Source organism: Tasmannia lanceolata, unplaced genomic scaffold (assembly GCF_043159265.1).
Source record: "Tasmannia lanceolata isolate RefF3 unplaced genomic scaffold, GAP_Taslan_0.1 ptg000002l, whole genome shotgun sequence".
Classification (NCBI taxonomy): Eukaryota; Viridiplantae; Streptophyta; class Magnoliopsida; order Canellales; family Winteraceae; genus Tasmannia; species Tasmannia lanceolata.
In genome coordinates, this window is record NW_027518679.1 from 20,661,011 (window position 1) to 20,733,099 (window position 72,089).

Consider the following 72,089-nt stretch of genomic DNA (forward strand, 5'->3'; position numbering starts at 1 on the left):
TTTGAGGAATGCTAAACTCAAGGGAGTCCTTGCATAAATAAAGATGAAAGGCCGCCCCCATTGGTTGCAAGTCACCAAAGTGCATTTATAATAGCACCCAAAAATGTAAAAGTCAAAAGAACATTAAATACACTTTGGTGACGTGCAACCAATGGGGGCGCCCTTTCATCTGATTTTTGCAAGGGCGCCCTTGAGTTTAGCATTCCCCATATTCGTTTTGCTAAAAAAATCATTTCAGTTCGAATTAAATAAAAAGATCTCTCTCTATGTATGCAAACATCCTTGAAAATACATGAAATAAGTTCTAATTATTGCAATATTTCAACATGTTACAATCCTGACAGGTGCTTATTTTCACTTCTACAAAATGCTTCCCATGGTCATTAAAAATCTAACGACCATTTTTTTTTTCTTTACAAGGAAACTATGCATATAATGCCAATGTATGAATTAAGCACTCTTCAATCTGCCTCTGAGGGAAAACACATACCTCTGGAGAGCAAGCATCAAGACCCATGTGTTTCTTGAGATCTTCTCCTTGATCATCAACAGCAAGGCAGAGCTCAGAACAGTTTTCAGAATTTGGGCTTGCAACCCTTTGAAGAAACCCAGAAGACCTTCTCTTTTCCAAATGGCATATAGTGTATTCATCACAGTTTTTGGCGGTGGCTTAGATTGGATTCCCCTGGGTGCATCTTTTGAATCAGAAGCCTGGATCATGACTTTACACCTGCCCACAGATGGCACATAAATGCGAAACAACCAATTACTCCAAAAAGCTTAAGCTGTTAGTGTTGGTGTTATCTAATCATTAATACTTTAACATTGCCCCCTCACGGGTGGCCCCTCTTGTTTTTGGGTTGGACATGCACGTGGATTTTTAATATCAAGGAGTTTAGAACCCAGGACCTGCCGTGAGGCACTTGCTCTGATACCATGTGAAACAACCAATTACTCCAAAAGGTTAAGCCCTTAGAGTTGGTGTAATTTAATCAATTTTACTTTAACAGTGAAGCATTCAATAATTTATCTTAGTTCAAGTGTTGCGGAGAACATTAGGAGTGCAATTCGGTTGGGTTGGGTTGAGCTTTTGCTAAAAAAAGAATTGGAATCAACCCGAACTTTGACCCGATTTTAGGGTAAAAGCTCAACCTGAATTCCCCAAAATCAACCCGAGTTGCACACATAGAGAACATGAGAACTAACTACCTGATAGCCGGATACGTCAAGATGGTAGCAATGCTTTTTGAAATGGCACCCAATAGGAAGGCTGAAAAGGCAGAAAGTGCTACTGGAGATGATTCCGCAGTTGTAATCCCTGTTTTATTGTTGCGTTCACTCTTCAGGAGACTTTGCTTCAATTGATCAAAGACTGTGTACTGCACATAATGACAAGTAATGCGGATGAATAGTCAGAATTCAAGTTTCAGCTTAGTTTCTTTACGAACCAATTAACAAGACCCATGGATATCATTTTTAAACAAGAGAAAGTGACGTTTTCATGCTGCCTCTGACAATTCAATGTTCAAGAACTTCTCTTTCCTGCTACATAAAAATTTTCAGAATCCAAATATTACCAACTACGCATATCATTAAGCATGCCTTCTTCAACATGAATGATGCTATATTTATCTTATTCTCAATGTTTTTTGACAAAGTAAACTGTCACGAGACATAATATGAAAAGGCTCACTACTATATTTTAATAATTGCACAAACTCAGCACTTTCTTTTCTTTTCTAAATGGCTCCTGACAGCTTTTTGGGAACTGTAATAACCTTTTACAGCAGTTTAAACTTTAAACAATAAAAGACAAAATGAGTAGGTGAAATTATAAAAATAGGATTCTTAAGACTCTTTTACATATACTTTTCTACATAAAATAGGATTCTTAACATTCTAAGGACTCCTATTTTCTATCTACAATAACTGACACATGTCCATTGACTTATTCAAGTTTTTTTTTTAAAAACTCATAGTCTAATATTACATGGACTCTTTAATATTCTACTACAGCAAACTACTAATCCTTCTTGAAATAAAACTCCTAACACTAGAACTCTCTAACCACTACTAGCCAAAAGGATTCCTTCTTGATAGTGCGCCCCTTCGTGATTCAAGTGACATGAGGTAATCTTTTGCCTTGAGTGTCTATTGGATCCAAGTTGAAATTGATATTGCCACACTCTTTGATAGTATCCTCAAGATTGATAAGAACACCATGACATAATATTGGCATCCTCTTCTAATCATAAGTGATACGGACACCCCACGAAGATATCCACAGAAATGATAAAGTCAACAAAAAAAATTTAGGGAGTCTGGATGGTCCCCATCATACAAACCTGCTTGAACAGACTCCACTCCATCAAGTATGGCGATAAACAATACTTGCAGAAGCCTGTCTGTCGTGATCCTCGCGCAAGTCAAAAATATCTTTCCTTTCTATCGAATTAGGTATTCCAAGAGAATCTAACTATGTTTGAGCAAGGAAAAGCTTCGGTCGTTTTTCCAGCATAAATATATAAATACATTATTTTTTTAATGGCATAAATACATTATGCCATTCAAAAATCTTTATTATGAGAAAACAATGGTCAGGCCAAGCTTTAGTAGTCAAATAAATTAAATCAACTGAGAATACATAATCAAAGAAATAAATAAGTTTGAGGAGGAGAATCCATGCTAACAATTTATTCTTTAAATAGTAATCTAAATGTGCACCCAATATATTATGGTTGTTCTCTTTAATGTGGTTACACTTCCAGTGAATCGAAGTACCCATTAGGGTTAACCAAATAGACAAAAACCTTTGAGGTCTGGGAACTCGATAATGAGATCAAACCATCACGATGATTGATCAATTTAGGTTTCCTCCCATTGTGACCCTATCAACACGTGAAACTACCCACACTCATATGTGGATAGCTAGATGCAATCGTGTGATTGAGACCAATCACATTGCCCTTTACAACTATCCTGCATACAATAGTTATACATGAGCTGTCACGACTCACCCCTAGATATGATACTTTATTGGTGTACATGTAACCAAAGGATCGGTTTTCATAATATTATCCATAACACCGGATCCTTCATTCTTCCCCAAGGACAAAATCTCAATTTAGTTAGGAGATTTTTTTTTTTGAAATGGATCAATAAGGAGAACATTTGCAAACTTTTAAGGAGAGATCCAATAGTCTTGGGAAGAGACCTTGCAATCTCTATTCCCATCAAAAGAATAAATCTATTTATGACCTTACTGATGCTAGATGGAATGTCCAATTGCATCTCACTACTAATATGAACTGAACTTTCATAGAACCCAGAGATCAACCTTGGTTTTGTATAACTGCGTGTATAGAATGGTTCCATCCATAAAAAGAAAGAGAGGAAGTTGATCAAATCACCCATATGCATAAATCTATTTATGATCTTATTGATCCTAGATGGAATGTCCAATTGCATCTGAGAAGCATGCCTTGCCTACCTTGTTAACCTTGAATACTAATATGAACTGAACGTTTCATAGAATCCAGTGATCAACCTTGGTATTGTATAGCTGCATGTGTAGGATGGTTCCATATGTCAAAGACAGAGAGGAAGTTGATCAAGTGATCGATGTATATTTCGAGCTGCAAAAAGGCTTTTTTAGTCAACCAAAGGTCATTAATACAAGAGAAAGGTGTACTACTAGTATGTCTTAAACTCTTAGTTTTAAAATTTTGCTTTTTTATTAGTTTTTTGCATTGTCGAATTTTGGGTTTTGCGTCCTTCTACAATCTTACATTATTAATTTTCAAAGTTGCAGTTGATAGGTGGGAAGCATATGGAGATGATACTCATGAGCTATAAAAGGTTGCAAATAGAATACTGAATCTATCTAGGTTATAGTTCATCAAGTTGCAAGTGAAATTAGACTAGCTTCAATAATGTACTTATAAGTTTCAACTACCTAGTTTGAGAATAATGCATCTCTTATTGGTGCTTGATTTAGTTCTGAGCTTTGACTTGTGACTTGCGAGAATGATCTAATTATACGAATCTTGCAATAGATGTAGATAGATGTAGACAAAAAGGAGAAATCAAGTAGAACAGAAAAGGCTCAATGCGTTGTTTTTTTTAATGTATAATCTGAAGATAAAGCAACAAGTTAGTAGGAAATGACTAAAGATCCACACAGTTTGCAAACAGAGGATTAAGTTGATAAGTGGATTGCGAAAGAACATGTATGTCTAGAAGACCAATCAATCTCGATACAACATATTTGACATCAATGTTACTGAGGCTATTGACAGTGATAGAAGTGAAGAATTAGTACTAGAAAGCAAGCACAGTAAGAGAGCTGCAATGGCAAAAGGTTAGCTATTTACTAAAAATTATATTAGATAATCAAATAACCTTAAATTATTATTACCATATTGTAGTTAGTTTTGATTTTGAATTGCTTTTTACTTGATTTCTATAATCTATATAAAGGAGAAGTGGTAGGAATGGAAGATCCAAAGGAGATAGGTGATGAGCTAATCAAATGAGCTTAAATCATTATCATAATATTGAAGTTAGTTTTGATTCTGAATTGTTTTGACCTATGAGTTAGCTGACACTTGGATTTACTATTGACACACGCGTTGTGCCTTGTCCGACATGACACACATGTCCACATGTGTCGACACTCCTTTGGACACTTTTAAATGTACTGCTAGAAGTGTTAGACTTAATTTAAATGTACCGCTAGAAGTGTTAGACTTAATGTGGGTGTGTGGACCCATTTTTGTACCGTGTCAAGTGTGGCATTCTGTTCTATTATTAAATATTGTGTTTTCCTCTTTTATTATTAACTATTCTTTTATTATAAACTCTTCTTTTAGCTCTTCTTTAACTAATATTTGTTGTTACATACCCTCTCCTAAACCTAAAACCCTAAATAAATTCTTATCCCTACACTATATTCATTGTATCATATTGGTATCCCTTTCTTGCTGTATATTGGAGACAGAAGAGAACTAGATTAAATTGGCTGTCACGTGTATTGTTTTCGAAGGAGAAATGGAGGAACTTAGCTGAGCCTGCTTTGCTTTTATTGCTTGGTTGCCTACTCATTTCTGGGCTTTTCTGATTTGTAAATCTAAGGGTGGGGACAACTTGTCCCCTTTTCCTTTTATTGTATGATCACCTTTATTGGAATAAAAGTTAATGTTTTCAAAAAAAAAAGAGATACTATTTGATTATCTTGTGTCTGCTTTAGATTATATTTGATTAATTCTAAGATTCATTAGTTTGTTAAATGAATACCATATTTATATTGTTACAAATTATGATAGTAATCAGTAACTTTATATGTATGAACGTGTCACCATTTCTAGAGTTTTAGATGTTGCCATGTTATACAACTCGTATATGTGTCAAAACTCAACACATGAATCCGTATCAATAAATCATGACTATATATACTTTCTATTTTAGCCGTGTCCCGTTTCTAGAATTTGGGAGTTGCCGTGTCTGACAATCAGTGTCCGTGTCGACTCGCGACAATCGTGTCCTTGTCCACAAATCATAGATTTTGTCTATACATTCTATATAAATGGAAGGGGTGGGAACAGAGGAGCCAAAGGAGATAGGTTATGACCACTAGTGGAGAAAAAAAGGATGACGAAGATGGATGATTCACCAGATAATGCAAGTGATGTGTTAGTAATTCTTTTCTTCGTCTAAGGCGTGTGGGCCTAGAGTTTTTGTTTGGCATTGTTCAATCACCTTTAAGACAAGTTATTTTAATTTGCACTTCTTGGTGACCCCGTAGTTTGGGGGTCTTGAAGCTTGACTAAGTGACTCAAGAATTTTGACGTTAGTTGAATTTTATTGAAATTAATTACTTAGCTAGTAAGTTGAAACATAGTTGTTTGATATTTCTTATTTGCTATGCTAACTTCTACTTGCATGTTGTTGTTGCTACAACACTGGTATGCTACTTTATTTTTCTCATTTGTTGATTAATTGATTATAAAATTATAATTAAAGAATCACACCTAATAAATGATACCCATTAGCTCACAGATACTTGTTCTCTCATGTAGCCTTTATTCATATTTTTTGTTTCTATTATTATAAATTAAAATTATTATCTTCCTTCTTTCTTTATTTTTTAAACTATTTTAACTATTAAACAAAGTTGCAAAGGCTTATGCCTCATCCCACCTCGAGGCTTGCGCCTCATCTCATGAATCATGACTCGAAGTTTTGTGGATATTAGTTACATAGCTAGGTAGATAGAACTTGATAATTAGTCGTTAGTAGTTACTTGATTTTCTAGCTGCGACTTGCTAGTTGCTAAGCCATATAGAATTGGGTCACACTTTATATAAAGATGTTCGCCTTTTTCCCTATCCAGCAAAATTATAAAAGAAATCAGACAAATCAAGAAAAACAGTTAGAGCATAATAACACCAAGAAAGACTAACATGATTCAGTCATGCATTTATTTATGTAAATTATTAGGAGACTAAACAAGAACCCCATTTCATAACCGAGGCAGCCATGCAAAGGTTAAGCAAGAGAAAAAAGTCAAAAGACATAGAACCAACAAAAACTAGTTAAAATCCAACCGTCTGTAATCTCTAGTATCCCGCACATAGTTAGTCTGAAACAACCAATTACTTCAAAAGCTTAAGCCGTTGGATATGGCGTTATTTAATCTTTTATACTTTAACACTCCCCCTCACATGTGGACCCTCTTTTTAGGGTTGGCCTACACGTGGCACATGGGGCCCCTCTTTTTGAGTTGACCATTACATGTGGATTTTTAATATCAAGGAGGTTTGAACTCAGGAACTTTGCTCTGATACCATGTGAAACAACCAATTACTCCAAAAGCTTAAGCCGTTGGAGATGGCGTTATTTAATCTTTTATGCTTTAACAGTTAGCATCAAAACTATTAGGCAAGGCCAAATACCTGAATAGCAGGGTTTGAGGTCAGAAGAAGTGATATGCCAAGACCATCAAATGCCTCACTCCACCAACCCTCTGAAAGTGTTTCCTGAAGTCCTTTGGATTTACCAAAAGTACTTGTTTGCATTCTTGACGATGCTGTATCCAGCGGCTATAGAATCAAATAAGTTAGACATTTTTTGAACTTATGGATCACTAGCAAAAATCGCTGAAAGACATACCTCTTGAACGTTAAAATAAAATGAAAACTTGATATAAATAGTTAATAGATAATGGAATGCACATATAGTGAGAGTAGCACGCATCTTGTTAGAAAGTTCATTGAACAACATACATAGGGCATAAAAATATGCCTTACCTGGATAACTATTGTTGTGCAAGCCCCAGCTGCCGCAGCAATAACTAAGTTTGCTCTTGTTCCTATTGATTTGCTTCCACTCTTCTCCAAGTAAAGCCTTTTGAAATAGCTATAACCATAGAAATAGACAAATTGTGATATGAATGATTGCAAATTCTTAGTCCCAAGCCCTTGGTATAATGAAAGAACTTGGCCGGTAGAAACTGCTTCCCACAAAACATCTGAAATGTTCCTACATAAACAGATGCAAAAGAAAATAAATAAACCATTTTTAATAGATAACTGTTGTCTTAAGCAATCAACGACTAACATTATCATCCAACTAGCATTATCATCCGATGTGCATGTTCCCATAGTGATAAAAGTATTCTGCTCCAAATAAATTGTCTTCGTTGCAAGAAATTTTAGAGGTCAACTTCATATCCATGTAAACTTTTCATCTAAACCTCCCTAAGGATGTTTTCATAAATACGAAATTCAGACCTTAATATTGAGCTAAACCGATTCAGAAATCACATTTCCTCAATGAAAGGTCAAGAAGAATTTTCAACTCTAAATGGCAACACTTGAGATGAAATAAACAAAGATTTGTTGGACTTTGGCGAGATCATCAACACCTTCAATTTATTCACTTTGACATTTTTGTTTATGATGCAATCCAATAGTTGCTTGGTTTGTGACTAGGTTGACCCTTTGGAGCTACTAGTTTCTTAAACACAATAAAAGCACGGCCCAGTGCAAGAGGATCTCACCATTGGGGGTCTGGGGAGGGCTAGATGTACGCAGCCTTACCCCTGCTTTGCAGAGAGGCTGTTTCCATGACTCGAACCCAGGTCATGGAAACTAAACTAAACATAACACAATCAATAAGAGAAATAGTGAAACAAAACAAAACATAACACTACACCTAATCTTGAAACTAAACATAACATTACACCTATTAAAAGCTCAGAAATAAATAAAGGCTACTGATATCTGCACGGCCATGTTTTGATAATTGCACTAACTCACCTTGTCTTGTAATGTTTTTTTTTGTTGTTGAAATGATCCATGTAGATGAACCCAACTCGTGTCAGGATTAGACTTAGTCAATTTTGAGCTGGGCAGATTCTTTCACCTTCTTCATGAAAAATTTCTAAAGGATTCATTAGCCGACCCCAACTAGTTTGGGACAAAGGCTTAGTTGAATTGAGTTGAGTTAACTCTTGTCTTGTAATGTTTAACCAGCAGTCAAAGGTGTCAGTTTTCTAAAACCGCTCTTAGAAACAAATTAAGAAAAAAAAAGACAAGGTGAGTTAGTGCAATTATCAAAACATGGTAGTGCCAATATCAGCAGCATAAATAAATGAATAAATGATGAACAAATCCAATCAAGGTTGCACATCATCAAGGACGAAAAAAATAACATAGAACAAATATGATTTAAAGTACCAAAGAACAAAATAAGAGACAACCCTCATCAAAGAAAAAAAACCCAACAACAGGTCCACCTAAAACAAAAGGTAACAAAACCCAGACCAGAAAACTGGATACTCAATAGAAATGTCAACTAAAAAAACCCCAAATAATCGAACGACCTAATCATGAATACAAACACAAACCCATCAAGATTTGCACAACCAAACAAATGAAAAAACAGGAACACGCATTAAAAACCCAGTAAGGAAATTAAGAAAAAATAGGGAAAAGGGGCCCACCTGTACTTTTGATGAGCTTGTGATTGAACTTCAGCCTGATACTTAGTCTTGCAAGTATCAAGGGGATAGAGAATGGTTGTGCTTAGGAGAGAACCAATCGCTCCTGAAGTGGCTTCTGAGAGAGATTCAAGATCCACAGACATGATAATATAAACAGAAAACTATAACAAGAGAATTTGTGAAATTCTGACCTAGAAGAAAGAGGCAAATCTCCTATCCTTGGGAGCTTTTGGCGTATTGATTAGGCACCTAAAAAGGAGGGGGCGGGCGTGAGAGGGAGGGAGGTGGCGAGGACTTAAGACTATGACGCAGGCGGAAAAAGAGAGAGAGAGACAAATGAACGTGACCCATATAAGAACATAAGTTTAATTAAGTGGGAAATGGAAGATGTGTACGGGCGGCACTCCCGGTCTAAACTAACGGAGACCGTTATTCTTTCTCCCTCTTCTCATCTTAAGGAAAATTACTAAAAATATGGAGCTTTTCCCTGAAATATGGTGTCACAGGCCAGTGATAAATCGACCGCCCGTATATCTTAAAAGGAGATAAAAGACACATTTAGGAGTCGATTTAAGATATACGGGGGTCGATTTATCACTCCCCTAGTCATTTCAACTTCTTTTCACTTTTGCTTTACATTTTATACATAGGGAAGCGATGTATCTGCCCCTTTCTTTCTTTTTTATGAATTTACTTTTACACTATAGTGGGTAGACCTGGCAAACGGGTGGGTCGGGCCGGGTCAACCCGCGGGTGATGCGGGTGCGGTCACACGGGTCAGAATTTTGGTGACCCGCATTTTTGCGGGTCAGAAATTTGGTGACCCGCGCGGCCCGCGGGTGGGCCGGGTCAACCCGCGGGTCACCCGCAAATATAATATGGGATTGTAATTCTCTTGATTTGACGTGATTTGACCGCACCGCAGAAGTTTTTCCCGTAATTGTAATAACTCTATACAAGCTGTGGTATTTTTTCGTAATTTTATAATTTCATAACCATTTATCCGTAATTTTTCATTTAAAACTTTATAACTCAATTATTTTACTTTTCTTTTTTGTAATGATTACTTTTTTTTTTACTTTTTGCTTTTGCTAGAAACCTTCGCCATATGCACATCTTTGCACAGAGTATTACCACCTATTAAAAAAAAAAACGAAATGTTATCAACACTACCGAGGGCACTCTCACTTTATTAAAAGTATGGTATGGCCCACACCATCGGATGATCCAAACCGTCCATTAGATGGGCCATAGACAAAATAGGTTAAACTCCAAAAATCATTTCCATAGGATGATTTCCCAAGTGCTGATAACATTCTCCAAGAAATTCTTAAAAATTACTGTAAAAATGCGGGTGCCCGCGGGTTAACCCGGCCCGCCCCGTGTTTTTGCTGGCTGGGTCAACCCGCGGGTTAAATTTGACAGGTTACTAAAAGTCAGACCCGTGCCCGCAAATTTGCGGGTGGGTCGGGTCGACCCGCGGGCACGTGTTGCTTTTGCCAGGTCTAATAGTCGGTTGTCCCAACTCCCAAGTAAAAATAGGGGACAGATATATCATTTCACTTTTATGAATTCTCTTATACACTATGGGGTGTTGTCCCAAGTAAAAATAGGGGGTGAATATATCATTTCACATTAGTGTATTTATCTTACATGTGCATAAGATAAAACAAGCCCTAGGTTCTACCATTTTCGGAGACCCTGCAAGCATAAGAAAAGCTTATATACCATTTCAGATAGTTTGAACCACTATGGAGACACTATAAACCATTATTTAGACATTATGAACCACTATTAGACACTCTAACCACTATGAACCACTAATTAGTCACTTTGAACCACTATGGACCACTAATTAGTCCCTCTGAACCACTATGGACCACTAATTACAATCTCTGGACCACTATTTTGACCCTCTAAACTGCTATGGACCACTAATTACAACCTCTGAACCACTATTTTACCCTTTGAATCACTATAAGTCACTTATTAGACCCTCTAAACCACTAATTACACTCTTTTGATCCTCTGCACTATTTGACCTACTGAACCACTATGAATCACTAATTAGACCCTCTGAATCCCTATTTTACCTTCTAAACCACTATTTGAACCTTTGAACCACTAATCTAGAGGGTGTAATTAGTGGTTCATAGTGGTTCATAGGGTGTAATTAGTGACCCACTGAACCATTATGAATCACTAATTAGACCCTCTGAATCACTATTTTACCCTCTAAACCACTATTTGACCATTTGAACTAATTAGTGGTTCCTAGTGGTTCAGAGGGTGTAATTAGTGGTTCAGAGGATCAAATAGTGGATTAGAGGGTCTAATTAGTGGTTTAGAGGGTCTAATTAGTGATTTATAGTGATTCAAAGGGTAAAATAGTGGTTCAGAGGGTGTAATTAGCGGTTCATAGTGGTTCAGAGGGTCTAATTGGTGAGGGTTAAATAGTGATCGAGAGGGTGTAATTAGTGGTCCATAATGATTCAGAGGGTCTAATTAGTAGTTCAATGGTTAGGGTGTCTAATAATGGTCTATAGAGTCTAAATAGTAGTTCATAGTGTCTCCATAGTGGTTCAAACTATCTTAAATAGTATATAAGCTTTTCTTATCCTTGTAGGGTCTTCGAAGTGATATATTCACCTCCTATTTTACTTGGGACAGGAACATATAGTGTATAAGAGAATTCATAAATACACTAGAGGGGGTTGTCCCAAGTAAAAAAGGGAGCAGATACATCACTTCCCTAGGTAAAATGTAAAGCAAAAGTGAATCATGGTTGGAAATGAGTTTAACGGGCACTTCTGTCACCACTTCTGTCACCAGTAGAGAAAAGTAGTTAACTTTACTTTTCTTTGGTTATTTAGAAAATACCCTCTCTGATACCATACTTCAGGGAAAAAGTCCATTTCTTTGTCATTCTCCCTTTCTTTTACTACATTCAAAATAAAAAAAAGCTAGAAAATTTCAAAGGAACTTAACAAAATTGAATTTTTATATTTTGCCCAATAGGAATGGTCATGCAAGAGGCACTACCCTGATATTTGATCCAACAATAGAACCCTTTGATAGGGATAAAACTTGAGCGACCCATGGGATGATGACACATGGCCCGGAGTCGGTAAGCATCTGGGTCCACTATTGTTATCCTCCTCCAATAGACCCCTCTCGACAGGGAAGATGATAGCGTCTCTGAAGGACCGTACCCTATCCTCTGCCATCACCTAACACCACCAATAGCAGATCTTGCCAGCGCACAAACCCCAGTGATGTCACCATCAATGACGATACTAATGTCTTGCGATGCCACACTGCCATTGACCCCCAATACTTCGCCATATCTCGAAGATTTCCAGCGATATACACAGCACCATACTGCCATCACTTCGTGCCTAGAACACGAAGCCTCCTCCTACAAAGGGGAACCCTCCTCTCCATTCCAGGGATCGGCTCCCCACGGGTGTTCCAACTTCGAGTGGTCCCAAACCTGTTGTCTATGGACGCAGGTCGCAGGTTGAGCCGACATCAGGTGAGAATGAAGCCACCATAGCCATCCGATCGCTCGGCCGGATTTGAGCACCATCATATTGGAGCCCACCATGGGGCGCAACATAGCCTCTTCAGTACGAGAGAACTTTGGCACCATCCCTTCAAACGCCAGAAGGCGCAGCAGATCCAAACAAGGCGCACCTAAACCTTCCCAAACCTCGAGCCAGAACCCGAATACCATCCTCTAATATCTTACTCCCAACACTTGGAGGTCAAAACACTTACTCGACAAGTACGGTCCGATGATTGGCAGTGGAGAATCCTCACCAGCTTCGTGCAACAACTCGCTGATGTCGTGGGATGAAGGAACCTCAAGAATCGTGACCAGCGTGATAACCACCTTGCTCCACGTCACCGAAGATCTTCTCTTAGTCTAGACACCACCCATACTCATAGCCAAACAGATCGATGGCCTGAGACCTCTCCTCACACTTGCAACCCCGGTCAAGGGGCCCACGAATGACCACCATCACAACTAGCTGTTCTGTTCAGAGAGCGAAGGTGATGGCTCACCTAGCAACCCTCATCCTAGATTTGAACTTAATACCTCTCGGACCTCCATCCTCAAAAGACTCGGCCGTTAAAACAAGAACATAATCCGCTGGCCTTCTAAAAGGCGACCAGAGAGAAAGGGCGCAGACTAGGCTAGGTACAACCGGTTTCATCGCAGCTTTGGCCATGACACCGAAGAATGTTAGTGCCTCAAAATTCAGATTGAGGGCCTCATTGAACAAGGTTACCTTATGGTGACTCGCATGCCCAACTGAGAAAGTTAGGAGGGCCAGAAAGACTATTCTTGTACCTCTACATCATCCTGCATAGATGGAGGCTGCTCAGGCTAGGCCTGGTACGATTCAGGAAGGACAAACACTAGGTTCACTACTACCTGGTCAAAGAGAGTTCTTAAGGTCTGGACTTGTCGTTCGAAGTCCCCGTCCTTCAATTTGTTTTCACCCTCGCCCCGGTAGGTCGATTCAATAGTAAGTGGATCACCCAAAGGTTCTTTCTCTAGAGGATTTTCCTTCATAGAATCCCCTCCAGAGGCGTGTGGACCACGATCCCGAGGAAATTGGCGAGGACACGAGATCCACGTCAATCCTCTAAGATATCCACACGTGAAGGAGAGCTCTACCAAGGAACTCTCGAAAGAATACCTCTCACAGCATGAGTGACGGTCTTTCGAAAGAATACCTCTCACAGCATGAGTGACGGTGTAAAATGAGATACCTCTTGATTCGGGGACTAGCCCAGATTCAAGACGTACCTAGAACAAAGAAGAGTTGACATCTAAGGAAGTAGGCCCTGGATCCCATACTATACTCTGTCACAACGGATAACCAGAGATACAAAAGTCTGTCCCTGATGACAAATGAGGAAGGTGTTAGGCGCCCCCAATTCGCCCAAGTGTAAACACCCGGTCTCTTATGCCATTTATTATTAACCTTGAAGAGTTTTAGACTAAAATCATGTGAAATGGGAACGAATATCCCCGAGAAGACGTCTGCCTAAGCATGCATGTCCCGGGGAGGGATAAAGGAAAAAAACACACAAGTCCTAAGAAGAGCTAATATCAATGTCATCTGTCATTGGAATGAACACTAGAATTAAACATCTTTTAGAGAGGCGTAAAGGACTAATGTTTATCCAATATAAGATAACCCTGCTACCTATCTCCATACATCATGTCTAACATCCATGCCTAAAGAGAGTTAGTACTAGTACCATTTGTCATTAGAATGAATACTAGAATCCGTTGTCTCATAAGGAGGCGTAGAAGACTAGTATCGATCCGATAACAGATAACCCTGTTACCAGTCTCTATTAATCATGTCTAATCCTAAAACAATGCATCTAGAAAGCAGTAAACTTACACATACACTACTATAGCTAAAGAGATAAACCTGCATAATGAGCAAATGTCGGTAGATGATAGCAAAAGTAATAATCAACAAAAATAAAGAACTACATCGAAGCATGTAAGAGCTACAGCTAAGCATGTAAGAGCTACAACTAAGCATACGAGAGCTACTGCTAAGCATGTGAGAGCTACAGCTAAGCATGTGAGTAAAGAAATAATCTCATTCCGAAAGAAAACACACAGTCATGGATCTATGCAATAAATAGTGATAACCACAAAATCCTAAATCACTAGCAACAAACCCTAAGACTCTAATACGGTGTTTGACTCGGACCAGGATGGCCATCCTGGCTGCTCTACGTATCCCAGCATCGGGAAGAATCAGAGTCAACGTAGTTCGGTGGCCTATTCTAAGCTACGATGCTTAAATGTGCCTAGACCACACTAGACTCGACTAGTTTTTAAAGCTTCTTGTACGATTGCTTAAGTTCAAGTGAATTGTAACTTTTAGGACTCCATGTATGCCCTAACTAATGCAAGTAATTAGCCCTAAATTAATGCAGATGAGCCCTACATCCTATGCTAGGCTGTATGTTTTAAAGAAAATAATGGGCTAACTAAGTGCATCCTAGTCTAGCCATCGGCTCAACTAAGTGTCTAACTGACCACGACTCAAGGCCTCCTAACTCTAGGGACACTCACATGACAAGACACACAAAGCATCAACCTATCCGGGACAGACTCCTAACTCTAAGACACCCCTAACATCTAGCACAGACTCCTAACTCTAGGGGAAGATCTTTTCAAGAACCGTTTGTTCGGAAACTTTAAAAGTTTTTTGTGTTTTTGAAAAGGTTTAAAATGATTTGTTTTTGAAAGTTTGACTGAACCTGGGATAAGAATTCCAAGATGCCTACGTACCTCGTGGGAGAGGATCAAGCCAACGTAGTTCAGAAACAGACTTTCCTAACTACTCCTATTGACTCATGACTTTTTAGATTTTTGGTTTCTGTTATTTTTGAATTTTCATGTTTTCAAGTGTTTTTGTTGTTTTGAATTTTTAAAGTGTTTTCACCCTTTTAGCCAAAGGGAACCCATATGTCTGCACCCCGTGATCCACATCATGGAAGAGTGTCAGTGCTAAGGGCTGAATCCCTATAGCTAAAAGGGAACTCATATCTAATAGACAGACAACTAAAAAGGAAATAACAAACTCTTATCATCATAAGGGTAGGACAGACTCCTGTATCGAGCAAAGGTTTGCAAAGGTTGCACAGAATCCTATATTTTGCGGGGTTGGACAAAATCCCATGACTTGATGAAAGGTTGGACAGAATCCTAGTCCCCTATGACGGTAGGACAGACTCCTATGAGTGACTCCTAAAACTAGAGGACAAGCTCTCTAAGGACAGATTCATATACTAAAGGACTGACTTCTAGTGCAAAACCCTAAATACCAATTATTGTGAGGTGTTGAAATATAAGATACAGAATGTAATAGACAATGATCCTCATATTATCCATGAACTCAGTGCCATTCAGAAACCCATGCCAAAGCTTGCATCAAAACCTGCTCAAAAATGTCAAAGAAAATTCTCTACATTGCAATGTACACTTGAAAGTGCCTTAGGAGGGAAAATTAATTTTGCCCCAATCACCAAATCTTTTGAGAAATCTGTGGGGTTTAGAAGCTGGCGAAATATATTGTTTGTATCATCAACGTCATGGTCATTGGACTGACCATTGTCCGGAACTGAGACATAAGATCCAAGACTTGATAGATAAGGAGCCTCATATTCTTTGCGAGCTCAGTACTAACCAGAGACGTGCGCCGAAATGAGATATCCATATATTCCGAGAATTGATGAAGATGAGGATATCCAGTCTTTCACAAAACCAGTCACTCCTGCTCCCACCACCCTAGAGCCAAGTGAATCGAAGCTTACTCCATATGTTTTGAGAATTGAAGATGATGAGCTCATTCAGTGGTATGCAGAATCAGTTGTTCCTACTCATACCTCAATGCCGAGTGATAAGAGGACTTTAAAAGGAAAAGAGCTGATGGTTGAGAATCAGAAGGAGTCAGGCAGAACTGAGAAGACTTCGCCGATATCAGAGAATGAAAATCAGTACAAGCCAGGTCATCCGGACTTTGTAGGGTTACCCTTTCCGAGATTCCTACTCCGGGATCGAACTCAGTAGTTATCATTGTCATGGAGGAAGGTGTACCATCCAGGAACTTTCAGTGCCACTTTCTTGTTCATGAAGAAGTGTTTAGTTTACAAAGTTTTCAGGGTCTGTCTTTTTGTTGAGTCTATGCCAACTCTTACTTCAAAGTTGGAAAGTCTAGTCGTTTCATTAATAATTCAGAATATGTAGTGTTTGTAAGTCGTCTAATCGAGTCAATGTCCAGTCTTTTGTTAAGTCCAATGTAGAGCCCAATGAGGCGCGTCAAAGAATTACTGATGTACTTACAGTTTTTTTGTTCAATTCAATAAATTTGTGGATTTTGTATCTTTGGTATCTTTTAATTCACTTTTAGATCTAATGTTTAAATAACTATAGACACCCTTCTCGGATGAGAATGCAGACGAAATTCCCCTCGTGATTTGAAAAAGGTCAAACGAGATGAAGAGCGTCTAGCATAGCCACTCAAAGAAGAAATCGAAGCTATTGATAGTGGTATCGAAATCTGAAATTCGGAAAAGATGGATTGGAAAAACTTTACTTCCTGAGGAACGCGAAGAATTGATAAACCCATTTAGAGAGATTTGAGGTAGTCTTGCTTGATCATATAAGGATAAACCAGTGAATGCCCTGTTGATGTGCAAAGCAAGACTTCATTATCTTTAGACATCAAGCTGAAAGTGAAAATTTTTAGAGAGTGAAGCATCAGACATTCAGTTCAGCTGATAGGAAGTTGAGAGATGACTTTTAGAAAATGAAGTTATATATTTGAGCCCTAAAAAAAATACTGGGGCTGCATATTTTCAGTGTGATTCCGAAGTGGAACATTTCAAGAGAAAGGACATTCCCAATGTCTGAAAACAAAAGAAAAGTATGAGAGGAAGACAAAAAAAGAAAGAGAAGAAGAATATGAGGAAAAAGAAAAGGAGAAGGGAATGTGACCCTAAAACAACTCTTTAGAAACATCAAAGACCCAGATGATGGACTCAATGAGATGGATTGCATATGGGAATCGTCTTAAACATTTGGAGACTCATGAGCATTGTGGATCTTGAACATGGATTCGAAATTTTCGAAATGAGAGTTGAGCATTGAGATTGAAGTCTCGCCAGCAAATACCGCTAGACTCCTCGACAAAAACATACAAAGTTTTGAACCTTATGCAAAAAGCTTGTACGTCCAAACACCAGAAGGCCATCATTAGACGTTTGAACCGTTATAGCCAAGATCCTAATGTTTTAAAATTCTTTTTGAACCCTTTGGGCCAAAAAGTCAAATCAAACTATTTCCTTCTAACCAGATTATAAACCAGGGGTATTTCTTTTTTGAGAAAAAAAGTTCATTTCGAACTACGTTATGACCTGATCCCCACATATTCAGGGGTACGTATTAAGTCTGATTAATTCAGATTCGGTTGACCTTTGGGATAAAAGCAAAATTATTCCCTGTCAATCCTTTTGAAGCTTAAAGCTAAACCATTTTTTGTTAAACCCCAAAGCGAACTGTGCGGATCTGATCCTCCATTTTTGGGGTACGTAGGCAATCTGGCAAGACCAGATTCGGTCTAAATTCTTAGAACCTTAGGTATTCAACCCCTTTGAACCCAAGCACACCTAGAAAGTCCTTCTGGTGAAATAAGCAAAGGTTCAAGGCAAATGAAAACAAAATAGAAAAAAAAAGAACGAGAGTTTGAAGACCCACTAGGTTGAAAACCCGAAAGGGTGGCCTAGAGTTATGCATTTGCTAAGTCAACAACCAAAGGAGTTGGCTTATACAAAAGTTAGGGTAGTGGTCTGCTGGATTGAAAAGGACTTTCAATAAAGAATGAGTTGAAGGGATACAGATACAGAGTTCCTCTGTCATGAAGAATTTCAAAGTCTAAGAAGTGCAAGTAATCCAGGCAACAAGTTAAGACAAGTGTTTCACAAAACTAAAAGTCGAGGAGGCAATAGTTGTGACTTCCTGTGAAGAGAGAAATCAAGGAGATGGAGTAGTCTTCAAACAGGGCAGGATTCTGGAATCCGAGTAGTGTCGGTGAGACGTGCTTTGATATCTTTTTTAAATTAGGGGCATCAAAACTGAGCAATCCAAAGGGGGTAATAACCATGACGGATGTCCCGATGGAGAAAATTAGAGCTTCTTGACATGGTCTTCGAGATTACTCCGATGGTGATTAACCTTACCATAAAAAAATAACACATTTGATCTAAGGGTGAATCAAAATTGAGTCAAGTCCTTTGAATATCATAAGTCTTCTTTGAAAGAGTCCTTAGGAGTTTGTCCCTTATTTATATTTGTCTTCTTTTAAGGTCCAAAGTGTCTGGCACTGGAGAGAATGGGTGTATACCTTCCAAAGTAAAAAAAAAATCCAGAATAGATCCTAGTTTAGGATTCAAAGAAGGGCAAGTGGCATATTTTCAGACCTGCCCGAGTCATCAAAGCCTTAAGCATTGAGCGGATGGAAGAATTTCCAGATTCAGCCTTTGTGGAGATGGTTTTACCATTATACCAAAGAAAGAACCCATGCAAACTCAAAATTTTCCTACTTACCTTGGTTCTACTTTCTTAAGACTTTGTCATGGAAGCACATCGTACTAGGGGCATCTTTTATGACTGACGTCATAAAAGATATCAAACACAAGGATAACTGAGGTAACTATTCTTAGCAAATAGAAACAAGGGAAGCTTGAACATACTCTTTGAGTTGAATTCCTTGATCAACTTGTCTCTTTGAAGTCAAAGTTTCAGAAACTTTAATTTCCAACGGAGTCTAGAACCTATTCCTCCAATTTTCAAACCTTAGCAAAATACTTCTCACATGTTAAAGAGAGTCAATACCTAAAAATCTCGTCAATCTACTTGAGTTTTGCTTTCAGCAACGATCATGCTGCGCTCCTAGTAACTCTTGGCCGGAGATAACTAATCCCTTAATGGAATCAATTAAAGTTGGTAGATTTTTCTTTAATAATTTCTTTAGAGTTTCAATAAGGATGAAAATTGACAGCTCTGTGCTTCAGAGTCTAGTCTTTCCATCCATCATTTTGAGTTTTTAATAAAGATAGAAATTGACAGCTCTGTGCTTCAGAGTCTGGTCTTTTCATCCATCATTTTGAGTTTTTAATAAGGATAGAAATTGACAGATTTCGTGATTCACGGTCTGACATTTTCTTCCGTCGTTTTGAAAGGTTTTAATAAGGATAGAAATTAACAGATTCCGCGTATCACAGTCTGGCTTTTTCTTCCATTGTTTTGAAAGTTTTTATAGTAAGGATAGAAATTGACAGATCTCGTGTTACGTAGTCTGGCCTTTTCTTCCATTGTTTTCAACAAGTTTTTAATAACGATAGAAATTGACAGATCCCTGTTACACGGTCTGGCCTTTTCTTCCATTGTTTTGAAAGTTTTAATAAGGTTAGAAATTGACAGCTCTGTGCTTCAGAGTCTGGGCTTTTCATCCATCATTTTGAGTTTTTAATAAGGATAGAAATTGATGGTTCTGTGTTTCACGGTTTGGTTTTTCTTCCATGGTTTTAGAATTTTCAATAAAGGAAGAAATTACTATATTATGTGTTACACAGTTTGATCCTTTCTTCCATCATTTAAAAAAAAAAACCTTTGGTTTACACTTGTTTTCACAAAATTTTAGTACAGCTATAAAAAAAACTATTTGCGTAATTAGTTTGTTTTGTTTGATTTGTACTCTTTGAGTGTTCGGTTTTTGTTCGCTCTGGCAAAGTTTTAATACAAGGATAGATATAAAAAAAAAACTCGTTGAGTGTTTAGTTTTGTAGTTGTTTTTGGACAAGTCTCAATGATATAATAACAAAATGACTCTTTGAGTGTTTAGTTTATACATGTTTTAGTAAAATTCCAGTAAAAAAAACTCTTTGAGTGTTTTTAAGAAGTAAGGAAATTACCGGATTTAGTGTTGCACGATCAGGTCTCTTCCTCAATCTTTTTTTAAAAGAGTTTTAATAGAGAAGGAAATTACCAGATTTAGTGTTGCACGATCTGGTCTTTTCCTCAATCTTTTTTGAAAAGAGGTTTAATAGAGAAGGAAATTACCGGATTTAGTGTTGCACGATCTGGTCTTTTTCTCAATCATTTTGGAAAAGAGTTTTAATAGAGAAGGAAATTACCGGGTTTAGTGTTGCACGATCTGGTATTTTCTTCAATCATTTTGAAAAGAGTTTTAATAGAGTAGGAAATTACTGGATTTAGTGTTGCACGATCTGGTCTTTTCTTCAATCATTTTGGAAAGGGTTTATACCCGAAAATTTTAATGAATCATTTGAGCTTTTCAGCAAAGATCATGTTTATTTTAGTTATTCTCGATATGAGATGACTAACCCTTTTTCTTCTCTCCCTGACCGCTAACTATGTTACGTCAAGTGTGTTCTGGCTGTCGATTCCAGGATAAAAACTCTCTATATCATCATTCCATTCAATTTCTGTGACCTCTAGCTATGCTATGTCATAACCCTTTTTCTCCTCTCCCTGACCGCTAACTATGTTATGTCAGGTGTGTTCTGGCTGTCGATTCCATGATAAAAACTCGATATATCATCATTCCATTCAATTTCTGTGACCTCTAGCTATGCTATGTCATAACCCTTTTTCTCCTCTCCCTGACCGCTAACTATGTTATGTTAGGTGTGTTCTGGGTGTTGATTCCAGGATAAAAACTCGATATATCATCATTCCATTCAATTTCTGTGACCTCTAGCTATGCTATGTCAAAACTCTTTTTCTCCTCTCCCTGACCGCTAACTATGTTATGTCAGGTGTGTTCTGGCTGTCGATTCGAGGATAAAAACTCGATATATCATCATTCCATCCAATTTTCGTGACTTCTAAGTATGCTATGTTATATCCCTTTTTCTCCTCTCCCTGACCGCTAACTAGGTTATGTCAGGTGTGTTCTGGCTGTCGATTCCAGGATAAAAACTCGACAGTAAAAAAAAGAACTCTTTAAGTGTTATGGTTTCGTTGTGTGTTTGAGACTCTTTGAGTAGTTGAGACCCTTTAAGTGTCGCAGACTCTTTGAGTAGTTGAGACCCTTTAAGTGTCGCAGACTCTTTGGGTAGTTAAGACTTTTTGAGTGTTATGGTTTCGTTGTGTGTGTGAGACTCTTTGACTAATTGATTTGAAATTCTCTGAGTGATAGATTTGTATTTATGATTGGTTTGTTCCTGTTTGAGTACTTAGTTTGTTTTGTTTGGTTTGTGCTCTTTGAGCAGTTATTGAGTTTGCTTTGGTATAATAATAATAATAATAAACTCTTTGAGTGATTGGTTTGTATTATTTGGGTGATTGGTTTACATTTGTGTGAGTGATTTGGTTTGTTCTGTTTGGTTTATGATCTTTGAGCGATTGTTGTGTTTGTTTTGGTATAGCCTTGATTTAGAAATAAAAGAGTGTGTTTGTGTTTTGTGCTTGTTTGCTCTAATAAGTGTCCTTGTGGACTGGTTTAGATAGTTGAGTCATGAATATTACAGAGATGCTATCTATTTGAGATTTAATGATTGCTGAGTTAAGAGTCGGTGAGAGGGTATCTCCTTATTCTTTGTAGAGTTTGAGTTTTGTGCAAAAGTCATTTTGCTACTTTACCTTTGTGAATACTATTTTAGAATCAAAACCCAAAAAATTACTTTATTTTTATATCGGGTCGGCCAAAATGTGTTGTCTTGTCAGCTTTGTAATTCGTGTGACAAGCACACTCTGCCAAAGAGGGGCATCTGTAGACACCCCATTTTGACCGCACCCCAAATAACCTTGTTTTAATAAAAACCCTATCAAGCGAGTGATTTAGTGTCCCAAGTTTTACCCTATAGTAAGTTAGGGTCCCAAGTAGGTGTCTGTAAAATTTCATCAACATCGGACAAGAATGGCTTAATAAGATCAGTGTGGTTTGTAGTGTAGCGCAAAAGGGGGGTGATATATCCAACAGGGGTGTGTCCATACCAAGTTTAGGCAGTAACAATATGGGTCAAATGACCTTCTCATTTCTTTTTACTCAGGCCACCACCCTTGTAGTGAAAGAATTGGTCAAGTTGTACAAGAGTGGGTTGTCCATGGAAGGAATGTAGAGGGGCTTGAATATATCATTTTCCCTTGGTTAATTTCTACCCAAGCACCCCATGTAAAAAAAAAGTAGTCATACATGCATTTGAGAGTGCTGTCCAAGGAAAGATTGAGGGCAAAGCATGTCAGTTCTCAATACTAGGTGGCTGCCCAATGAGATAAAGGAGACAAATATACATTTTTAGGGCCCATTTTTACTCAGCCCTCTTTGTAGGATAAAAAGTGTAGTCATATAATGCACTAAAGGGGTTGTCCAGTAGGGCGATGAAGGAGTCATCCCTAGCTCATCTTTTAGGAGGACTTGCTTAAGTCCTATGTAGCATCTCTTGTCCTTTCTTCATTTTAGGATACTATCTAAGTCTTTTAAACATCCCTTTTAGGCATTAGATTTCCTTGTCATTGCAAGACAAGGGCGATGAAGGCTTTAGCCGAAGCCCATCTTTTATGAGGACTTGCTTAAGTCTTATGTAGTATCTCTTGTCCTTTTTTCATTTTAGGAGACTATCTAAGTCTTTTAGACATCCCTTTTAGGCATTAGATTTCCTTGTCTTGCAAAGACAAGGGCGATGAAGGAGTCATCCCAAGCCCATCTTTTTGGAGGACTTGCTTAAGTCCTATGTAGTATCTCTTTCCCTTTCTTCATTTTAGCAAACTATCTAAGCCTTTTAGACATCCCTTTTAGGCATTAGATTTTCTTGTCATTGCAAGACAAGGGCAATGAAGGTGTTTGCCTAAGCCCATCTTTTAGGAGGACTTGCTTAAGTCCTATGTAGTATCTCTTGTCCTTTCTTCATTTTAGAAGACTATCTAACTCTTTTAGACATCCCTTTTAGGCATTAGATTTTCTTGTCATTGCAAGACAAGGGCGATGAAGGCGTTAGCCCAAGCCCATCTTTTAGGAGGACTTGCTTAAGTCCTATGTAGTATCTCTTGTCATTTCTTCATTGTAGGAGACTATATAAGTCTTTTAGACATCCCTTTTAGGCGTTAGATTTCCTTATCATTGCAAGACAAGGGCGATGAAGGAGTCATTCCAAACCCATCTTTTAGGAGGACTTGCTTAGGTCCTATGTAGTATCTCTTTCCCTTTCTTCATTTGAGGAGATTATCTAAGTCTTTTAGACATCCCTTTTAATCATTAGATTTCCGTGTCATTGCAAGACAAAGGCGAAGAAGGCGTTAGCCTAAGCCCATCATTCAGGGGACTTGCTTAGTCCATGTAGCATTTTCATTTTTTTCCCCTTTTCTTTTAGAAGTGTTTTCTAGTCTTTAAGAAACCTTTAGACATTAGACCCTTATCTTCATTGCAAGGGCAATGAAAGAGTCATCTAGAGCCCTCACTAGGAGACACGCTATGTCTCATTAGGCCATGCTCCTTTGGAGACAAGCTTTGTTATCTAGAGCCTACCCTTAGGGAGTTTACCTTATCCTCATTTATAGAACCCTTTCCAAGTTGTATCCCAACTTGTACCCCCTGCTAGTTGGAGCCCAACTTGGTCTGTTAGTAGTCTAGCACTCTTGTTTACATCCTTTGTGTATAGGAGACTTGCCCAGTGTCATTGTGTGCTTGTTCAGGAGTTTATCCCTTAGTTTTAGAGTTTATCTTTTAGATAAGTGTTTGTCTTTTAGTATTGTTGCAACTCCTTTGTTGCTAAAGACTATCTTAGCCATATTAAAGCTTTGCTTGTTTGGGATCTTAGATTACTTCATTGTCTTTAACACTAGCTTACCCGGTTTAGGGGTTTCCCCTATTAGCCCTAGGATGTTGCTTTGTGTATTCCCTTTGGGTCTTAGACTAAAAGGGTGAAAACATTTTAAAATCTAAAAGCATTAAAAACATTTAAAATTTAAAACTCAAAAACATTTGAAAACCAGAAAAAACTAAAAACACATATAATAGTCTTTGGCTTTAGAAGTGTAGTTAGGAAGTTTGGTTCCGAACTACGTTCGCTTAATCCTCTTCCACGAGGTATGTAGGCAGCTTGGGATCTTTATCCTAATTCCAGTCAAAATTTTGTAAAAAAAATTTTAAATTTTGTAAATAAATCATTTAAACTCTTTGAAAAACATAAAAATCGTCCATAACATTATTTTCGAAAAGATCTTCCTCTAGAGTTCAGAGTTTGTCCTAGATAGAGGGTTTTAGAGTTAGGAGTTCGTCCTTGATATGCTATGTGTTTTGTTTGTGTTTGTTTTAGAGTTAGGAGTTTGTCCTAGCTAGCAGTATGACGCCTCCGTCCGGTCAGTTGGCAATCCACAGCGCCGATTGATGACTAGAATAAGATGCGATTAGTCTGCCCATTATTTTTCTTTGGACATACAGCCTAGTTACACATAGGATATAGGAACCACCTGCATTAGCTTATGCTTAAAAACTTGCATTTAGTTAGGGTATATAGTGTGTCCTAAAATCCACAATTTACTAGAATTTAAATAAGCGTTAAAAAGAAGATTTAAAAATCAGTCTGGTATGTTAGGTTGGGTCTAGTTTAGTGGTCTAGATGTCTTAGGCATTATTATTTAGAATAGGCGTGAAGAACTACGTTGCTTTGATTCTCGTGGAGGCGAGGATACGTAGGCGGCTTTGGATGAATACCAGACCATCCAAAGAATCGGGCAAAAATATTTAGAGTCTAGGGTTTGTTGCGTTGTGTCGTATGTGGTATCGAGTCATGTTGTATGTTTTGTTGTGTTTTCTTACTTTCTTGTACATACCTTATACGTTTAGCTGTGGCATGCATATGTTTGCCCACCAGAACTTAGACACTCATTAGGCATGACACTCATAACTTAGCTATGATTAGGTGATACTTCTTTTATTTATTTTGTATGTGCTTATTATCCCCGGATCATGCATGTTTAGATAGACATTTTTCTCAGGGATATTTGTTCCCATTTCACCTGATTTTCGCCATAAACTCTTCAAAGTTAATAATAATAAATAGCATAAGAGACCAAGTGCTTGCACTCGGACGAATTGAGATGCTCTTCGGACCTTCCTCATCCGTAATCAGGCACGGACCCATATATATTTCTGGTTATCCATTGCACAGAGGATTTTATTTTTTGGTTCCATGGCCTATCTGTGGATGGCGACTCTGAGTTATTTTAGGTACGTCTAGGTTTCGAGCGCTGGGTCCGAATCAAGAGGTTTCTTATTCATTTTATATCGCCACTCGTGCTATGCAATGAGGGTGGTACCTGTTTTGAGAGTTCTTTGGTAGAGCTCTCATTCACGTGGATGATCCAAAGGACCGACGGGGGACTCGTTTCCTCGCTGCCTCCTCAGGATTGAGGTCCACAACTGCAGGGGGTGAAAATATCATCGTCCTTAATATTTCATTAAGATTAAGATCTTTAATATTGTGAATGTTGGTAGCCTCCTCAAATAAGGGTCTCTCACCATACCATTGGTCAAACCAGAAGGAAATGTTTCCTTTTCCAATTATCCATCTGCTATTGTGTATCCATTTTTTCCTAGCATTTATGATGTCTTTCCAACTTTTTGATAAGCTCTTCTTCACATTTAAGTAGTTAAGATGTTGATTTCTTGCATATTTAGACATAATAAACCTACTTCATAAAGAGCTTTTTTGTGAATGTGATGGAGAGATTTGAGTTTAAAAGCTTGACTTACATCAAGGAGGGATCCAATATCCAAATTCTTCTTTCTTCTTACATATTCTATTCCAAGAAATTCAGTGATGATTATTTCCCCACCCAATATTAGAGAAAATAGTTTCAATTCATTTTATGACAATCTTGCGGGGCTAAGAATGGATAATATGTAGATACGCATGCGCCAGTCGATAAGAGTTTGCTTTTCCATCATTCCACTTTCTTTTGAATTCTTTCAATAATGTTATTGATGTAACTTAGTTTTTAGTTTTCCCTTATAAATGCCCCCCCCCCCCCCCAAAAAAAGTAATTAAAAGGAAGATCTTTTAAGTTAAAACCATGGTGCTCTTAATGATAATTAGGCATTTTATCTAAAACTATGAAGTAATTTTTATCTTTATTGACTTTTTGGCGTAAAGCTTTTCATATTTTTTAATAATTTCATAATATTATTGATGTGGGGGGGGGGGGGGCATTTATAATATCATTATAAATGTATATCATTAGTGTGTATCATAATATCATCTTCGAAAAGAGTGTGAGTAATATGATTAGTGTATAAACCTTTGCCATATCTAATTTAAAGATGACATTCCCGCCTCTAACTTTGTGATTTATGCTTTGAGTTAGTTCTTAGGAGATATTATTAATATTGTCTATAATACTTCTGTATTGAACAAAAGCTCCTTGCTCTTCGGATATAATTTTAGGGAGAATCGGAGCAAGACACGTAGTTATAATTTTTGCAGTGATTTTGTAGCAGAAGTTAGAGAGGCTTATAGGTCGAAAATAATTTAATTTTCTCTACGTTTTTTCTTGGGAATTAGGGCAATGAAGGTTGATTTATTATATTTAGACAAATTTTTGCCCTTGAAGAAATCCTCTATTGCCTCCACTATATCCTTTTTAATAATGTCCCATCAATGGGTATAGAAAATACCATTGAAGCCTTCAGGACTGGGGGCACTCTCCTGAAGAAGGCTAAATACAGCTTTTCTAATTTCTTCCTCCATGGGAATTATGGTTATAATGTTATTATCAACCTTACTTATTATCTTGGGTATGCTATCCAAAAGGCTACTTAACTAGTATTTTCTTCACTAGATAATTTTTTTATATAATGGTTACAAACAATATTAGTTATTTCTTGAGGATCATCCACCCAATTGATCATATGAAAAAGTTCATGACTCGTACTGTATTTTCTATTATTGGTTATAGTGGCATGAAATTTTTTTGTATTTTTATCTCCCTCTTTAAGCCACTTTTCTCCAGATTTTTGTCTTAAGAAGCTTTTTTCTCAAAAGCTCCTTCGTCTTCAGATATACTTTTAGGGAGAATCAGAGCAAGAAACATAGTTATAATTTTTGCAATGATTTTGCAGTAGAAGTTAGAGAGGCTTATAGGTCGAAAATAATTTAATTTTCTCTACTTTTTTTCTTGGGAATTAGGGCAATGGAGGTTGATTTATAATATTTGGACACATTTTTGCCTTTCAAGAAATCCTCTATAGCCTCCACTATATCATTTTTGATAATGCCCCATCAATGGGTATAGAAAATATCATTGAAGCCATCAGGACTGAGGGCACTCTCTTGAAGAAGGCTAAATACATCTTTTCTAATTTCTTCCTCCATGGGAATTATAGTTATAATGTTATTATCAGCCTCACTTATTTTCTTGGGTATGCTAAAAGGCTATAGTGGTCAAAGAAAGTTATAGAAATATATTCTACTTTAGTATAAGAGAATTTTTCAATCTAGTTAGAATTGACTAGAATTCTATCAAGTCTAGCTCTTATAATACCATTATCTATTTGATTGTAGTTCCTAGTGAATTTATTTCTATAATATCCTAGATCAATTACTCCTGCTAAGTTGATTGCATCGTGGAAATCATTCATTAGATCTTTGGTTAGGGGGTCTGCCCCCCCTCCCCCCTCCAAAAAAAAAAAAACAACTTTTCATGGGTATGGAAGATGGTATTAAAATCTCCTCCATCTAATCTAGGAAAATCGCTCTGGTTACTATTATCCACAAGATACATCCACAAAGATCTCTTTTCTACAATAGAGCAACTAGCATAAATGCTAGTAAAAACAACAGAGAGGTCTAAGCTAGTATAAATTATAGTAAAAGTTATTGCTCGATTGCAAGAGCTCAATAAGTTAATTTGAAGGGAGTTGTTAGAGAAAATCCATATTCTAGGACAATTTTCATTCACTAAAGTGTTTTCCAAACCTAATTTATGAGAGAAATTAATTTATTCATTATGGTTAGCAAAAGGTTCAATGATTGCTACAAAACAGAGATTTTGTGTTTTAACAATTTCTTTTAATCTACAAATGGTTGGTTCATTCTTTATTCCTCTAAGGTTCCATGATTGCTACAAAAGATAGCATTGCTATCTTTTGTAGCTGAGGTATTTGTCACCTTTTCCCCTTCCTTGTTTGATTCATCCTTGCTGATTAATTCTCTTATACTTAATTTTCTTTGGTAGCAATAATTTTTTAAGTATTCACATTATTTTTTAGTGTCAACGGATCCACTTCAGATCGGAACCACCTATGTCTCAGTCACGATCCATTCAAATCCCTTATCGGTAAGATCAGATTCAGAGTGCTCTTCGGATCCTACTTCCTATGTCCTGGTCATGATCCATTTCCAATCGGACAGTCCATCAGAGAGTCCTAGTATGTCCTGCTTACATTGTACTCAATTAAAATGTTAAAAATAAGTTAGAATGCTTAGTTGACTATGAGTAAACCCTTGTCCTTTACTAGATCATAAGATATGTAATATCTCCCAAATGACTTGGAGCCCTAGTACTTGCACAATGATGGAAATCCATGAACACAGCTGTTCACCAAATGAAATCCAAAGAGGTCTTTTGAATACACAAATGAATAAAAATGTGATTCTTTTTTATCTTTGACTGAAACTTCAAGATTGTAAATAGAGAAAGCTAAAAATGTGATCCAAACAGGTCGTTTCTTTCTAGTTGTCGTAGATGGAGCACATTCAAGACAAAATTGTGACCATTGATGGAATGGAGTGGCCTAGTGGATTAGGGTATGGGTGAGCGACTAGCGAGGGCATGAAAGGATTGGCCGAATGGATTAGGGTTATGAGAAGAAAACAATGGAGGAAGAGGAAGAGATATCTCGATCGACGAAAATGGAGGAAAAGGAAAGTATATCATGAAATCGCAGAAATGTGAAATTTGTTCGCTTCAATAGAATACCCTGCACATTCCATATGTTATTACATACTTTATAAGGGTATTTTTGTAAAATATTTCGGATCGTGACTATCTATCAGATTTTGTTTGAATGTCAGGATCTGATCCTAAAAAATTTCGATGAGGATCCAAAACAATCCATTGGCACCCCTAGTGTGATGTCCAATATTTCTAGATTTTTATTGATAGTTAATTTTTGGGAAGTTAACTTCGCTTATTGAAAGTTAACTTCCTTTTAAGAGGCCTACCGCTCTGACAAAATTGTAGATGTCATTCCTTAAATTTTAGGGCGAAGAATCTCATGTTGAGTGTCACTATTGGTCTTGAGGGTTTGCTCTAGGATATAATACTATCCAAATGTGACTCTAAACTAGAATCACTATGAGATAGAATAAGACCATAGAATCGGCTGATAGACTAATAAGATCCCTCCGGTCTAAGGAAATGTGAAGGGTCCTGTTGTTAGTATATGCCCTGAAAAGCCAGTAGAATGACATTTATAAATTAATAAAGGATTATTTCATAACATGAATGGGTAATTATAATAATGAATGTGTGTGACGTGCTTATTTTATTGACACATGTTCGTCTTTAGGTAGCATAGTAGAAATGCCATGCTCAAAGGATTCACAGATCTAAGGGAGCAAGGAGATATGGCATCTCGGTTCTTTGCAAGCCTTAATAGTTCCTAGTTGGGAAAGAGACTGGACATCTCTTTTTGTATACAACTAGCACCAGTCTTGCCTACATGTACGTGACGTGAGGTGACTTATCTCGGTCATCTGGGTAGCGGACCTTAAGCAAGAAGAGTGGGTGCGACGATTGGATCGCGTAACCGAACCGGATCAAATAAAGAACAACTTGTGGACAAGAAAGTATAAAGTTGTTCTTCCAGACAGGACTCTTCACAAGTCATTAGACCTAAGGGATCCTATTGGTCTGTCGGTCCGTTCTAGGATCTTAGTCTATCTTATAGTGATTTTATTTTTAAAGTCACATTCAGATATAGCTATATCCTAGAGCAAACCCTCGAGACCAATAGTGATACTCAACAAGGGATTCTTCACCATAAAATTTAGGGATTGACATCTACAATTTTGTCAGAGCGGTAGGCCTATTAAATAGCCTGGCCAGGCGGATTTGATAAAATGTTTATCGGAAAATTTTATGAAACATTGAATTATTTTCAAAGGATTTTACAAATGCATTTGGAGGCTGAACACCGCTTGACCAAAATGGGATACCAAGAGTGGGCCAAGGGGGTAAATGGTGTCCACCTCCCGTATGACACAACTCGGTAGATGTAGTTACGAAGAAAGGACTTGCAGATAGATGATGTGATTAGGGGTAAGATGATCTGATGGTCATCTTCAGGGTTACATCTCGATGGAGGCCACTGACCTAATGCGAGTGTAGTTTAACTATAGAGCGAGATCGTAGTGGGGCCCACCATAGGGTTATGCAGAATTGACCGTCGGATCCCTGCGACGATCTCACTCACAACTCGAATGACCCGGTAACATCCAAATGGACCAGGGTTCCGCATTTTATGCAATTGCACGGACGAATATGATCCGTTAGACTAATATAGATATTAATCATATACATATATATATATATATATATATATATATATATATATATACATGTCTTTGTTGGGAAAGTAACAAGAGACAGTGAGAGAATTTTTCAGAAGACAAATTGGAGCCGAAATAACTCCCATTAGATGTGAGTTATTAATCGATTAAATTATTAATTAATTTATTATTTAATTATTTAATTGTTATACATTATTATGTATTATTAATTTGATTAATAATTAGCATAATAATGTGTAATCCCAATGAGGATAGTTATTCCCAAACCGGTTTTGCAAAAGTTGCAGAATTGGAATGGAATTGGGAATTTGGATATGACTACACATTTGGATAAGGTTTGTGGGGCCCACAACACTCCTAAATCAGTTGGAGAGCTGGGAAAAATAGCCCCAATTGTTCAAGGACTTTGAGTTGCACTCAAACTCCTTGTTGGATAAGAATTGCTAAATTGTAGGATCTACAAAGCAAGCAATTTGTTTCCAACACCAACTCTTATGAGATAAGGCCACAAGGGCAGGAGTGAGGCCTCCATACATGTTATCCCATGTATCTTTAGTGTCTCCACATAGCATTTGAGGTTTGGGAGAGTCCCATTCACTCGAGGAGTCTCAATTCAAGTCGGTTTCTCAATTGGATTGAAATTGGGAGAGAGAAACAAGGATTTATCAAACCAAAACTCTACTTTATATAAAAGAGAGAGGGGAGAGTGAAATTTAAAGTGTGGAATACTCAAAAATTCGTTCTGCCTTGCTTCCTCCCTTTGGAAAATAGTTTCCATCTCTCTCCCTCTCTCTCTCTATCTCTCTTCCAATTGAAATAGTTTCAAAGAGAAAGGCTTCAAATCAATTTCTCTATTCTCTACAACAAAAGTACTGATTAGATCAGACTTTAAATAAGTGAATAAGAGTTATTCACATCTACAAATAGTCTAAGCAAAGAAAAAGAATCCATCGGTTCAACTTGCGGGGTCCGAAATGTTTAGAATGATCTCAACCGTTAGAGGAGTAGATCAAACAGCGTGATTCCTTGATTTCTCCTTCAAAGAGGTATTTATTTATGTTTGATTAACATAATTCACTAATCTAGACTCTAGGATCTTGGGCAAAAGCAAGATCGAAAAGAAAAATTTAAAGTTTTATGCGATTTTTGTTCCGCTGCGCATAGCAATCTTGCCGGAAGGGGATAACCTTCCTTCACCTGTATGGAAGAACAAGTTTATACTCTCTTGTCCACAAGTTTTTCTTTGTTTGATCTGGTTCGGTTGTACAATCCAATCATCGCACCCACTCTTCAAAGTCTTTATTTTGTTTCTATTTATTTTTTATTCTAACAGGTCCTACTTACAAAATAGCAAAAAATCTCAGCTTTCTTCATTTGAAATGAACTCCAAAAATTCCTCAACTCAGAAAAGAATTAGTCCCTATATTGAATAACAACCCATGACTTTGATGAAGAATAGGATTTTATCGTTAAAAATAACTCCAATGTTCGAGGGTGCGTGACGATAAAACTTTCTAAACTAATCCTTGTTAAGGGTGAATGGAAAGTTTACAGGAAGAAAAACCGATTGAGGAAAGTAAGAGAAAAAGATGTCTGGAAAAGGGGGCAAGTGGAAAGTCGTAGGCAAAGCAATATTTACTTCATTTTTATGAAGGGGAAAGTGACTATGAGCGGTCGCTCATATAAGCTTATATGCGCAGTAGCGCTTATTGATTAAGAATCGTCGATCTGAAACAATCCTGGCTGTTCCCTGCCCTTTTCAGAAACTAACGAAAAAAAAGTCGAATCTCCGTTCGAGAAAAAGAGTCGAATCTCTCTCTGTCTTTCTCGACAAACGATAAACCCTAGACGCCCCAAAATCCCTTCTCCCCTTCCTTCTCGCCTGTTAAAATCCACCATCTCTGCCTGGTGTTTTCTCCTCCAACGAACAAGACGTCGTTCTCCTCCCCAGGTAAGTTCTATAATCATTTTTGTCCTTTTTCCCCCTTTTCTAGGGTTTCATTTAAGCTTTTTTGGTTTCTAAGGTTTAAGTGTTAGGGTTTTTGTTTCTAGGTTTCTCCTTCAACGAACCAAACGCTGTTCTTCTCCCCAGGCAAGTTCTCTATTTCATTTTTTGTCATTTTTTCCCCTTTTCTAGGGTTTCAGTTAGGCTTTTTTGGTTTCCAGGGTTTTAAATGTTAGGGTTTTTGTTTCTAGAGTCTGTAAGGGTTTCAGTTAGGGTATTTGTTTCTCCTTTATTTTTCCCCATTTGTTTTAATGGTGTTTGTAATGTTTTTTTATTGGCTTTTCTTGAAGTTCATGGTGTTTTGCCATTACACTCTCCACTCTTCTAAGTTAGGGTATTTGTTTCTCCTTTATTTTTCCCCATCTGTTTTAATGGTGTTTTTAATGGGTTTTCTTGAAGTTCATGGCTTTTTGCTATAACACTCTCCACTCTTCTCTCGACGATATTGATTTGCCCTTTCTTTTTCCTTTTCTAGGGTTTATTTTAGCTTAAATGAAATCCTAGAAAAGTTTTGTATTTTCGGTCCTCTCTCCTCTTCGTTTTTTTGTCCCCTTGATTTTCTAGGGTTTGATTTTCAACTTTAATCAACCATTTGAAAAACCCTTAAATTACCATATTTTCGATTTTTAGTGGTTTAGAGGTAGATCAATTTCTGTTTGAAAGGAATTTGTAGTTGATGTATTTTGAGTATGCTATATGTAGTTGTATTTGATGTTATTTGCATTTGATGGAATTTGTAGTTGATGTATTTCTAGTTCATGTTATATTTCCATTGGCTTTATGCAGATTGAGAGAGACTCAATTAATGGCATCCTCTCGCAATAGTCGTTCTAGTAGACGTGGTATAAGAATTGTTACAAGAAATTGTGAATGTGAAAAGAAAGCTTCTATCCAGATAACGCAGATGGATGAGAACGGCAATAGTTAGTAAGATTATGTGCGAGGCCAGATTATGTGTAGGTGGCTCACTTGTAGCTATTGTCAGTAAGATATTGAAGTGATATGGGCAGCCAAGATCGGCTAGTGAAGCCATCCAAGGTGCAGGTTTTTCGTCTCCTATTTGGGTGTAAATGCAGTGAGCATTTTCCATCCTCCATCTACCATTCCTCTCCAACAACCAAGAAGAACTTGAACCCTAATTATGTCGACACTCCCCAGGCATTAAGTTCAATTGGGTTCGGTTGGGTTGCTGTCCATATTGCATCAATAGTTTTTGTATGTTATCTTGTAAAGCTTGTGAATGTAAAACCTTGCTTGAGATCGATCATATCCTTGGAATGTTTTAGTTTGATTCGATAAGTGTATGGGTTGTTGTGAATGGAATGTGATAATGTTGATTGTTGTTAATTCTATCTCATGAAAGTGGTTGTGATCGTTTCAGATCTACGGTTCTTAATCAATAAGCGCTACTCCGCATATAAGCTTATATGAGCGACCGCTCATAGTCACTTTCCCCTTTTATGAAAGTACCCCTTCTTTAAGACTTAATATAGCAAATATTTTGAGGGCATTTTAGTAAAAGGGCTTCAGATTGTGACTATCCATCAGATTTTTTTGCCATGTCTTGATCACGATCCGAAATTTTTCGGATCTTACAAAGAGGATCCAAAATATGTCGATGGATCCTTCTAATGTGCCTAGATTCTGTCTGATAAGATTCAGATTCAGACTATCCATCGGACTGTCTGGGGCCATTGACAAGCCCAGTAACGGTTATAATTTCACCCAAATAAAATACAAATTTGTACTTCGAATGCAATTATTTCCAAATCCCGGGGATTTATTTCCAAATATGTACTTAATTATGGTAAGATGGTTTACATACCAAAATTTGTGTATCATAATCCAATTTCTATTTACTTCATGCCTTTACAATGCAATTATTAAGTAATCCTAACCCTAATATGGATACTTGCTAATATTTGCATCCAAAGGGTTGCGATTGTTCCAAGAAAGCATGTTTTATTATTGCTAAATCTCTGTAGAGGATCCATTTAATGGACGGTAGAGATTATTCTCTCTTTACAAATACATCCCTTTAATGAGTTTTGTTCTCAAATTGCCCCCAGCCCAGTACTCTTTTCTGGTCTAACCTCTCTCGTACAGAAATATCATCTCTTTCGTATTTGCATTTCTAAAGATTTTTCTAGGTACCTCTGCTTTCAAACAAGGTATGATTTTTCTTCCTTCACTTATTCATCTCTTTCATCGAAAGGTATGATTTTTCTTCCTTCACTTATTCATATCTTTCATTCAAATTTTCTTCTTTATTTTTGTTTTTATTCATCTCTTTCATCAAATGGTATGATTTTTATTCCTTCACTTATTCATATCTTTCATCCAAATTTTCTTCTTTATTTTTGTTTTTTTTCCACGATATCTTTCGTAAAGTTTCTAAAAAAAAATGTTTTTAAAAAGTTACCGAGAGAAATCATGGAACCCATCTCTTAACGGGCTGAGAATTGTAAAACCCATCTTATGGCCCTGTTTTGATTGCAGAAATTTTCTAGAAAAGTTTGGAAAGAAATTTTTTTTCTAAAAGTTGCTCCTTTTTTTTTTAGACGAAAAAAAAAAGATGATTTGAGCCAACCCAAATGAGGACTTCAATTTATGATGATATCCCTCTAAATTAGCCATATTCATATCAGTCCCCTATAAATTATGGAAAGAAATCATTTTCTCTAGAATTTGTTTCCATCAGAACAGTTTTTTTGGAAAGGAATTTTTTTTAAAAAGTTGCTCCCTTTTTTTGAGATGAAAAAAAAATGATAATTTGAGCCAACCCAAATGAAGACTTCAATTTATGATGATATCCCTCTAAATTAACCATATTCATATTATTCCCCTATAAATTATGGAAAGAAAACATTTTCTCGAGAATTTGTTTTCCATCAGAACAGCTTTTTTGGAAAGGAATTTTTTTTTAAAAAGTTGCTCCCTTTTTTTGAGATGAAAAGAAAAAAGATAATTTGATCCAACCCTAATGAAGACTTCAATTTATGATGATATCCCTCTAAATTAACCATATTTATATCATTCCCCTATAAATTATGGAAAGAAAACATTTTCTCGAGAATTTTTTTTTCTACCAGAACATTTTTTTTTGAAAGGAGATTTTTTTTTTCATCTAAAAGTTGCTCCTTTTTTTAGATGAAAAAAAAAAGAAAAATTGAGCCAACCCTAATGAAAACTTCAATTTATGATGATATCCCTATAAATTATGGAAAGAAAACATTTTCTCGAGAAGTTTTTTTCTATCAGAACAGTTCTTCTTACAACTTAAATGGGCCTGTATAGGAGATGATAGTATCCTTCTACCATGGTTTCTCATGTTGAATTTAACTATTAAATAACTAGAAGGGCACCAACTTGGAATTCCATGAAGCATGCTTCTCTCTAAAACAGTATTTAAAGTATACTTTATATTCTCTAAAATACTCTTCTCGTGTAACTCCATGAAGCATAGTCTCTCTGAAACAGTCTTTAAAGTATACTTTCTATTCTCAATACTCTTCTCGAATTCCATGGAGAATATTGTGCTTTTTTTTTATTATATATATGTGCAGGAACATTTTGACTTGTAGAGTAAGAAACCATAGTACTTTCTGGGTCAGCATTCCTTATCTGAGCTTTGAGTTGATTTATGTTTTTTTCTTAAAGATTAGTCTATGGAACCCTACTGCTTGAGACAAATTTTTTTTTTGCCTCTACAGTTCGAAAGGGTAGGATGATGGATCTGATTTTTTGTGGACACCCTATCTATGTGAGGGCCTTTAAAATGAATGGTTTGGATCACCCAAACAATGTGGGCCCCACTGTATTTTAAGCTAGTGTGTAGATAACTTATCTGCACAAGTGTGTAGGAAGCTCATATAGATTATATGAGCTTGAGGGACCAAACACATGGGTCCCACATTTTTTGTGGTCATCCAAACCATTTATTTGCAAGGCCCCATCATAGATAGCGTGTGTACCAAAAATCAGCTCCATTGGATCATCCTAAGCCTTCCAAAAGCGGAGGGCAAAAATGGGCAGATTTGTGGCAAACGATGTCTGTCCATTTTGCCCTCCACTTTTGGATGGGTTACGATGATCCTATGGAGCTGATTTTTTGTACACACCCTATATATGAAAGGGCTTTTCAAATGAATATTTTGGATCATCCTAACAATGTGGGCACACATGTGTTTGGGCCCTCAAGCTCATATAAGCTATATGAGCTTCGAGCTCATAATCATTTTCCTCATATATGAGCTTGAAACTCATATAGCTTATATGAGCTTGAGGGCCCAAACACATGTGTGTCCACATTGTTAGGATGATCCAAAACATTCATTTGAAAAGCCCTTACATAGATAGGGTGTGTACAAAAAATCAGCTCCATAGGATCATCCTAACCCATCCAAAAGTGGAGGGCAAAATGGACAGACATCGTTTGCCACAAATCTGCCCATTTTTGCCCTTCAATTTTGGAGTTGTTAGGATGATCCAATGGAGCTGATTTTTGGTACACACTCTATCTATGATGGGGCCTTGTAAATGAATGGTTTGGATCACCACAAAAAATGTGGGACCCATGTGTTTGGGCCCTCAAGCTCATATAAGCTATATGAGCTTCAAGCTCACAATCATTTTCCTCATATATATATATATATATATATAGAGAGAGAGAGAGAGAGAGAACTGTTGGTACGCTTAAGCTCACCATTTTTTTGGTGTGCTTAAGTTGTTATAACGACTCCCATTCGTTTAAATGTTTGGGTCCCGCTTAAGCGCACCAATGGGAGGTGTTATAACAACTTAGGTGTGCTTAAGCTCACCAACAGTTTTCTCATATATATATATATATATATATATATATATATATATATATAGAGAGAGAGAGAGAGAGAGAAAAAACAGTTCCACATATGTGTAGATAAGTTATCTACACATTGGCTTAAAATACAGTGGGGGCCACATTATTTGGGTGATCCAAACCATTCATTTTTAAGGCCCTCACATAGATAGGGTGTCCACAAAAAATCAAATCCATAGGATCATCCTAACCATTCGAACTGTGGAGGCAAAAAATGGACTAATTTGTGAAGGTTTAAAGACATCCATTTTACCTTCACAAATCATAGGGTTGGGATGATCCTATAGATCTGATTTTTTGTAGACACCCTATCTATGTGAGGGTCTTTAAAATGGATGGCTTGGATCACCCAAACAATGTGGGCCCCCACTGTATTTTAAGCTAGTGTGTAGAGAACTCTCTACACATGTGTAGGAACCGTTTTCTCATATATATATATATATATATATATATATATATAGAGAGAGAGAGAGAGAGAGATAGAAAGAGAGAGAAAACGGTTCCTACACATATGTGTAGAGAGTTCTCTACGCACTAGCTTAAAATACAGCGGGGGCCCACATTGTTTGGGTGATCCAAGCCATCCATTTTAAAGGCCCTCACATATATAGGGTGTCTACAAAAAATCAGATCCATAGGATCATCCTAACCCTACGATTTGTGGAGGTAAATGGATGTCTTTAAACCTTCACAAATTAGTCCATTTTTTGCCTCCACAGTTCCAATGGTTAGGATGATCCTATGGATCTTATTTTTTGTGGACACCCTATCTATGTGAGGGCCTTAAAAATGAATGGTTTGGATCACCCAAATAATGTGGCCCCAGCGATGCACGGGCCGACAAAGAAATGTACGGACCACATCACAGGTTGATCCAAACCGTCCATGTGATGGAACACAACATAAATAGGTTGTGCCCCAAAAATCATTTCCATAGGCTGATCCTAGCCCTCCAATCTATACAGGTTTCCATAGTATGTTGTTCCTCTTAAATCGGATGGTTAAGATCACCCTATAGATATTTTATTAAAAAAGCATAAAGGAGGAGGGTAGGATTGAAATTATTTGGCTTTAATGGGTGCCTTTGTTAAAAAGCATAAAGGAGGGCGTAGGATTGAAAATATGTGTGTTGAATAGGTGCCTTTGTTAAAAAAAGTCAAAAAGAGTGATGTGTAATTCTACAAAAAATTCTCTTATTTTCTCATATATATATATATACTAGTAAAAAACCCCGTGCGATGTACGGGCCGGCAAAGAACTGTACGAACCACGTCATAGGTTGATCCAAACCGTCCATGTGATGGAACACAACATAAATAGGTTGTGCCCCAAAAATCATTTCCATAGGCTGATCCTAGCCATCCAATCTATAGAGGTTTCCATAATTCCCCTTAAATCGGATGGTTAAGATCACCCTCTGGATTTTTTATTAAAAAACCATAAAGGAGTGGGGTAAGATTGAAATTATGTGGCTTTAATTGATGCGCGTGATGCACGGGCCGACAGAACTGTACGGACCACGTCATAGGTTTATCCAAACCGTCCATGTGATGGAACACAACATAAATAGGTTGTGCCCCAAAAATCATTTCCGTAGGCTGATCCTAGCCCTCCAATCTATAGATGTTTCCATAATTCCTCTTAAATCGGATGGTTAAGATCGCCCTATAGATTTTTTATTAAAAAACCATAAAGGAGGGGGGTAAGATTGAAATTATATAGCTTTAATGGGTGCCTTTGTTAAAAGCTTAAAGGAGAGGGTAGGATTGAAAATATGTGACTTGAATGGGTGCATTTGTTAAAAAAAGTCAAAAAAGTGATGTGTAATTCTCATAGAATTTTTAAAAAAAATCAAAAAATTCTCTTCTTTTCCATCCAGCTTATTATAGTAGATACTAGTAAAAAACCCCGTGCGATGCACGGGCCGACAAAGAAATGTACGGACCACATCACGGGTTGATCCAAACCGTCCATGTGATGGAACACAACATAAATAGGTTGTGCCCCAAAAATCATTTCCATAGACTGATCCTAGCCCTCCAATCTATACAGGTTTCCATAGTATGTTGTTCCTCTTAAATCGGATGGTTAAGATCACCCTATAGATATTTTATTAAAAAAGCATAAAGGAGGGGGATAGGATTGAAATTATTTGGCTTTAATGGGTGCCTTTGTTAAAAAGCATAAAGGAGGGGGTAGGATTGAAAATATGTGTGTTGAATAGGTGCCTTTGTTAAAAAAAGTCAAAAAGAGTGATGTGTAATTCTACAAAAAATTCTCTTATTTTCTCTTCTACTATATAGATATAAATAAATATATATAAATAAATAAATATATATATATATTAAGGAGGATTGGGTTTATTACTGTTCATGCTGACGTGTCACCCTCACCTTTCGTCTCAGCATATATTTCCTACGTTTTTGCTTGTTGAAAAAAAAAAAGGAAAAATTCTCAAAAAAATGTGATTTTTATCTGAAAATCTCAGAAAATGGTTAAGTTGGCTAATTTCTCAAAAAGGAGTGAAACGCATCCCAAGGAGTGTTATAGGACAAAAATGCCCTTGTGTTGGTTTTCCCTCCAACAAAGTAAGCAACGGTTCCCAATGCATTTCACCTAACATTTTGACCTTTTCCCACCTCTCTCTCTCTCTCTCTCTCTCTCTCTCCACAACAAGAACAATTGAGGGCCCCCCAAAATTCTTCTCCTTGGTGAGTTGGTGCCCAAATCCAACCCCCTATGATGGTGTACCGTCTAGACCATAGGATGATCCAAGCAGTCCATTTGATAGGCCACATCGTAAATAGGTTGTGTCCCAAAAAACCATTTCCATATGATGATCCTAGCCCTCAAATATAAAGAGAAATTGCTTATTATGGAAACCTCTATACATTGGAGGGTTGTGATCATCCTATGCAAATGATTTTTGGGGCACAAGCCATTAATGTTATGGCCCATCAAATGAACGGCTCGGATCATCCTATGGTCTGGACGGTACACTTCATTTTAAAAATATGGGTGGGGCCTAAATTGGGTTAATGTTACTGTACAAACCACACCATAGGATGATCCAAACCATGGACAGCTTGGATCATCCTATGTTGTGGACAGTACGCTTCAATTTGAATAATATAGGTGGGGCCAACGATTGGGCCTTAATGTTACTGTACGACCAACTCTATAGGATTATCCAAACCATGGACGGCTTGGATCATCCTATATTATGGACGGGCCTTAATGTTACCGTACGACCAACTTCATAGGATGATCCAAACCATTCATTTTGAAGGGCCACAATGTAAATAGGTTGTGCCCCAAATATCGTTTCCATAGGATGATCACAACCCTACAATCTATAGAGGTTGCATAAGATGTAGTTTCTATTTAGATCGAAGGGCTAGGATCAGCCTATCGAAATGATATTTTGGGATGCAACCTATTTACGTTTATGGCCCATCTAATGGACAGTTTGGATCATCCTATGGTGTGGTATGGGTGGGGCCTACGTTGTGCAAAGATGGGCCCACCATTCCACCAACGGTTTCTGTTGGGGCCACCATCTTTGAACAACATAGGCCCCACCTATACCACACCATAGGATGATCCAAACCGTCCATTAGATAAGCCACAATGCAAATACGTTGTGCCTAAAAAATCATTTCCACAGGGTGATCTAATGAAATACAATGCAAGTATTGTACGGGTCACACCTGAAGGTCGACCTTTTTACATTCTTCGCAAACAGGCGCGAATTTGCCATAATAGGTCGACCTTTATAGCATATGTACAAACAGGTGAGAATTTGCCTTGATAAGTCGACCTACGGGTCGACATTTTCACCATTTGACCAAACAAGTAAAAAGACCAATTACAGGTCGACCTTTCCACCATTCCGTCAGACAGGTGTAAAATATGTGAAAAGGTATAATTAGTGGTTCTTAGGTATAATTAGTGGTTCTTAGGTATAATTAGTGGTTCCGAGTGGTTAAAATCCAATAAATACAGTCATTCTCACTTTTTATAGTGGTTTTGACTGCATAACTATTTCAATGTCACAATTTAAACTCTCGGAACGGAACAAGTATTAGGCCATCTAAACTTTGAACCACTATAAGATCTAACTGTTTAGACAACTATTTAACCCATTGTTCATACATTCATTGCAACTTTGACATCCACTGAAGTAATATTAGATTGTGTGAAGCAATATTTCTACCTTGGAACCACTATTTATACCTTGGAACTACTAATACTAATAAAGAGTAGTTCCTAGGTAAAATTAGTGGTTCCTAGGTATAATTAGTGGTTCCGAGTGTTTAAAATCCAATAAATACAGTCATTCTTACTTTTTATGGTGGTTTTGACTGCATAATTATTTCATTCTCACAATTTAAATTCTCGAAACAGAACAAGTATTAGGCCATCTAAACTATGAACCACTATAAGATCTGACTGTTTAGACAACTATTTAACCCATTGTTCATACATTCATTGCAACTTTGACATCCACTAAAGTAATATTAGATTGTGTGAAGCAATATTTCTACCTTGGAACCACTATTTATACCTTGGAACAACTAAATACTGGTAAATAGTGGTTCCTAGGTAAAATTAGTGGTTCATAGGTAAAATTAATGGTTTTTAGGTCTAATTAGTGGTTCCGAGTGTTTAAAATCCAATAAATACACTAATTCTCACTTTTTATAGTAGTTTTGACTGCATAACTATTTCAATCTCACAATTTAAACTCTCGAAACGGAACAAGTATTAGGCCATCTAAACTATGAACCACGATAAGATCTGACTATTTAGACAACTATTTAACCCATTGTTCATACATTCATTGCAACTTTGACATCCACTGAAGTAATATTAGATTGTGTGGAGCAATATTTTTACCATGGAACCACTATTTATACCTTGGAACCAATAAATACTGGTAAATAGTGGTTCCTAGGTATAATTAGTGATTCCTAGGTCTAATTAGTAGTTCCTAGTGTTTAAAATCAAATAAATATAGTCATTCTCACTTTTTATGGTGGTTTTGACTGCATAACTGTTTCAATCTCACAAGTTAAACTCTCGGAACGAAACAAGTATTAGGCCATCTAAACTATGAACCATGATAAGATCTGACTGGTTAGACAACTATTTAACCCATTGTTCATAAATTCATTGCAACTTTGACATCCACTGAAGTAATATTAGATTGTCTGAAGTAATATTTCTACTCTGGAACCACTATTTATACCTTGGAACCACTACATGGTGTGGACCCCGATCCGAAGAGGTAGTGAGGTGAGGGAAACTAGTCCCTACACCATCCTCTGGATCATCCATGTGAATGGAGAGCTCTACCAAGGAACTCTCGAAACGGATGCCACCCTCATAGCATAGCACGAGTGGCGATATAAAAAGAAAGAGATATGTCTCGATCAGGAACTGAGGTTCGAAACCGAGACATACCTGAAATAAACTCAGAGTCGCCATCCATGGATATGCCATGGAACCCTAAAATCAAATCCTCTGTGCAATGGATAACCAGAAATATATATGGGTTCGTGCCTGGTTACGAATGGGGAAGGTCTGAGAGCACCCCCGATTCGTCCGAGTGCAAGCACTTGGTCTCTTATGCCATTTATTATTAACTTCAAAGAAGTTTGGGTAAAAATCATGTGAAATGGGAACAATCCTCAGGAATCGTCTACCTAAGCATGCATTTCCTGAAGATAAAGATAATAAACACACATAAAATAAAATGAAAGATGTATCACCTAAGCATAGCTAGGTTATGAGTGACATACCTAATGGGTGTCTAAATTCTGATGTGCAAACACATGCAAGCTATAGCTAAAGGTATAGAATCAGTACGATAAAGTAAGAAAGCATATCAAATCATACAATAACTACACAACAAATCCTAAGACTCTAAATTATTAGCCCGAGTCCTCAGATGGTCTGGTATTCATCCAAAGAAGCCTACGTATCCCCGCCTCCACGAGAATCAAGGCAACGTAGTTCTTCGCGCCTATTCTAAGCTAGGATGCCTAAGACACCTAGACCTCTATCCTAAACTCGATCTAAAAGACCGGACTAGTTATTAAAGTTTCTTGTATGATTATTTAAATTCCAGTGAATTGTGAATTTTAGGACACCCTATATGCCCTAACTAAATGCAAGTTAGCCCTAAGCTAATGCAGGTGGTTCCTACAACCTATGTGCAACTAGGCTGTATTTCCTAAGGAAAACCAAGGGTGGACTAGCGTATCCTACTCTAGTCATCACTCGGCGATGTGTATCGCCGACTGACCAGACGGAGGCGCTCCTATAACTCTAGGACAGACCCCTAACTCTAAAGCAATCACAAACAAGCACACGACAAAACAAAGATCAAACCCTAACTCTAAACTCTCTATCTAGGACAAAGTCCTAACTCTAAAGGAAGAGCTTTTCGAAATCAAATGCTGTTTATTCAAAAAAGTTTAAAACGCTATTTACAAAAGTTTGGCTGGACTTGGGATATAAATCCCGAGCTGCGCTACGTACCTCGTTGAAGAGGATCAAGCCAACGTAGTTCGAAACGAACTCTCAAACTAACAAACGCTTACAGCAAATCAACTATTTTTTATGTTTTAAGTTTCTAATGTTTTTGAGATTTTTAATGATTTCAATGCTTATGGATTTTAAAATTTCTGATGTTTTCTCCCTTTTGGCCAAAGACCGGAGAGAATATACAAGCAAAACCCTAGGGCCAAACCCTAGGGTGAATAAGGGAAACTATGCTCTAATAACACCGTTATAAGAGCAAATGAGTCAAAGACTCTCTAATAAGAGTAACTGAAAACACTGAAAATGAGATAACGGAGTCAAAGACTCTCTAATGACTGCAAAAGGAAAGGCGAGTCAAAGACTCTCTAATAAATCCAACTGAAAGTACAAATGAGTCTAAGACTCTCTAAGAAAACTGCGAAAGAGATAAATGAGTCAAAGACTCTCTAATAACATCACCAAAGGAATAAATGAACCAAAGATTCTCTGAAAGAAAGGAAACACGATTCAAAGACTCTCTAAGAGAGAAGAAAACATGAGTCAAAGACTCCACTGGCAACAACTAAAGGATATACGAGTCAAAGACTCTCTAAGAGATGAAAACACGAGTCAAAGACTCCACTGACAACAACTAAAGGATATACGAGTCAAAGACTCTCTAAGAGATGGAAACACGAGTCAAAGACTCCAAAAACACCGACTAAAGGATAAATGAGTCAAAGACTCTCTAAAAGAGAAAGATTGAGTCAGAACTCTTTAATAACAACACCTGAAAGACAAATGAGTCCAAGACTCTCCTACAACACTACTGAAAAGACAAATGAGTCAAAGACTCTCTAATAACGCCACCTAAAAGGCGAATGAGTCAAAGACTCTCTAATAACACTATTTAAAGGATAAATGAGTCAAAGACTCTCTAATCAAGGCTGACTCCTATGCGAATGGACTATCGACTAAGGAGAAGCTTACAAGCAAAAGGAATAAGAGACCTTGTGCATATTTGGCAAAGGTAAAAACCCAACCGGGCCGGACAGCTACCTAGCCCTAGGGTGCAACAAATGTGCAACCCAATACCCATAAGGGTAAGGGTATGAAGCCAAGCCGAGTAGGGTGTTCTTCCAAAACCAAACGGCGCACAAAGAGGAGGTTTAGCAAGAGAATGAGACCGGGCGGGTCTAAAAGGAATAAGAGACCTTGTGCATATTTGGCAAAGGTAAAAACACCCAGCCGGGCCGGACAGCTACCTAGCCCCAGAGTGCAACAAATGTGCAACCCAATACCCATAAGGGTAGGGGTATGAAGCCAAGCCGAGTAGGGTGTTCTTCCAAAACCAAAAAGCACACAAAGAGGATTAACGAGAGAATGAAACCGGGCGGGTCTCCCAAACACACACAAAGATGGGCTCTAAACAACCTTATCATTGCCCCCAAGGGGTAAGCAAGGCTAAGACAACTAATTGACCAAATTGGTCTCTAATTTAACAGAGGAACAAACTGAGGTGCAATATCAGAGAGGATTTTACAAATGAGGCTTGCCTCCAAAGGAGGATTGCCTAACGAGACAGAGTATGACTCCTATTACAGGTTCTATTATCTAAAGAAGTCTAGAAGACTACGCTAGTCTATCCAAAGAGAGAAGAAAAAGGTTACCAAGTAAACTCAAATTTCCATTCAATTATTATAAAAACAAATCAAATATCCGCAAAGTAAGATCTACAACTAAAGAGTGCACAACATGTAGCAATCATAAAATGATAAACAACATTAATTAGTCCAGACCAGCCGCTGGATAGCCTAATAAAGTAAAAACAATATCAAATACTTCAAAACCAAACACAAACCCCAATACGGGGACTCCAATGAAATCAGATGATGCCAAAGTAATCATCTGATTCCCTACACATATAATATTTCTACAAACCGCCTTGAAATCAGACGATATTCGTGTCAAGGACATCGAATAGTGCAAATCATCTGATTTCCTTCTTCAATTAAACAATTTATTTAAAATAAAAAGGAATGAGTATGAGAAGCTTTGAGATAATCTCACCTGAACACCATTTATTACCGTCTTCAAACCCTAACTCAAAGCTTAGTACAAGAGAAGAATATTAAAAAATTTAACAGATTATACAAATGCATCAAATGATATTTCTGATTTTTATAAATTTCGATGCATAACAGGGGGCATATCTGAAAGGTTGGGTAGGCCTACTAAACAAAAGAGGGGAGCGCTACTTAGATTGAACGAGTCCCCTAAAGATGGGCTTGGGCTATCGCCTTCATCGCCCTCGCTAAAATGAATCTTCTTTCCTATAATTTCAATGAAAGCGCATTACTTGCATCAATAATCCCAAAGTCCAACACAAGAACCACTAAAAAGAAAGTCAAGCCCTATAACACTTTCATTCACACATAAGTATCTTTGGGAGTATCCACAATAGAAACTATCAGCTCAAAATAGAAACAAGTACAGATCAATCGACAGAGTCCATCAAAATCAATACAAGCACCAAAGAAAAGAAATCATTGTAGTATCTATCCATGAATGCCTTAAGAAAAGAATAAAATAAAACTAAAGAAAGAAAAGGACAAAACTGAATAATAAAATCACCTTACCTTTTCTTTTGCTCTCTTTCAATTACCTGAGACAATGCATCGCGCTCTTCTTCTTCTCCTCTGACAATAACTCCTTTTCTTTCTCTTGTCGCAAGTGGTAAAAAAAAAATCCTTCCTTATCTGTGTCCGGTTCAGTCTTCAATTCTACGTTCATTATACGGCAAAGTACCTTTGACAGGAGATAACAGGCATCTGCTGGTCTGCAATCTGATTCGTGGACGCCTCAACCTGTTCTATATGCCCTTGCGAAAGTAAGAAAATTCTCTCACTTACTCGAGGAACTGCCACGAACGATCCGGCACAAGCGCGCCAGAGCTCTGTATAGAGAGAGTCCTCTGAATCTTTTCCGGCAGCCGGAGAAGCTGAAATCCGGCATGGCGGCTCCAGAACGGCCTTCCTTGTGATTCCGCCATCGTTTGGCTCGCTACAACCGAAAGAGAAACTCTCTCCTCTTCCCCTACTACAATTCCCCTTCACAGAAACCTCGGAAGAAACCACAACTTACAAAATCCTCAACAGATCTTACATCTGCGCCTCCTCCTTCCGATTTTTCTTAATCCGAAACCTTACCAGCTCAAACAGCAAAAAAACCGATATAAAATGACAGAAAACCGATACTCCACCACAGAGGATCGCGCCGGAGAAGATCGCACCGGAGATGATCTCACCGGAGAAGAAGAAAAAGAAGATAAGGTTTCATGAATTTCCCTCTTCAGCTCTGTCTCTTTCTCTCTCCATTTTTATTTCAACCAGAATGAGATCCTCTCCCTGTTAAAAATCTTGAGCTGGAGAAACGGTCGGAGAAAAGAGATTGCCGGAGAAAATGATTAGGGATGAAATCCCTCTCTCTCTCTCTCTCTCTCTCTCTCTCTCTCTCTCTCTGCATATGGGTTTCTTAGCTCAGATCTAGACTAGGAGAAGATGAATCACGGTCTACGATCGTAGATCTAAAAATTTTTTATGAATGAGATGATGAATAAAAGAAAATCAAAGAGGAAAAATGGAAGAATACGCTGGCCGGAGCCTAAGCCGGAGAAGATGATCGGAGCCTACTTTCCTTTTTCTCTTTCTCGCCTCTTTCTCTGTCACGAGAAATGAAAATTAGGAAAGATCCCCCTTAAAACTCGATCAGATCCCTTTTATAGGTGGAAGTGGTGGCTCGAATGGCCGAGGAAGCCAGCCGGAGAGATGAGGGAGATGGCCGGAGGTGGGCCGGATCTCTCCCTCTCTCTCTCTCCCTCTCCGATTCAGACGAAAAATCCCACCCCTTTCTTTCGTTTTGATTTTTTTCTTTTATATGTTAAAATAACCGGTTGATATCTGCACCCCTATTTGATGGGCGCACAAAACTGGATGAGTCGCGCCCGCCATTTTTGTCTTATTTGGCTTGGGCGCGACCATCACAAGATAATTCGCCCCTCTTTTACCTGGACAACCTCCTCAGCAGATAATTCACCCCCCTTTGGATTTGTACTACACATCCTTTCTCGGCTCGTCCCATTTGCCAAATTGGCTCGGAATTTGATGAAATTTTACGGGGACCTCAGTGGGACCATAAGCTGCTTCAGGGTTCAATTCAGGACCCCAACTCACCGATTTGACGAGGCTTCGCACCAACGCTACGAATTTGGGTCCGGTCAAAATGGGGTGTCTACACATGCCCCTCTTTGGCAAAGCGTGCTTGTCACGCGAATGGCAAAGCTGAACAGATGACACATTTTGACTGACCCGAAAGCAAAGCAAATTTTTGGATTTTTGGTTCTAAGAACGGTATTCACAAAGGCAAAACTCTACTAACAATAGGGAGATAGCCTCTCACCGACTCTTAACTCGGCAACTAAGATATCTCAAAGAGATAGTCTCTCTCTAATACTCATGACTCAACTACCTAAACTAGTTAACAAAGATGAACGAACGAACACAAACACATTAATTTTTTTATCAGGCTAAGCCAAAGTAAACATAACAATTGCTCAAAGAGCACAAACCAAACAAACAAACCAATCACTTCAATTACTCAAAGAGCTTTCATTTTTTTTTTTTTTTTTTTTAGAAACCACGTTGCAAATTGTCCAAGACAAGCACAAACTTAAACACTCAAAGAGTTTTTCCTTTTTAGAAACCTGCAAAAATAGGCCAAAGACCAATGTATTGACACTCGTCCAAAACAAGTTCAAAACTAAACACTCAAAGAGTTTTGTTTTTTTTTTTTCATTTTGTTATAAACCTTTTGAAACTTGTCTAAAACAAGTACAAATTCCAAACACTCAAAGTGTAAAAAATTTTATCATGCCGATCAGTCTAAGACTTGACCAATTATTAGGGTACTCGAATATTCGAGCTAAACTCAAACTTCTAATACCCAAGGCGAGACTAAGTCTCAAGCCTAGCGATAGTTATACAGATCATTGCTGAAAATAAATCTGTTTAACTATCCGAGTAATTCTGACTCCTCTCTTTCAAGGTAGCGAATCACTCCGAATCATGCGGTTCTGCTAAACAATCCCACATAAATCCAAATTTGTATGTCCTGCTAAACAGTCCCATACAAACCTCTTCGCAGATACACATGACTCCTAACATGTTAGGAAGCTGCACATTGCGGAACGATGATTAGGTAAGTCACTACTTGACATTACAATACTAATAATCAGGGTACTAAATACCCGGGAGAAGGAAGAAAAGACCAATCCGTGTAACACATGATCGGAAATATTTTCCTTACTAAAACATTTCAAAAAGACCAAACCGTGTAACACAGATTCGGTAATTTCCATCTCTATTAAAATCTTTCAAAAAGACCAAACCGTGTAACACGGGTTCGGTAATTTCCATCTCTATTAAAATCTTTCAAAAGGGACCAAACTATGTAACACATGTTCGGTAATTTCCAATTCTATTAAATTCTTTCAAAACGACCAAACCGTGTAACACAGGTTCGGTAATTTCCAATTCTATTAAATTCTTTCAAAACGACCAAACCGTGTAACACAGGCTCGGTAATTTCCATCTCTATTAAAAAACTTTCAAAAAAGACCAAACCGTGTAACACAGGTTCGGTAATTTCCAATTTTGTTAAAAATCTTTCAAAAAGGACCAAACCGTGTAACACAGGTTCGGTAATTTCCAATTCTGTTAAAATCTTTCAAAACGATCAAACCGTGTAACACAGGTTCGGTAATTTCAAACTCTGTTAAAATCTTTCAAAAAAAGACCAAACCGTGTAACACAGGTTCGGTAATTTCTAATTATGTTAAAATCTTTCAAAATGACCAAACCGTGTAACACAGGTTCGGTAATTTATCTTGTCGATCAGTCTAAAACTTACTCGACCACTTATTAGGGTACTCGAATATTCGAGCTAAACTCAAACTTCTAATACCCGAGGCGAGACTAAGTCTCAAGCCTAGCGATAGTTATACAGATCATTGCTGAAAATAAATCTGTTTAACTATCAGAGTAATTCTGACTCCTCTCTTTCAAGGTAGCGAATCACTCCGGATCACGCGGTTCTGCTAAACAGTTCCACATAAACCCAAATTCGTATGTCCTGCTAAACAGTCCCATACAAACCTCTTCGCAGATACACATGACTCCCAACACGTTAGGAAGCTGCACATTGCGGAACGATGATTAGGTAAGTCACTACTTGACATTACAATACTAATCATCAGGGTACTAAATACCCGGGAGAAGGAAGAAAAGACCAATCTGTGTAACACAAGATCAGAAATTTTTCCCTACTAAAACCTTCAAAATGATCGAAGAAAATTTCAAACCGTGTAACACAGGTTTGATAATTTTTCCCCTTTTTTTTTTTTAAACGAACAAAGAAAAGACCAAACCGTGTAGCACAGGTTCAGCGAGCTTCTTCATTAAAAACCTTTTAAAAAGACCAAACCGTGTAACACAGGTTTGGTAACTCATCCTTCTTTTTCTTTTATTTTCGTATTAAAACTTTGCCAAAGCAAACAAAAATCAAACACTCAAAGAGTACAAATCAGATAAATACACACTAATCACTCAAAGAGTTTTTTTTTTATAGCTGTATTAAAAAAAATTTGTCAAAACAAGTGTAAACCAAAGGTTTTTTTTTTATGATGGAAGAAAAAAATCGAACCGTGTAACACAGAATATAGTAATTTCTTCCTTTATTGAAAACTTTCTAAAACCATGGAAGAAAAACCAAACCGTGAAACACGGAACCATCAATTTCTATCCTTATTAAAAACCTTCAAAAGGAAAGAAGAATTTACCATCTTTAGTCGATTTCACTAATGGGCCAGTCATCTCTTACCGAGAATAACTACGAGCGCATGATCTTTGCTGAAAGCAAAACTCAAGTAAATTGATGAGATTTTCAGGTGCTGACTCTTTTTAACAGGTGAAAAGCATTCTGATGAGGTTTGAAGGATGCAGGAGTAGATCCTATACTTCGCTGGGAATTGAGGTTTCTGAAACTGACTCCAAAAGAAACAACTTGACCAAGGAATTCAACTCAAAGAGTATGCTCAAGCTTCTCTGGTTTCTATTTGCTAAGAATAGATATCCCAGTTATCATTGTGCAATATCTTTTATGACGCAAGTCATAAAAGATGCCCCTAGTATGATGTGCTTCCATGACAAGGTCTTAAGAAAGCAGAACCAAGGTAAGTAGGAAAAAATTGAGTTTGCATGGGTTCTTTCTTTGGTATAGTAGTAAAACCAACTCCACAAAAGCTGAACGTAAGGATTCTTCATTTTGCTCAGTGCTTGAGGCTTTTTTATGTTTTAGGCAGGTCTGAATAACAAATCTCTTGCCCTTCTTTGATTCTTAAACCAGGATCTACTCTAGATTTTTCTTTACATTTCGGAAGGTGTACACCCATTCTTTTCAGTGCCAAACACTTTGGATTCTAAAAGAAAACAATGATAAACAAGGAACAGACTCCTGAGGACTCTTCCAAAGAAGACTTACAATATTCAAGGGACTTGACTAAATTTTGATTCACCCTTAGATAAAATGTGTTATTTTGTTATGGTAAGGCTAACCACTCTCAGACTATTCTCAAAAACCAAGTCAAGAAGCTCTAATTTCCTCCATCGGGATTTCTGTCATGGTTATTACTCCCTTCGGATTGCTCAGTCTTAATGCCCCTAGTTTAAAAAGGATATCAAAGTAAGTCTTGTCGACACTACTCGGATTCCAGGGTCCTGCCCTGCGTAGAGGTGGCTTTTCCGTCTCCTTGATTTCTCTTTTCGGAAGAAGTCACAATTAATGTCTTCTAAGTTTTCAGTCTAAAAGACCACTTGCTTCAACTTTTGCTCTCCAATTTTTCAGTCTAAAAGACTACTAGTCTCAACTTTTCTGTCCAAGTTTTTAGTCTAAAAGACTACTTGTCTCAACTTTCGCTTGCACTCAAACTTGGGAATTCTACGTAACTGAGGAACTCCTTCTATTCAACTCAACTTTTCATGGAAAGTATTTGCCTCTTACTAGATTGTCTCTTCAAGCTTTTCAATCCAGCAGACCATTACCCTTGCTTTTTGATAAGTCAATCTCTTTGCTTGTTGACTAAGCAAGAAAAACGACCTTCACCTTTCTCTAGGCCGCCCTTTCGGGTTTTCAACCTAGCGGGTCTTCAGACTCTCATTCTTTTCTTTCTGTTTTTCTTTTCATTCTCCTCGAACCTTTGCTTGTTTCACCAGAAGGACTTTCTAGGTGGGCTTGGGTTCAAAAGGGTTGAATACCTAAGGTTCTAAAGATTTGGACCGAATCTGGTCTAGCCAGACTACCTACGTACCCCAAAAATGGAGGATCAGGTCCGCGTAGTTCTCTTTGGGATTTTTCAAAGAATGGTTTAGCATTTAGCTTCAAAATTTTGAAAAGGGATTTTATCCCAAGGTTTGACCGAACTTGAATTAATCAAGTTGCCTACGTACCCCTGAAGAAATGGGGATCAGGTCCGACGTAGTTCGGGTGCATAAATGCCCCGGGTTTATAATGTGTTTGAAAAGAAGAATTGGCTTTAAATTGTTGGCCCAAAGGGTTCTCAAAAGGATTTTAAAACATTAGGATTTTGGCTATTAAGGCTCAAACGTCCAATGATGGCCTCCTGATGTATTTGATGTACAAGCTCGTTTGCTTAAGATTCAAAGACTTAGAAATTTTTTTTTTTTTCGAGGAGTCTGGCGGTTTTCTGGCAAAACTTCAACCACTGTGCTCCACTCCCTCTGAAAATCTTCTCTCAATATTTCATCAGCTCCACAGGATGTCTGACGTTCAACTCTTTAGAATTTTACTCTTCAACTGGATGTCTAAAGCAGATGAAGTCTTGCTTTGCTCAACGACAGGGTATTCCCCTGGTTTATCCTTATAGGATCAAGCAAGACTAACTCAAACCCTTCTAAACAGGTTTATCAATTCTTTGCGCTCCTTGGGAGATAAAATTTTGCCACTCCATCTTTTCCGAGTTTTGGATTTCGATACCACTATCAATGGCTTCGATTTCTTCTTTAAGTGGCTATGCTCGACGCTCTTCCTCTCATTCGACCATCTTTCAGATCTCGAGGTGAATTTCGTCTGCATTCTCATCCGAGAAGGGGATCTTTAGTTATTTAAACATTAGATCTAAGAGTGAATCATAGAGTATCAAAGATACGAAATCAACAATTTTATTGAATTGAAGACTGTAAGTACATTGATGATTTTTAACACACCTCAATGGGCTTCTACATCAGACTTAACAGAAGACTGACTCTGTATAAGAAAGACTGACAGATATGCCACTTTTTTTTTTCTTTTAACATCTACGGAACTGAACTTTTTCAACTTAGAGAGAAGAAAGTTGATGTACGCTCAATGAAAGACAAATCTAAAGACACAGGACACTTCTTCAAAGGTAGTGAACTGACACTGAAAGCTTATAGGTGATACACCTTTCCTCATGAAAATGATAACTATAAAGTTCAATCCCGGAGTAGAAATCCCAGAAAAGGCAACTCCACAAGGTCTGGGTTAAATGGGACAACAAAGGCTTATGTTGACAATGTGGGTAAAGCAATAGACTGCCTGGATCAAGTATGATTTTGGATATTGTCAATCTTTTGAAAGAATGGTCTTTCGCTAAACACAGACTGTTGACTTGGAAGCACACACACTAGATCAATAGTCATGGGATAAAGATTCTGAAAAAATAGAGAAAAGAGTAATTTTGAAACACACCAGAGGGTATTTTATTCTGAAAATCAAAGAAATACTGTCTATGAAGGTCAAGGAAAAATAGACAGTGATAATATGACCTACATCAACAGGGTCTCAATGAATTCTCAATCCACACCTGTAAATCTCATTTGAGATATGGCTGCTCTTCTTTTAGGAATGAAAGAGTCAGAAACGATAAACATCCCTAATCAAAATAAGTTTCGATCTCAGCAATGATCATGCACTCAAAGAATACAGGTAATATCAGACTTTTTCATCAATGATTTCGATATGATCCAAGGGTAAAAGATATATGATAGGTAAACATGGATCAATGAAAAAAATCAATGGCTCAGATAATAGACCATGGCCATAAGAATGACAAAAGTAGGGTCAAAGACCAGATCTAAAATCTGAATGATGGATATCAACAACTGTACGATCAATATGATCAGAAATGATAGACCATGGTCATAAGGACAGCAAACGAGCTATCGGCCAGATCTCAAGACAAAACAGGTAGACAAAGACAAGGATCTAATCCCACTGAGTGATGTATATATAAGATAAATTTATGATACAACAAAAAGGTGGATATATCATCACATGGTAACAAATAAATTGCGACCACGAGAACGATATGTACGGGCCACTATCTTAGTGAAACTGAAAGGATATAAATACAACTGATCAAATCAGAAGCTCTCACTAAAAAGTGGGTTTTAAGCTAATCGAGGCTACACATGAGAGTTGAGATAAGGTAGACTGACTCCAAAGGATAGCAGTCATGCTCAAAAATATTTTGCGAAAAATTCAGCAGCATAACGGCTAGACAAGAAAGTCAAGAAAATGTAAACTCATGGTTTTCCTAACTCTAAGAAATAGCGATTATGCTCAAAATGCTTTGCGAAAAATTCGGCAGCATAACGACTAGACAAGAAAGTCAAGGTAAGGTAAACTCATGATTTAACTAACCCTAAGAAATAGCGGTTATGCTCAAAAATATTCTGGATAAAATCCGGTAGCATAACAGCTATACAAGGGATCCCTATAGCTCAATCAAAGGTATATGAATAAGGATTACCAGAGAAAGGTGATCAACTAATGGACTAACCAAAGGTGAGAATATATAACAACGGGTCAAACCCTGTAATCTACAGATCAAGGACTAAACCTGGCCAAGGTAAAGGCAAGCAAAAAGCCACTGACTAGATCTAGATCTGAATAAGGAAAAGATATAACCAACTGAAAGGAATAAGGAATCTCTGACTAAGAGGAGAACCCTAATATACATAATCAATATATATAGGTATATACACATACACACAAATCCTAACCAGGGGCACCAGCCCTAATTCTAATCTAGCTGAGTCAAGAAAATCTCGACTCAAGACAGACTGATAAGTGTACTAGGAACGCGCTGTAGCCATGTAAAATGGGGTAAAGCTCCTAACTCTAAGCTCTACATGTGTAAGCAACACACGTTCGACCCTATATGAATGCAATACAGATGTATATAAACACAGGTACTTCCTAGTTGGGTTTCACTAGGTCAGTAAGTATATACATAATATATAAAGCAAAGTAGGGCTCCGGACTCAATCTACCGGGTACTATGCGTATGAAACATACTTAATATGTATAACTCAAGTGCACCGAGTGTTATACATAGTATGCTTCATTGCTCATCGGCTGCTGCAAACACAAGTGCACCGAGTGTTTACGGCTGCAGCGCTGGCGCATAGCTTGGAAATAGATTCAACAGTACCATCAGGGTGAAGACATCCCAGTCGGGTACGCATCGAATCTATCCCGTGGAGCCAAGAAGGAAAAACAAAAAATAATAAAAGAAATAACAAATATGATAATGCATGAAGTGTAGTGTGTGAATCCCTTGTTTTAATTATGCACCTATCTGGTGCCCCTGGATTCTAACGATAGAGTTTCCATTTAAAATGATTTAATCCCAAATTTCTCCAAAGTTAGTAAAAATGGCATTTCTATAGAGTTAGGCAATGTTTCAAAAAATCCCCAGCAGAGTCGCCAGCCTGTGGACCCCGATCCGAAGAGGTAGTGAGGTGAGGGAAACTAGTCCCTACATCATCCTCTGGATCATCCATGTGAATGGAGAGCTCTACCAAGGAACTCTCGAAACGGATGCCACCCTCATAGCATAGCACGAGTGGCGATATAAAAAGAAAGAGATATGTCTCGATCAGGAACTGAGGTTCGAAACCGAGACATACCTGAAATAAACTCAGAGTCGCCATCCATGGATATGCCATGGAACCCTAAAATCAAATCCTCTGTGCAATGGATAACCAGAAATATATATGGGTTCGTGCCTGGTTACGAATGGGGAAGGTCTGAGAGCACCCCCGATTCGTCCGAGTGCAAGCACTTGGTCTCTTATGCCATTTATTATTAACTTCAAAGAAGTTTGGGTAAAAATCATGTGAAATGGGAACAATCCTCAGGAATCGTCTACCTAAGCATGCATTTCCTGAAGATAAAGATAATAAACACACATAAAATAAAATGAAAGATGTATCACCTAAGCATAGCTAGGTTATGAGTGACATACCTAATGGGTGTCTAAATTCTGATGTGCAAACACATGCAAGCTATAGCTAAAGGTATAGAATCAGTACGATAAAGTAAGAAAGCATATCAAATCATACAATAACTACACAACAAATCCTAAGACTCTAAATTATTAGCCCGAGTCCTCAGATGGTCTGGTATTCATCCAAAGAAGCCTACGTATCCCCGCCTCCACGAGAATCAAGGCAACGTAGTTCTTCGCGCCTATTCTAAGCTAGGATGCCTAAGACACCTAGACCTCTATCCTAAACTCGATCTAAAAGACCGGACTAGTTATTAAAGTTTCTTGTATGATTATTTAAATTCCAGTGAATTGTGAATTTTAGGACACCCTATATGCCCTAACTAAATGCAAGTTAGCCCTAAGCTAATGCAGGTGGTTCCTACAACCTATGTGCAACTAGGCTGTATTTCCTAAGGAAAACCAAGGGTGGACTAGCGTATCCTACTCTAGTCATCACTCGGCGATGTGTATCGCCGACTGACCAGACGGAGGCGCTCCTATAACTCTAGGACAGACCCCTAACTCTAAAGCAATCACAAACAAGCACACGACAAAACAAAGATCAAACCCTAACTCTAAACTCTCTATCTAGGACAAAGTCCTAACTCTAAAGGAAGAGCTTTTCGAAATCAAATGCTGTTTATTCAAAAAAGTTTAAAACGCTATTTACAAAAGTTTGGCTGGACTTGGGATATAAATCCCGAGCTGCGCTACGTACCTCGTTGAAGAGGATCAAGCCAACGTAGTTCGAAACGAACTCTCAAACTAACAAACGCTTACAGCAAATCAACTATTTTTTATGTTTTAAGTTTCTAATGTTTTTGAGATTTTTAATGATTTCAATGCTTATGGATTTTAAAATTTCTGATGTTTTCTCCCTTTTGGCCAAAGACCGGAGAGAATATACAAGCAAAACCCTAGGGCCAAACCCTAGGGTGAATAAGGGAAACTATGCTCTAATAACACCGTTATAAGAGCAAATGAGTCAAAGACTCTCTAATAAGAGTAACTGAAAACACTGAAAATGAGATAACGGAGTCAAAGACTCTCTAATGACTGCAAAAGGAAAGGCGAGTCAAAGACTCTCTAATAAATCCAACTGAAAGTACAAATGAGTCTAAGACTCTCTAAGAAAACTGCGAAAGAGATAAATGAGTCAAAGACTCTCTAATAACATCACCAAAGGAATAAATGAACCAAAGATTCTCTGAAAGAAAGGAAACACGATTCAAAGACTCTCTAAGAGAGAAGAAAACACGAGTCAAAGACTCCACTGGCAACAACTAAAGGATATACGAGTCAAAGACTCTCTAAGAGATGAAAACACGAGTCAAAGACTCCACTGACAACAACTAAAGGATATACGAGTCAAAGACTCTCTAAGAGATGGAAACACGAGTCAAAGACTCCAAAAACACCGACTAAAGGATAAATGAGTCAAAGACTCTCTAAAAGAGAAAGATTGAGTCAGAACTCTTTAATAACAACACCTGAAAGACAAATGAGTCCAAGACTCTCCTACAACACTACTGAAAAGACAAATGAGTCAAAGACTCTCTAATAACGCCACCTAAAAGGCGAATGAGTCAAAGACTCTCTAATAACACTATTTAAAGGATAAATGAGTCAAAGACTCTCTAATCAAGGCTGACTCCTATGCGAATGGACTATCGACTAAGGAGAAGCTTACAAGCAAAAGGAATAAGAGACCTTGTGCATATTTGGCAAAAGTAAAACACCCAACCGGGCCGGACAGCTACCTAGCCCTAGGGTGCAACAAATGTGCAACCCAATACCCATAAGGGTAAGGGTATGAAGCCAAGCCGAGTAGGGTGTTCTTCCAAAACCAAACGGCGCACAAAGAGGAGGTTTAGCAAGAGAATGAGACCGGGCGGGTCTAAAAGGAATAAGAGACCTTGTGCATATTTGGCAAAGGTAAAAACACCCAGCCGGGCCGGACAGCTACCTAGCCCCAGAGTGCAACAAATGTGCAACCCAATACCCATAAGGGTAGGGGTATGAAGCCAAGCCGAGTAGGGTGTTCTTCCAAAACCAAAAAGCACACAAAGAGGATTAACGAGAGAATGAAACCGGGCGGGTCTCCCAAACACACACAAAGATGGGCTCTAAACAACCTTATCATTGCCCCCAAGGGGTAAGCAAGGCTAAGACAACTAATTGACCAAATTGGTCTCTAATTTAACAGAGGAACAAACTGAGGTGCAATATCAGAGAGGATTTTACAAATGAGGCTTGCCTCCAAAGGAGGATTGCCTAACGAGACAGAGTATGACTCCTATTACAGGTTCTATTATCTAAAGAAGTCTAGAAGACTACGCTAGTCTATCCAAAGAGAGAAGAAAAAGGTTACCAAGTAAACTCAAATTTCCATTCAATTATTATAAAAACAAATCAAATATCCGCAAAGTAAGATCTACAACTAAAGAGTGCACAACATGTAGCAATCATAAAATGATAAACAACATTAATTAGTCCAGACCAGCCGCTGGATAGCCTAATAAAGTAAAAACAATATCAAATACTTCAAAACCAAACACAAACCCCAATACGGGGACTCCAATGAAATCAGATGATGCCAAAGTAATCATCTGATTCCCTACACATATAATATTTCTACAAACCGCCTTGAAATCAGACGATATTCGTGTCAAGGACATCGAATAGTGCAAATCATCTGATTTCCTTCTTCAATTAAACAATTTATTTAAAATAAAAAGGAATGAGTATGAGAAGCTTTGAGATAATCTCACCTGAACACCATTTATTACCGTCTTCAAACCCTAACTCAAAGCTTAGTACAAGAGAAGAATATTAAAAAATTTAACAGATTATACAAATGCATCAAATGATATTTCTGATTTTTATAAATTTCGATGCATAACAGGGGGCATATCTGAAAGGTTGGGTAGGCCTACTAAACAAAAGAGGGGAGCGCTACTTAGATTGAACGAGTCCCCTAAAGATGGGCTTGGGCTATCGCCTTCATCGCCCTCGCTAAAATGAATCTTCTTTCCTATAATTTCAATGAAAGCGCATTACTTGCATCAATAATCCCAAAGTCCAACACAAGAACCACTAAAAAGAAAGTCAAGCCCTATAACACTTTCATTCACACATAAGTATCTTTGGGAGTATCCACAATAGAAACTATCAGCTCAAAATAGAAACAAGTACAGATCAATCGACAGAGTCCATCAAAATCAATACAAGCACCAAAGAAAAGAAATCATTGTAGTATCTATCCATGAATGCCTTAAGAAAAGAATAAAATAAAACTAAAGAAAGAAAAGGACAAAACTGAATAATAAAATCACCTTACCTTTTCTTTTGCTCTCTTTCAATTACCTGAGACAATGCATCGCGCTCTTCTTCTTCTCCTCTGACAATAACTCCTTTTCTTTCTCTTGTCGCAAGTGGTAAAAAAAAAATCCTTCCTTATCTGTGTCCGGTTCAGTCTTCAATTCTACGTTCATTATACGGCAAAGTACCTTTGACAGGAGATAACAGGCATCTGCTGGTCTGCAATCTGATTCGTGGACGCCTCAACCTGTTCTATATGCCCTTGCGAAAGTAAGAAAATTCTCTCACTTACTCGAGGAACTGCCACGAACGATCCGGCACAAGCGCGCCAGAGCTCTGTATAGAGAGAGTCCTCTGAATCTTTTCCGGCAGCCGGAGAAGCTGAAATCCGGCATGGCGGCTCCAGAACGGCCTTCCTTGTGATTCCGCCATCGTTTGGCTCGCTACAACCGAAAGAGAAACTCTCTCCTCTTCCCCTACTACAATTCCCCTTCACAGAAACCTCGGAAGAAACCACAACTTACAAAATCCTCAACAGATCTTACATCTGCGCCTCCTCCTTCCGATTTTTCTTAATCCGAAACCTTACCAGCTCAAACAGCAAAAAAACCGATATAAAATGACAGAAAACCGATACTCCACCACAGAGGATCGCGCCGGAGAAGATCGCACCGGAGATGATCTCACCGGAGAAGAAGAAAAAGAAGATAAGGTTTCATGAATTTCCCTCTTCAGCTCTGTCTCTTTCTCTCTCCATTTTTATTTCAACCAGAATGAGATCCTCTCCCTGTTAAAAATCTTGAGCTGGAGAAACGGTCGGAGAAAAGAGATTGCCGGAGAAAATGATTAGGGATGAAATCCCTCTCTCTCTCTCTCTCTCTCTCTCTCTCTCTCTCTCTGCATATGGGTTTCTTAGCTCAGATCTAGACTAGGAGAAGATGAATCACGGTCTACGATCGTAGATCTAAAAATTTTTTATGAATGAGATGATGAATAAAAGAAAATCAAAGAGGAAAAATGGAAGAATACGCTGGCCGGAGCCTAAGCCGGAGAAGATGATCGGAGCCTACTTTCCTTTTTCTCTTTCTCGCCTCTTTCTCTGTCACGAGAAATGAAAATTAGGAAAGATCCCCCTTAAAACTCGATCAGATCCCTTTTATAGGTGGAAGTGGTGGCTCGAATGGCCGAGGAAGCCAGCCGGAGAGATGAGGGAGATGGCCGGAGGTGGGCCGGATCTCTCCCTCTCTCTCTCTCCCTCTCCGATTCAGACGAAAAATCCCGCCCCTTTCTTTCGTTTTGATTTTTTTCTTTTATATGTTAAAATAACCGGTTGATATCTGCACCCCTATTTGATGGGCGCACAAAACTGGATGAGTCGCGCCCGCCATTTTTGTCTTATTTGGCTTGGGCGCGACCATCACAAGATAATTCGCCCCTCTTTTACCTGGACAACCTCCTCAGCAGATAATTCACCCCCCTTTGGATTTGTACTACACATCCTTTCTCGGCTCGTCCCATTTGCCAAATTGGCTCGGAATTTGATGAAATTTTACGGGGACCTCAGTGGGACCATAAGCTGCTTCAGGGTTCAATTCAGGACCCCGACTCACCGATTTGACGAGGCTTCGCACCAACGCTACGAATTTGGGTCCGGTCAAAATGGGGTGTCTACACATGGTTCCAAGGTATATTGTGTGAAGCAATATTTCTACTCTTGAACCACTATCTATACCTCGGAACACCTATTTATACCTCGGAAACCACTATTTATACCTCAGAACCACTACATAGTGGTAAATAGTGGTTCCTAAGTATAATTGCTGCTTCTGAGTGTTTAAATACTGGTTCCTAGATATCAACAGTGGTTCCGAGAACAAAATATTGTTTTTACACATTTAAATAGTGGTTGTAATTGTATAGACATGAGTTTCATCCTGGTTTACTCTAAGTAGAAATATAGAGAGCAATAGAGAGATAGAGAGATTATGACAATACACCATAACATTGGAAAGAGGATGATGACAATAACAAATGCCTAACACAACCATAACAAATCTCTAACAAGTTAACAAGATGATGACAATACACCATAGTAGTGTAAGAAACATGTTAAATGTATGCAAATGTATAACAATGGACCTACTTGAGAAGCTTAGGTTTGAAAGCCAAAGAAAAATAAAAGATGCAATAAAATCTATATTTTAGGAGAGGGGAGTTTCACCTCTCTGCAATGGAATTTCGTTTGGAATTTTTACAACAGCCAATGATCTTTGATTTTGGCGTGGGAAGAAGGTGACAAGGTCAAATTGGTAGGTGAAATGCATTGAGATTTGTTGCTTACTTTCTTGGAGGGAAAGGCAACATAAGGGCATTTTTGTCCTAAAACACTCATTGGGATGCGTTTCACCCTTTTTGAGAAATTAGCCAACTCTATCATTTTTTGAGATTTTCAGATAAAAATCACAAATTTTTGAGAATTTTTCCAAAATAAATCTTTGATTTTGCTCATCTTAAAAAAAATAAAAATTTGCTTACGTGTCAGCCCACCCCTTCGCCTCACATTGAGAGAGAGAGAGAGAGAGAGAGAGAGAGAGAGAGAGAGAGAGAGAGAGAGAGAGTAGAAGCCTAAAATCTCTACCTCCAGGGGTGTAAACGAGCCGAGCCGAGCTTGGCCAGGCTCGGCTCGGCTCGTTAAGCTCACAAGTGAGGCTCGGCTCGGTCAGGCTCGCGAGCGGCTCGCGAGCCTTACCGAGCTCGGGTTATATTATGTTCACACCTCTCATCTTCCCTGGACAGCCCTACTAGTGTAATTTGACTACTTTTTTTACACTATGGGGGGTGGTCCTAGTAACAAATGGGGTTCCAAAAATGAAGTGACATATTTTGCCCCCCTTTTCACTCCATGGACAACCCTTTTAATGTATATATTAATATATAATATATATATATATATATATATATATATATATATATATATATATATATATATATATATATATATATATACACATATATAAATATATTAAATTCTTAACGAGCCTTAACGAGCCGAGCTGAGCCGAGCCTGGCCTAACTCGGGCTTGCTCGTTAAGGATTCGAGCCGAGCTCGAGCGAGCTTCCGAGCCCGAGCCAAAATTGACACCCTTATCTACCTCTCTTTCTCTCTCGATGTTTCACTTGGTTTTCCCTTCTAAACGTTTCAACTTCTTAAGGAAAATAGAAGCCTAAAATCTCGCCCTGATATTTGCCACATTTTCTCTCGCTATTTTCTCTCCACCCCCCTTCTAAACGTTTGAACTTCTTCTTCGTAGGCCGGCCTCAAGCCGCTTATCACCACCGATATTCCAACAATTTTTTTCAAGCCTTTTGCCATTCCCATTTGATCATATTCTAACAATTTCTTTCATGCCTTTTCGCATTCAGTTATGTGTCTCTTCCTCTTCCTCGCTCTGCCCAGCGAAGATCGCAACTTCATGTCTCCATCCAATCTCGAATCACTTCTCCCTTAATCAAATCGAGAAAAAAAGAGGTAAGTAAAATGCCTATTTCCCTTTCTTTATTCTGATATGTTACGTATCCATACTTAGTATGAGTCTGTTGTTTTTATTTATGTTTATTATTTCTGTTGTTGTTAGATATGTAGTAGTTAGGTTATGTGTATTGTTAACAATCATGTGTAGTTAGTGGTGCTGTAACTGTTTTACAGCTTATAGGTAGGGGTGATGTGGCAAGGTAGTTACTGTTTGTGATGAGTGGATCTCAGATCTGGGAAAAGTGATGTTTATGTAGTTAGTTTGTACTGGAAAAAGGCAGAGAAATGTTTTCCTAAAACAGAACTATTGAGGTTGTTCCCCTGGAAGTGGAACTCTTTTCTCTTCTATTTTGTGTATCTTCTTTTGATTCAGTGCAGGATCATATCAGTGGTATCAGAGCGGTCGATCTTATCTGTGATACCGAGGAACCATGGCTGATGGAACTAGATCACAGGATGGGAAGAAATTGGAAGCAGAATTCAGACAATTGCGAGAAAACAACGAACACCAAAGTAAACAACAAATGGAGGCAATAAATCAGTTCAAGCAACTCGTAGCGGCGTTGGACCTCAAATATGAGACATTGTCGGCATCGGCAATGCACAAAAATGGAGATCAAGAAGAGTCTATACATGATTCGTTTCCAAAAATACAGACGGGAAGGGGTCCTGCTTATACCAAATATACCAAGATAGACTTCCCAAAGTTCAATGGGGAAGATCCACTCGGATGGGTTACAAGAGTGGAGCGGTTTTTCACTTACAACAACACCGAGGAGGAACAAAAGTTTCCTTTAGCGTCCATCCACTTGGAGAAGAAGGCGATTCAGTGGTACCAATGGTTTGAAAAACTCAAAGGACAAGTGCCATGGCAAGAATTTGTAGAGGCTATCTGTTCACGCTTTGGTCCGAATACGTACGAGGATTTCATCGGCCCGCTTACGAAACTTGAACAAACTTCGACGGTGGCAGAATATGAGGATCGTTTTGAACAACTGGCAAATCTGACCAATGATCTACCAGAAGGGTTTTACGTCAGTTGCTTCCTCAGCGGTCTCAAAGATGAAATACGGACTAGTGTGCAAATGTTTAAGCCTAAAACGGTGTTGCAGGCTGTTGGATTAGCTAAGTTGCAAGAAGAGAATCATGAGGCATTGTCAAAGAAGCACAGAATAGGAGCAAGCAAAGTTGTGGGGCAGATTAGCGGTCAAGCCAAACAACCGGTTGGAACTACTACTCCAATTATGAAGAAGTTGACTCATGCTGAGATGAAGGCAAGGCGAGATAGAGGGTTGTGCTACAATTGCGATGAGCGCTACACCCCGGGACACCGTTGCAAAAGACAACAGATATTTATGTTGGACCTTGAAGAAGATGGAAGTGATGGTGAAGAATTGGTCGAACCCGAACAACAAATCAGTAGTGAATCGGAGGAACCTCAAATATCTGTGCATGCTCTTTCTGGGTCCACATCCCATCAAACAATGCGAATTCGGGGCTACATTAAGAGGCAGCCTATTATTATTTTGATAGACTCCGGGAGCACCCACAATTTTTTAGATCCAGGAACGGCAAAAGGATAGCTTGCGAAGTACAAAAATCTCAACCATTGAAAGTTGTAGTGGCTGATGGTGGAAAAGTTACAAGCGTGGCTGAATGCAAGGGTTGAAATGGGTGATGCAAGGAACTATTTTTCAAGCGGACGTCAAGCTGTTGCCACTTGGGGGTTGTGATCTAGTGTTAGGGATCCAATGGTTAGCAACTTTGGGACCAGTAGTTTGGGATTTCGCAAGGTTAAGAATGGAGTTTACATTAGAAGGTCGGAAGCATACATTACGAGGTGGCAAGGAAAGGCCAGTGAAGATGGTTGGGTCTCAACGCATGAACCATATTTTGAAGAAGGGAAATATGGCCACTATGGCCCAACTTTTTACAACCACAGCCAGTCATGAATTGAAGAAGGGAAATATGGCCACTATGGCCCAACTTTTTACAACCACAGTCAGTCATGAAGACGCTATGCTTGACAAAGAGATGGAAGAGCTCTTAAGTGAGTTCTCTGATGTTTTTAATGAGCCAAGTGGACTACCACTGCCACGGGCCAAGGATCATTGCATCCCTCTTATAACTGACACCCCACCCGTTAATGTAAGACCATACAGATATCCATATATCCAGAAAAATGAAATCGAAAGATTGATGAAGGAGATGTTGGAAGCTGGAATTGTTCGGTCAAGCACTAGCCCGTTCTCATCACCTGTCATCTTGGTACGAAAAAAGGATGGATCATGGCGCATGTGCTTGATTATCGTGCGCTAAATAAGGTGACTGTAAAGGATAAATTTCCGATGCCGATAATAGATGAATTATTGGACGAGCTGCATGGAGCCAATTACTTTTCAAAGTTGGATTTGAGATCGAGATATCATCAAATCCGGGTGCACACCGAGGATATCCACAAGACCGCCTCCCGAACTCATGAAGGGCATTATGAGTTCTTAGTAATGCCATTCGGATTGACTAATGCCCCGTCAACTTTTCAAAGCCTAATGAACGAGGTATTCATTTTAGTTTTCTTTGATGACATATTAGTTTTCAATTCTACTTGGTCAGAGCACTTACAATGTGTAAAGAAAACTATGGGAATTCTACGTGAACACAGTTTATATGTAAAAAGATCAAAATGCTTGTTTGGGAAACCCAAGTTGGAATACTTGGGCCACATAATTTCAGGTGATGGTGTTTCTGTAGACCCAACAAAGATTTCCAGCATGATCTTATGGCCAAAACCGAAAACCTTGAAGGCTTTGCGAGGCTTTCTAGGCCTCACCGGATATTACAGACGATTTGTCAAGAACTATGGGAAAGTTAGTAAGCCGTTGACGGAGATGCTCAAGAAAGATAATTTTAAATGGTCTGTTGAGGCAGAAAAGGCATTTGAGGGTCTAAAAATTGCTATGACATCAACTCCGGTATTGGCATTACCAGACTTCTCCAAGTCATTTACGATCGAATGTGATGCCTCCGGTGTGGGGATTGGTGGTGTATTGGCTCAAAATGGTCATCCCATAGCCTTTATGAGCCGAGCACTATCAAGTCGACATCTTGGTCTTTCTACATATGAAAAAGAACTCACGGCAGTGGTGCACGCAATTACGAAATGGCGACAATATTTGGTGGGGAGAAGGTTCCAGATTTGTACTGATCATCTAAGTCTCAAATTCTTACTGGAACAACGAGTGACGACACCACTACAGCAGAAATGGCTAGCAAAACTGTTGGGGTATGATTACGAGATCGTTTATCGGCGTGGTAAAGAATATTTGGCTGCAGATGCTCTTTTACGGCAACCCAAGGATATTGAGAGTACTACAGCCATGGCTATAACCTCTCCTTGTCATGAATGGGTGGATAAAGTGAAGGATGAATGGCAGACTGATCCAGAATTAAAGGAACTCATCCAACGGCTCTATGAAGACCCAACAACCCATTCAAATTTCAAGTGGGAAAACAATGAATTAAGATACAAAGGAAGGCTTGTGGTGAGCTCAGTATCTCCGCTGAGGTTTGAAAATTTAATTGCTCTTCATGCAAGTCCAGAAGGGGGTCATGAAGGAATACACAAGACACAAAAACGGGCCTGTCGTTTGTTTTATTGGCGGCAAATGAAAAAAGATGTCAGGCAGTTCATATCCGAGTGTGAAATTTGTCAGCGTAATAAGAACGAAACCGTGGCTTCGCCGGGACTCTTACAGCCACTACCTGTGCCGGAGCGAATTTGGAGCGACATAGCCATGGATTTTGTGGAGGGTTTGCCGGTATCACATGGCAAAAGTATTATATGGGTGGTGGTTGATAGACTTAGTAAATATGCCCATTTTGTTGCGTTAGCAGACCCATACACAGCTCTTACCATAGCTCAAGCCTTCATGGATCACATTTTTCGCTTACATGGGATGCCAAAAACAATTGCCAGTGATCGTGATCCGCTCTTTCTTAGCAATTTCTGGCGAGAATTTTTCAGGTTGCAGGGTACTCAACTTCAAATGAGCTCCTCTTATCACCCACAAACCGACGGCCAAATAGAAGTTCTTAATCGTTGTTTGGAGGTTTATCTAAGGTGCATCACAGGAGATAAGCCCAAGCAATGGGCAAAATGGTTACCTCTCGCGGAATGGTGGTATAATACATCATTCCACTCTGCGGCAAAAATGACACCATACGAGATTATCTATGGACAGCCACCACCAGTGCTGGGCTTATATCCAGATGGAGGTACCAAAGTTGATGCAGTAGAACGAAGTTTACAAAGCCGAGATGCTATGATTCGTTTGTTGAAACACAATTTGCATGAAGCCCAAAACCGTATGAAGCAGCTTGCGGATAGACATCGCACTGAACGTGATTTTGAAGTGGGGGACTGGGTATATTTGCGGTTGCAGCCATATAGACAGACTTCAGTGGCGCTTCGCAGAAATATGAAACTTGCCCCCAAATATTATGGACCATTTCTTATACTTCAAAAGGTGGGACAAGTTGCTTATCAATTGGATTTACCAAGGGAATCTTGTATCCATCCTGTATTCCATGTATCTTGTTTGAAGAAGAAAATCGGAGATGCGGTTCAGATGCAGACCAAGTTGCCAGAATTGGGTGAGGACGGAGAAATTAAATTTGAACCAATTGCTGTTTTGGATAGACGGGTGATTAAGAAAAATAATCGAGCAATTACTGAAGTCCTAGTTCAATGGCCTAACCTTGGGCCTGGAGAAGCTACGTGGGAGCCATGGCACCAGCTGAAAGAAAAGTATCCAAGCTTTCAACCTTGAGGACAAGGTTGCTGCCCAGTGGGTGGCAATGTTACGTATCCATACTTAGTATGAGTCTGTTGTTTTTTATTTATGTTTATTGTGTCTATTGTTGTTAGATATGTAGTAGTTAGGTTATGTGTATTGTTAACAATCATGTGTAGTTAGTGGTGCTGTAACTGTTTTACAGCTTATAGGTAGTGGGGTGATGTGGCAAGGTAGTTACTGTTTGTGATGAGTGGATCTCAGATCTGGGAAAAGTGATGTTTATGTAGTTAGTTTGTACTGGAAAAAGGCAGAGAAATGTTTTCCTAAAACAGAACTATTGAGGTTGTTCCCCTGGAAGTGGAACTCTTTTCTCTTCTATTTTGTGTATCTTCTTTTGATTCAGTGCAGGATCATATCATGATATTTGGACTGCATGTTTAAACTCGATTTCATGGGGTTTTCCCCTTATTCTTTCTTACTTTATTTGTTGGATTAGCAATTCTTGGGTTTAGTTTGCCATATCATCCATCTTCCAAAAAATGCTACGCACATCTTCCAACTACAGATTTTGGTCAGATATTTGTTTTGGATTTTGAGAACTTTGTTGGGTTCTTTTTTTTTTTTTTCGTTTCTTCATCAGTGACTGACATATATATGATCGGTTCAATTGGTTATTTTTTTCAGGCACCACAGACAACTAATTCTATGCATTGACATATCTGGATTGATTATCTTCATAAAGGTTTGGGACTTTTTTGAGTTTTTTTTTCCTAAGATTTTTGGGTTGTTTTCCTAACAAAAATCAGAGATTTGTGGGTTGGACTTCGCCTGGGTTTTTTCGGTCTTCGCATTGTTTTCCTAACAAAAAAAGGCTGATTTAGGTGTTGGATTTTATCTCGCATTGTTTGGTTGGTGCATATGTCATATGTGTGTGTATTTCTTTTTTACTTTTGGTTTTTACTGACTTGAGAATTTTTTATTTTATTAGATCATGGGTACTATCACTGGATTCATCAAGCTTGCTTTTATTTCTTCTGTCATCATTGCTACGATCTGTTCTGAATTCAGTTTGAATAATTCAGCTGCAGCAGATTATAGAATTAACGTAAGTTAATCGGCTTATCAATGGCGAACTCAAAAGATGCTTGCGGGTGACTTTCCTATTTCCAAGCTGGGTGAATTCAATGTTTTCTCTTATGTTGATCCCCTTTTTTTTTTTGTATCTTATGCTATCTCAAAAGGGCATGACAGGTAAACTAATTTTAACTTTGTATGAGAGAGAACTTCACAGAAAAGAATAACTTGCTTTCATTTTTCTCATTTGTGCTGCTAATGGCAAGTGGTATGTTGTATTTTCTCCGCGACCTACCTATACAAAAGAGAAAGACATGAAAGACTCAGATATAGTCTTACAACAACAGCTTCATTTTTACTGTTAGGCTATATAGAACAATTTCTCAATCCCTTTTTCCAATATGTTGAAATCTGGCGTTTTAATTCACTTAGATTCTTTGCTTTTTCATGATCATGAATCAATGTCTTGGAGTTTACCGTATCATGAATTTTCTAATGTCTATAATTTCAGACATGTTCAGTTTATGTGGAGTTCAATTGAAGTCTACATGTTTAACTTTGTTATTAGTCTGTGTCATTTAAATTTTCAAATGAGACTTTCTAATCTCCCCTGCCATTGTTATTCACTCTAGGCATGGACTATTTTGGGAAAAAAAACATCACCAAAGGTTTTTTGTGTTTCCCTATAGCAGAGAAGCTCTTCATGCTTGCTTTTGTTTGGTAATCTATTTTCAACAGGGATTTTGTGCTTCTAGAAATCTCACCCTTTTGAAGTGGCATTATTTGTACCACAAGTTATATCTGTGTTGTTTTAATATTCATGGTGGATTAAGCAGGTCATTGGGGCACTTGGTTTCATGAACCAAGACTAAAGATTTCGAAAGACCTGGATGCATTTTCTGAAGGGTTTCATGCAGGTATGAGTTATAATTTTTCCTTCTTTTCCTTTCATTTAATTTTAATTTTTCTAGGGTTAAGGTTAGAATCTCCACTTCTTTCTTCAATTCTGTTTAGTTTGGATTACATACTTTTTCTATAGTAGTTGACGTGAAATCATTTAGCAAATGATATATCTAGAGACTTTTCTGTTCATGGAGATCTAACTAACTGTTTTTGGTGGTCAAAATCCAAAACAAACAGGGCCTCATGTGACTGAAAATATCACCGTGTTATTGTCTTAAATAATCTATCCTATTTTTCTTTTCCATCTTTTTTATTGCTGCTATATTTTCATTGGTTTATCTATCAAGTACCCATGGCAAGGATAGGCAATGGTATTTATGTTCCATATTATTCTATCCAAGCTAAATACTATTGATTATGTTTGTATTCTCAGCTCAAGTTTCTGCATACACGTCTAGCTGATTGATTCTTACCATTCTGATGTGGTAGCTTACAAAGGATTTACTGAATCTGTTCCTCTCAAGTCTTGTGATAGCTTTAATGGAATTTTGGTTATACTTTCTTCATTGATTGAATTGGGATTTTTTCTTATGTTTTTTTTTTAACAATGACTGTGGGTTTCAATTTTTCTGTCATTGGCTGTTATGATTCCCAAATTATTCTTAGCTCTACAGATATGGGAATTTTTCGAGTAGGTTATCTATTCATGTTTGCATGGATAGCAGAAGCAAAGGCTTTCTTTTAAACTTTTGCAGTGAGTGAGGGTATGGAGTAGGATTTCAGGGCTAATTTTGTGGTTGGGAATTTTGTTTTCAGAGCCCGGGCTTTTTATTTTTTGGTTGGTTTTACTTCTCTGTTTCTGAGTGACTTCAAGAGTTTCATGATGAACATGATATGGTTGCTAGATTTTCATGTGCCAGCTGCACCCATCAGCGCAATTGTAGTTCTGATTTCTTTATATTGAAAACACTACTGTTGATACAGTTTTCATTTTATTGGGTTGCTGTTGTAATAACTAAATCTGTTATTGTCAGGCAAGCTGTCAATTAATGATAGGCGAAATGTATGTGTATTGGACAATTGACTTGATTGAACGAAAAGATATAAAGCAGAATAGAGTATTTCATTATAAATTTTCAAACGTTTTGTGTTCACTATAGTGAAGATAGATATGTAGATTCTGTTAAAAAAATCTAGATAACATTTGTAAGATGATCGAAATCAATCATTGGAGGAGCTCACAATGGATGGCCTAAATGTTTAAAAGCTCATAGATCCAACCAATCCTACCCATTGGTTGAATCAACCAACGAAAGCCAAATACATGACAATCAAGCTCATATTTGATATTGACGCTGAAAATAATTCATTTTGTACTTGCCCCACTGTTGCTTGATCTATTCCTTAAAATGTAATCATGCGAAAATACAATGATGATGACTTATGTGATATAAAAGTAAACCTTTTAAGGCACTTGGGAAGTTGTCTATGTCGTGGG

At 38.1% G+C, this 72,089-nt stretch overlaps 1 protein-coding gene and 1 long non-coding RNA gene across 6 annotated transcripts in view; one reads left to right on the forward strand and one right to left on the reverse strand.

The window, feature by feature from the left end:
• Positions 1–282: 282 nt before the first annotated feature.
• Positions 283–9,527, reverse strand: LOC143886003 (peroxisomal adenine nucleotide carrier 1-like). 2 transcript variants are annotated; one of them, XM_077390030.1, is made up of 5 exons: positions 9,005–9,519; positions 7,308–7,539; positions 6,954–7,100; positions 1,210–1,379; positions 283–730 (listed from the first exon to the last, which is right to left on the reverse strand). In XM_077390030.1, exons 1-5 carry the CDS (start codon positions 9,145–9,147, stop codon positions 451–453), a joined length of 972 nt encoding a protein of 323 aa, XP_077246145.1. In that variant the 5' UTR covers positions 9,148–9,519; the 3' UTR covers positions 283–450. The 2 variants fall into 2 exon arrangements, with proteins under 2 accessions (XP_077246145.1, XP_077246170.1); XM_077390055.1 differs by lacking the exon at positions 6,954–7,100 and having other exon boundaries at positions 9,005–9,527.
• A 59,511-nt stretch (positions 9,528–69,038) lies between these two features.
• LOC143886241 (uncharacterized) overlaps positions 69,039–72,089 on the forward strand; it is a 4,842-nt gene continuing 1,791 nt past the window's right edge. For all 4 annotated transcript variants that reach the window (XR_013253744.1, XR_013253818.1, XR_013253728.1 and 1 more), the window contains exons 1-4: positions 69,039–69,185; positions 69,299–69,356; positions 69,603–69,719; positions 70,525–70,605. This is a non-coding gene — a long non-coding RNA (uncharacterized LOC143886241). The remainder of the gene's footprint in view (positions 69,186–69,298; positions 69,357–69,602; positions 69,720–70,524; positions 70,606–72,089) is intronic.

Bases quoted from the DNA above. Each gene is read 5' to 3' on its own strand.
- LOC143886003 (XM_077390030.1), bottom strand. From the start codon at position 9,147: ATGTCTGTGGATCTTGAATCTCTCTCAGAAGCCACTTCAGGAGCGATT. The intron at 1,380-6,953 runs GTATTTGGCCTT...CATTATGTGCAG, and splicing joins CCTCAAACCCTGCTATTCAG to TACACAGTCTTTGATCAATT. The intron at 731-1,209 runs GTAGTTAGTTCT...ATCTGTGGGCAG, and splicing joins TTGACGTATCCGGCTATCAG to GTGTAAAGTCATGATCCAGG.